At 41.5% G+C, this 72089-nt stretch overlaps 1 protein-coding gene and 1 long non-coding RNA gene across 2 annotated transcripts; one reads left to right on the forward strand and one right to left on the reverse strand.

Moving 5' to 3' along the window:
- Positions 1–15767: 15767 nt before the first annotated feature.
- On the reverse strand, positions 15768–57793 carry LOC122174107 (uncharacterized). Its single transcript, XR_006175490.2, has 4 exons — positions 57385–57793; positions 41741–42202; positions 38945–39106; positions 15768–16386 (listed from the first exon to the last, which is right to left on the reverse strand). It is a non-coding gene; the product is annotated as an uncharacterized LOC122174107 (long non-coding RNA).
- LOC135984343 (uncharacterized) lies at positions 47400–49551 on the forward strand. Its single transcript, XM_065599301.1, has 2 exons — positions 47400–48331; positions 48927–49551. The coding sequence occupies exons 1-2, from the start codon at positions 47788–47790 to the stop codon at positions 49427–49429; spliced, it is 1047 nt and encodes a 348-aa protein (XP_065455373.1). The 5' UTR covers positions 47400–47787; the 3' UTR covers positions 49430–49551.
- Positions 57794–72089: the final 14296 nt, after the last annotated feature.

The raw sequence follows: 72089 nt of genomic DNA on the forward strand, positions 1-72089 counted from the left end.
TCTCCACTTGTAAGATAACGCCCTTCTCTTCATGTGTCAGTATATTTATGCCTACATTTGTAATTTTCACTCCATGCATCTGAAGAAGTGGGCTTTTTACCCATGAAAGCTTATGCCCAAATAAATCTGTTAGTCTTTAAGATGCCACTGGACTCATCGTTGTTTTTGTTATTTTACAGTTTTTCTCCAGCATGGTTTTTGCTGTGTTTTTCTCACATGGTAAAAAAAAAAGTTATTTAGAACTTTGAAATAAGTGTGTTTTAGGGCCCATCCTCAGGCTTTACTCAAATAAAGCTCCTTCAGACCTACTTAAGTCCTGCAGGTTCAGGCCTTTATTTCTAGGGAAGAAAGAATTTAAAACACAAGATTATTTAAATGCAAGGGATGAAAAAGGGTAGCTAAATTATAATTTAGTGTTAAAAATTTTGTTTATGACAAACTTTATATTATCTCATCCAACAAATATAGTATTTCAAGCAGATTTTTCATTAAGAATTAAAGCGTGCCATTGTTGAGTGGAAAGATCTTAATGGTCATTTGGTTTAAGGAAAGATTCTCTGAAAAGAATTGATCAACTGCCAGAAGCTGCTTGCAAAGACAAATTGCTCACAATTGATTGTTTAGAGAGAAAATACTAATTTTTGTTTGTGAAACAAATCTGTATGCCATCAGACTAGCTTGAGTACCCAGAATGTTGTGGTCTGAGATTACTGATAGATACGTTAATTTGCACCTTTCAGCATAGAGGATAGGTCCATCAATGGCTATTATCCAGGATGGGCAGGGATGGTGTCCCTAGCCTCTGTTTGCCAGAAGTTGGGAATGGGTGATGGGATGGATCACTTAATGATTGCCTGTTCTGTTCATTCCCTCTGAGGCACTTGGCATTGGCCACTGTCGGAAGACAGGATACTGGGCTAGATGGACCTTTGGTCTGACCCAGTATGGCCGTTCTTATGTTCTCTCTTGAAACCTCCCCTCATAAACAGTAGACAAAGGCAGTCTATGTCTCCCTAAGGCCTTGTCTACACTACAGAGTTTTGTCGACAAAAGTTATGTCAACACTCAAAAAGTGCTATAAGAAAAATCAGTATTGCATGTTTACACTGAATCCCTCTGTCACCAGAGCACATCCACACTTGGGGCACAAGCATCGACAGTGTGAGCAGTGCACTGTGGGTACCTACCCCACAGTCTACCTCGACACCTCCTGCCGCTAGGTCTTGTGGGAAGATGGAGCGGATCGCGGCACATCTTGGGACCGGGCTCAATGTCCCATGATGCATTGCTTTCTGTCCCAGCATTCCATGGGGTTCCAGCTTTCTTTCACAGCATTTTTCAACGGCCCTTGTTTGCTGTGCACCTCAGCATCTTTGTGATAAGGGATGGATCCAGCACTACTCTCCTATGCTGTCGTAACTGTCATGAAGACATTGCAGATGGCAGTGCAGTTAATCACAAAGTTACTAACCAAAGAAGACTCCCAGTTGTCTGACATGCTGTGTGATATGGATCGGAGCAAATTTAGATTGCTTTTGGCATTGACAGAACAGCTGCAGAGGGTGGACAGTCACTTTTGGGCTCAGGAAACAAGCACTGAATGGTGGGACCATATTGTCATGCAGGTGTGGGATGATGAGCAGTGGCTACAGAACTTTCAGATGTGGAAAGCCACCTTCCTGGAACTGAGTGCGGAGTTCACCCCAGCACTGCAGCACAGGGACACCAGAATGAGAGCTGCCCTATCGGTGGAGAAGCATGTGGCAATTGCTGTGTGGAAGCTGGTGACTCCAGGCTGCTACAGTTGGTCGCAAATCAATTTGGAGTTGGGAAGTCGACTGTTGGGGCTTCTTTAATGCAAGTGTGTAGGGCAATTAATCTCATCCTGCTACGAAGGACCGTGACTCTGGGAAATGTACGTGAAATAGTGGATGACTTTCCTGAAATGGGTTTCACTAACTGTGGAGGAGCAATAGATGGCATATATATCCCAATTTTGGCACCAGACCACCTTGCGATGGAGTACATCAGTGGGAAGGGATACTTCTTCATGGTGTTGCAGGCGCTTGTGGATCACTGTGGAGTTTCACTGACATCAATGTGGGGTGGTCCAGGAAGGTGCATGACGCACACATCTTCAGGAACAACAGCCTGTATAGAAAGCTACAAGTGGAAACTTTCTTTCCAGATCAGAAGATTTCAGTGGAGAATGTTGAAATGCCCATAGTCATCCTGGGAACCCGGCCTACCTCTTGCAGCCGTGGTTCATGAATAAGGCAGCAAGTCTGTTCACAATGCAGTACCTCCTGGGTCATGTCTTCTTTTCTCCGTCTTGGGGGCTTTCTTATCTGGCGTAGACACCCCCCTGGTACTGTGTGTGGGGTGTTCCTGAAGGTCACATCTGCTGAAACAGAAGGAACAATGCACAGAAGCATGATTGTTAAGTTCATGCACAGAATTGAAACATTTCAGTAAAATACACCTTTTGTAACATAACAATCACTTTCTCGCTGACCCTTGGCAAGCACACATTTCTGTGAACACCCAAAGCATGGTGAGTGTTGGCAGTGCAGCCAACTAGGGAAAAAAATTCTAAAATTCTCCCACACTTTTCCACAGGCGGGGTCATTGTAGCAGATATCTCACTGCTGAGGGTAAACAGGGAAACGAGGGTACATCTACTACATACTTGTGGCTTCCGCCCTGGTCCCTATGCTGCTCGCCTGTGTGCCACTTTGGTCGATAAGTGATTGCCGAATAGCATGGGAAAGTTTCCTACAATGGGGGAAGGAACAAAGCAGCTCTGCCAAGGAACCTTTGGCAGAGAATTGCCGAGTACCTCCAGGAAACTTTTCTAGCGATCTTTCTCGAGGATTCCTGTGAGAACTTGGTGTGCATCAACACCCTGTTCCACCGTACTGATTAGCTGCACAGGGAAATGTCCAGCTCACAGAAACACAGCTAGCCTTCCACATTTCTATACCCTGAACCCACCTCCGCACTACACAAACCGCAGCCACTTACCAGGCATCTCCTTTCCTTCTTCTTGCTCACCAGAGAGCAACTGCTGAGACTGGCTATATACCTCTGGAGTGGTGAACAGTTCCTGGATGCCTGCCCCACTAAGTGACCCCGCCGGGAGCTCCACATCATTGTCTAACTCCACCTCTTCATCAATGACTTTGTCTTCCAGATTAGGTCCTCCTTCTGCTGCCTCCAGGCCCACCTTAGTATCCACGGGGCTCTTGGCGGTAGAGGTGAGGTCACCACCGAGGATAACATCCAGCTCCTTATAGAACCAGCAGGTCTTAGGTACAACACCGGAGTTACAGTTTGCCTCCCTTGCCTTATGATACGCCTGCCTCAGATCCTTTATCTTTGCTCTGCACTGAAGTGTGTCCTGACCATAGCCCTTTTTGCACAAGCCTCGAGAAATCTGCCAGTAGGTTATCAAAATTCCTATGGCTCAAGCTCAAACTCAACGCTTATTCATTCTATATCATTTCAGCCTCTGCATTTCTTGCAGCAACTGCTAAAAAATGTGGTATTATGCCTTTGAGGGACAATGAAGATGTTTTATATTATAATCAAATAAATACTTGAGTTTTATAATAGGAAAAATGCTACTAACCATTTTAACCAGCAGGACCTAACTGGACTTTTAAACAAACAATGTAAAATAATAATTATTTTTAAAATCTTGTATCATGGTACAAATTAGACAAGGAAAACATCACTACTATGTTATTACACCACTTATACAGTATAAAAATCAAAAGCTTCCTCATTACAGCTGTAATGATGGTAATTTGAACCTAAAGAAACTTACTTTATGGCAGATTGTAACTGATAAAGCATTGTAGTGCCATGCAGTTTCTTTTCTTTTCTGCCTCAATAATAATTTGAATTTGATACTAGTTTTTTGTTTTTGTTTTTTTTTAAGTGGGCAAATGTGTATAATCAGCTTGCCATAAAAGAAGGCCAAATCAGTCCACCATTAATTCATTGTTGTCAGAAGACGCTCTCCCGTCGACTCCCCTTACTCTTCTCGATCTGTTGGAATACAGGAGTCGACAGGAGAGCGATCGGCAGTCGAGTTAGCGGGTCTTCATTAGACTCGCTAAATCGACTGCCAATGTATCGATCGCCTCAGCATCGATCCTCCGGTAAGTGTAGACAAGCCCTAAGTATTTAGTAAAGACAAGAATAAAACCTCTGATGTTCCAGTGAAAAGGATTCACACTACTGTACTTCTGGGCAACAGTTATTGTAATTTTGCTGGATATTTGTCCTTTACATTTTTTCTTAAAGTTTTTAATCTTATTATTTTAAATTTTTAAGCACCATTCTCCAGCAAACAGAATGTGTAGGAAACATGGGTCAGTTGTATCTACAAGCCAGTCTACATCCAGGCTTGCATTAGGACTACAGGCACTACACCCAAGTTTATTTTTACATAACGCTGCTTTGACACTTTCAAGTCAGCAACAAACATCAACCACCAGTTTAGTGACTGCACCAGAATCATCTTCCTCTTTGAAGGGTTAAATCTTTGCAGTGCTTTGTCACAAGGCAGCGCACAAGCATAATACTAGTGAAAGCACCTTCAGATAGGTATTCTTCTCATTCAAAGGAATAGCACCACAGATTCAGAAGCAGATTTTATTTTTTCTTGACAGTGATTTTATACCTTTTTGGAAAGCATAAGAAATCTCTAAATTTATGACTTTTTTGTACGAGTTTTGGATTTTACAAAAGAAATTATAGTTAATCTAAGAGTAGTTATAGCATGCACAAAAACATTATATTTCCTGAGTGTTTTAGGCCATTTTCTCTTAGTTCTGAAACACTGAAAGTAGGCAAAATATCTAGAGTGTATTATCTCTATTTTAAAACTGTAATTAAGAAACGCAAAGACATGCCTGATAGCTAAGACAAATTCTGCACTCTTTTACTCCAGTGTACATGCAGAGTAACTCCATTTGAAGTCAATGAGATGACCCTTTGGCCCATTTTATATCACAGGGTGTATTTAAGATTGGGGCTATATAATAATCACACAGCTCAACTACAAATGAAAATTAGCAACAACATGCAGATACACTGTGATATATGGGCACGGTTTATATGAATCAGAGCAGGTTCATCTGAAAGCCAAATATAACAAAACTTGGTGTGTTCTAAAAGGTTTTTTTATTATTACTGAAGCAGTATTGATATTTTCTGAATAGAAATATATATTTTTTTGGTTAACTCTCCCTCCTCTCTGGCTTTTACAAGCTTTGTCAGCCTGACAAAGAGCTTGTGATTCCTCTGCTGGGGGAAAGGAGTTGAGAGAATTGCAGAAGAGTGAACATTACTCAAAAAATATGGGCAAGAATTGAGAAAGGAACCCTTGAGTGCAATGAAACTTATCATCTTGTCTTGTCAGATGGAAGTATTAGGCTGATGAGAAGGGCAATTTATTTCAGCTTCTAGTACTTCTAAAGAAAACTGCTCCCCCCGCCCCTCCATGAGTAATAATCTCTTTTCCTGCAGCTGAATAATGGCAAAGAAGTGAGAACAGTAAAAGAGGACCCTGATCTATGTAAATATTATTTCCCTTTCTTTCTTTCTTTTTTTTTTTACTAGATCTGACAGACGCAGCTATAAACAGTAAGCTTTCTAATTTGGTCCATCACCATTTCTCAGCAAGTTAAACAGGTCTCTGTGACTAGGGTAGATAAGCATGACAGAGAAAGAGACTTTATAAACAGAGACAGAAAAAAATACAAGTTCATATCTGGGTCAGTGAACAATTGCTGATGTCTGGGAAACAATGTCAATGAAGAGCAGCACTTGATGTTGCTTTAAAAATAAAATAATGTGATAAAGGACTGATCTTACTCTCATTGAAGTCAGTGAGACTCTTTCCACTGAATTTAATGGTAGTTGGATCAGACCTGGATTATTTGCCTAATATACACCATAAATCTAGCTATATATTAGTATCACAGAACACCAGATAAACCATCATAGTAGAAAATCAGAGTAAACTTGGAGTAAGACGAAAAAGAAATTAAAAAAAGGAGTGTATTATTGACAGACGAGCTGAGTGAACTTATTTTTCTCCTATTACCATATGCAGAAATTTTCTGTAGTGCTCAGTAGAAAAGCGTACTGATCAGCAGCCCTGCATCTCATGGTGCTCATTCATTTTTAGCGTCCCATTCAAAAAATTGTACACAAAGAAAAATAAAAAAATGTAGAGCCACATTTTCAAAGCCCAGCATAATAGGTGTTCCTGCAAAATCATATGCATACTGGCACACTCACTACACTGCATTGGCAAACACAAAGTAGAATTGACATGTGAACATGTGGAAATTGCTATCACAGGTCCTTGTCTGGTGTGTACAAATGTAGTGTTTTTTGGGTGCAATGTGCATATTTGCTGTTATGTTGGACTTTGTGGCCTTAAATCCACTTACTGCTTCCCCATCCCCTCTCCATGAATACATAGGATCTGAAATGTAGTGGAAATGCTGTGGTTTCACTGGCATGAAGTATGCCAATGTCCCTGCCAGGGGGCCAGGCTGTGCTGCTCAGTGGCTCCATGCTCAATAATACTGGGGTGGGGGTGGGGAGAAGGGCTTGAGGGTAAGCAGGGGGAAGACAGTATTATCCATGACTAGACAAAGCACATCTGCCAGCCAAATTCCCTCATCAGGGAATTGGGGCTCAGTGGTCTCAGAGGCTGCTGCAATCAGTGGAGTGCAGCTGCGGTCACAGAGTAGCAGTGCAAGTGCTCCAGGGTCTGGGGTTTGGAAAATGCCTCCCTCCTCAAACCTTGTGGTCCTGGAGAACTCCCACGCAAAGCTACTTTATTTGATTTTTATGATGGGAAGGAGGATTTCTCCCTTTTTATCAGATGTATGGTTCACTGCAGGATATAAACCAGAGTTTACCCTTAGATTCTCCACACAAAATTCCTATTAACATGCTGCCCAGGCGGTTTCCCTTGGATTTGCTGAAGCTTCTCCTGGCAGCAATTGGACCCTCTTCAGGGAGAATGGCTTTACATGTAGAGAAATGCTGATCTACCTCATCTGAAGATGTGGTGTCCAAATGAGTGGCACATGAACTATCTGGGCACCTCTGCCAACTTATTCGCCTCATGTGCTCCCACACTGATGAACGCCCTCTTCTTGTGCTGACACGACTGCTCTGGCTACATTTTCTTCAGTTTTGTTTTCCTGACAAGGTCCAAAATCTCATCGCTAATGAGGAGGCCATCGTGAAATCACTGATGAACCATGTGCTGCTGGTAAATGATGCCACGGAACACTTTTAGCACAGTGTGCTATTTGATATTTCTTTCATATTCTTCTTGTATTTATTTTCATTTCTCCTAGTGCTGCAATGATGAAACTAGTTATTACAGCTTGGATGCTTAAGAAGTTTGATGACACTGAAGGAAAGACAAACACTCATTAAGTGGAAGAAAGTCAGTGACTTACATTGGACCTCGCTCATTATTCTGATAAGTGCTTGGTATATTGGCCAGTTATTGTTCATGTCAACTATATCTGCTTAGTATCCTGTTGACTGACTTGTCAAATATTGGTTTGCAGTGTTGTTGTAGACTTGTTGGTCCCAGGCTATTAGAGAAGCAAGGTAGGTGAGGTAATATCTTTTATTGGAGTAATTTCTTCTGAAGGGACCTGAAGAAGAGCTTTGTGTAACTCAAAAACTTGTCTCTCTCACCCACAGTTATTTGTCCAATAAAAGATATTACCTCACCCTCCTTGTCTTTCTAGTGTCAAATATTTGTTAGAATGGCAAGTTAGGGACAACGCCAATCAGCCTCGGACTCGTGCCTCCTTGTACCACTTTCACATGTCCCCATAGCTTATTGAACAAAATGACAGACCACTTGAAGTTCATGGACATGTGGGCACATGCATTCTATTTCCAAACATTTAAAATGGGTGCTTTGGTTTGCTGGTTCATATCTCACTACTTGCAGAAAAGATATCCTCATGACAAAGAGCACCATTTCAATTGGAACACTTTTTGGCAGTCTTATAAAAAAGAAAAAAGAGAGAACCTGAATTATCTTCTCTATGCTAGAGTAGTAAAGGGATGCTTACATTGTTGCAACCCAGGCACCACCTATTCTCAGGGCCAAATTAAGATATTGTGCAGCTGTGGGCATATCCCACATGGTAGCCTGTCTGGGTCCAAAGGCCCCACCTTGTTACAATGACCCCTCTCCCTTAGAGTAACAGCAGGTTTCCGAGATAGGATGAAAGGGGTGGTTCACACTTCTTGGAGCTATTGTTTCAGACTGTCTGCAGACTCAAGCATGCATCAGTAATTCTTGGGACACCTTTTTAAGTTTTCTTTGCATACATGACAATCAGAAACATAGTGTTTGTCTAAAAAAAAATAATAATAATAAAAAAGAGCTGAGCTTCTGATCTCTTTATGTGACTCCAAAAGCTGCGGCTGTCAGCATAGGCCTATAGTGCTCATGCCTTAATCCACCCCTGCCTATTCTACAGTTTAACAAATGTCTGAGACTGTTTTGTAATGAAAATTTATCCCATGATATGGTGCCCATTGGGCACCAGCAGACCAGGTATGCAGCATCTCAGATCAGTGATCCACTGAAATAACAAATAGACATTTTTATTGGATGCATATATAAATACAGGCTCCTTAATAGTGAAGTGCCGAAAAATGCAAAAACTTTCAAGGTCTTCTGCCAGGACCCCTATCCCTGACTCCAGCAAAAGGCAATACTGACTTCTGCCCCAAGCTGTGCCTTTATCGGATTAAAATTAGAAGCCCAGAAGGAGCAGTTTCCAACAGTGCAAGAACCCACTGTGTAGTTCTTTAATAATCATGGAACACTGACAGAGGTCAGGGCAAAAATGAACCATGCAGAGAGTTAATAGCAGAGAAAGGAGAAACAGTGTGTTATCAACTGGCAACAAGGAGCAAGTAATGGGGTACCAGGGAAAAGTGGAGAAGAGAAAGAAACCATTCCAGAAAAGAGAGGAGAGGAAATTAGTAACAGAAGTACTAGGAGATGGGGAAAGAAAAGAGGAACAAGGGAAGAAACCAGGGAGGAATGACCAAAAGGGAAAGAAACATCTTGAGATGGACAGAACCAGGAGGGAGGAAAGAATGGCTGAAAGAAACCACGATGAAGAAAAGGACAAGGAATGGGAAGGCCAGAGACTAAGGAGGAAAAGACAGAGACCAGAGTGAAGATGTTAGAACAAAAGGAGTGAAAGAATGGGAGAAAGAGATGTGTGGGAGAGTTAAGAGAGAAATAACAAATAGACATTTTTATTGGACGCATATACTAATATCATTTGGATAAATACAGGCCCCATAATAGCCTAGTGCCTAAAAGTGCAAAAACTTCCAAGGACTCCAGCCAGGACCCCTATCCCTGACTCCAGCAAAAGGCAATAGTGACTTCTGCCCCAAGCTGTGATGTTATCTGATTAAAATAGATAATTGTTGCAACCACTGTTATATAATTACAACAAATCTTGTACAAAATATGGGATGTAAGATGTCTATGGAAAGGTTATGATTTGTTTAATAGGATTATGCTATTTGTATGCATGTATCATTTTTGATTTGAAGTTATGAGTATTGGCTCTACACCTAGATTTAAAATGTTTGCTCCAGGGGTAACGCCCACACGGTATTTAGCCTGCATGTCTTGGAGGGTCTATTCAAATTAAGTGGCTCATCAAGAAACACTTAACTGACAATGGACTATGCGAGACACTCATCTACACTTAATGGACTGTCCTGCAAACGTACTGTCTGGAGTATAGGTAATGATTTAGAATCATAGAATCATAGAATATCAGGGTTGGAAGGGACCTCAGGAGGTCATCTAGTCCAATCCTCTGCTCAAAGCAGGACCAATTTCCTGCTGTGACTAAGCAAAATAATGCATGGACATGTATCTTGCCCATGTGACTCCAAACACCATCTTGTTTACTGTAATTTTCCATAGTAAGAACAATGAGATTCTTTCCACATGGCAGAAGATATAAAAGGCCCTGGAAACACCTTAATTTTGCCTCTTTTCTGCTCAAACCTCTGGACTATGGACTTATATTAATGGGAGCATTCTAACCAAGGGACTGAGGTCCTTCCAATGATTTGGAAGCAACCAGAGACTTAACAAGCCAGCAGTTTATTCCATCACTGCGACAAGTCTGAACCAAGAACTTTGCAATTACTGTATGTCTTTGATTCCTTTAACCAATTGTAACTCTCACCTTTCTCTCTTTTTATGAATACAGCTTTAGATTTTAGATACTAAAGGATTGGCATCAGCATGATTTTTGGGTAAGATCTAAGTTATATATTGACCTGGGTGTGTGTCTGGCCCTTTGGGATCAGAAGAACCTTTTATTTGAAGAGACTGGTTTCAAAAAAACCACTCATATCTAAGTCTAGTGTTTTCGGTGGTAATACAAGGACTGGAATGCCTAAGGAAACTGCTTTTATGACTTCTTGTTAGACAGTGTGATGAAACAAAAGTTTACTTTTGTTGCTGGTTTGGTATGTCCCATGGGGGATTAGCCACCAGTCTTGGGGTGTATCTGCCCTATTTCTCAGCAGTTTGTCCTGAATTTGGCACTCTCAGTTGTGGCCCACTGAGGCACAGTTACACAAGCCTTATTCTATTCCATTTGGAACTTTTCAAAACTCTTCAGGTATACTGCTTCATGGGTAAGCACAAGACTTCAGTTTCTAGTGTAGTCCATCATGAGCAAGAAATTAACTTAAACAATCATGAATCAGTTTCATACATATTAATAATATCTAAATAATAGCCTAGTAGATTTTCTATTTCTCACACTGTATCAGGTGGTCTTGATAGCACAATTAGGATGCTTTAAAACTATATACTTTTCATTAAAGATTTTAGGTGTATTTGAAATTTAATTAAATCATTGTGAAGTTGCAGTCTTCATTAGGTCTTCTTACAATGGTGGAGGAATATTGCTATATAAATAACAGATATTCGGCAATATACTCATAGGTGTTTGATCTGCTACTTAATGAACTGGGAGACAAAGACTCACTTTTTAATATGCTGTATAGTAACATATTTCAGAGGCTTGTCAAAAAAATCAATCATTGTTTACCATCTTGCTAATTATATTACTGTTGAAAAATCAGAGGAGTTATACTAACTTTAAGTGTTAAATAATCAGGCTGCTGGTAGGATGGAGTATTCAGATCTTCACTAATTTTTGAGCTGCCTTTATTTAAAATTATTTCCCCTCTCTGTTAAACCAATTGGCACTGCTTCAGCAAAATTAACCCAGAATCCACCCATTCATTGACATCACTGCTATTCGGGTGAAATCCTGACCCCTTGGACATCAATGGGAGTTTTACTATTGACTTCAAAGGAGCCAGGATTTCACACCAAAAGTCTAAGGCAACTCATAGTATCAGTGACAGAAGATACAGTTCTGAAAGATGTAGAGCCCTTCAACTGATGTTGAAATCAAGAATGATGCATTTTGGGACATCTTTTGGGGTATTTTGGGAACGATGCATTTTGGAAAAATCAGGAAATGATGAGAAAAAGAAGAAGGCAATAGGGGCACGCATCATACAAATCAGGAATTCATTTTACTTTTAGTTCTTTAGTTCAACCATTTAATTTACCCTCGTATCTTATTTTTCACAAGTAAATCTTCCTGGTTATATTATTATTTGAATTATGATAGCCCTTAACATCCTCAGCTGAGGTCAAAGCCCCTAGATGCTATACTAGATGCTATACAAATACATTGTAAGAGACAGTCCTTACTCCAAAGTGCTTACAATCTAAATTGACACGAGAGAGGAACTAAGCAGGGCTGGTCAGAATTTTTTGAAATTTGTAATTAGGATTAATTTTTGTTGACATTTCAAATTACGCGCCTTTATGGGTATGAGAGAATGTACCCATGTGCACAGCCTAAAGACTATTGTCATAATCTTTCTACAAAGTGTGCCTTGTGAGATGTCATTTAAAAACTCAATTTGCTGATCAATAATATCATGTCAAAATGCACATAGCAGCAGTACATGTGAAGTTAAAAACATAAACTGAGATTATGATCAAAAGTATGTTTTCCAGAGAAGTCTGGGGAGTGCCCAAATTGGCTCCTCAGAGACAAAGGGCGAGCTGAGGCCTCAGCCAGGTGTAAACAAGGCTGATGGACCATTACCTGCTAAATGGCCATTCTTTGGCAGGAAAAGGGGCAGGGGCAAAGATTTAAAAATTTTATTGAGATGATGTTAAAAAAAATATTGAACAGAGTTTGAGCATAGAAGTTTCTGGTTATCAGGGAATAACATACAGATTATAGAGGGGGCAAAGTTTGGTTTAAGATAAGGTGGCATGAGGAATACATAATCTGCAATATCCCTGATTGGGGGTAAAAGGTTGATGGGTCAAAGTATAGACATTAAGATATGAGGGTATTAAGTTCATAAAGTGGCTATGTTCGGGTGTGGATTATAATGAGTGGATACGATGATGAGGATGGATTGACCCTCATTTGGTGAAATTTAATGTTCAGGGAGTTTATGGTTCCAGTTCATATGATCCAACGGAGAAGGTCATTTGGTCCCTTTCTCGTAGTGGGAGAACGATGTCACTCTGGCTCACGCCTCCTGGTACTGTCGGTGGCTGGTGATGTACTTGATGTAGATGTCCCTGGACCATCGGATGGCGTCTGAGACCATGAGGCGCCGCATGAGACGTGTGTAGTGTCGACCGATCCCGCAGGTCCGCAGCACACGCTTGTTGCAGGGGTCCCAGGCGCCCAGGGCTCCGACAATCAGGGCGTCCATCTGCACCTCATAGCCCTTCGCTCCCAGGGTGTCAGCCAGGGGGGGCGTACTTTTCCAGCTTACGAGCTCGGGCTTCGCAAAATGCTGGGATCCTGTTCTCAAAGGAGACCGTGACGTCGATGAGGATGATCTTTTTCTGGGCCTCGTCGGTGATGACCACGTCAGGTCGTAGCTGGCTGTCAGTACCAGTGATGGTGCAGTTCACGGAGATCTCCCCCAGGCGTGGCGTGATGGCTTTCACCAGGCGGTTCTGGATGGCGTTGTGGCGCAGCTGTCAGGCTCTGGAGTGGGGTTTGCAGCTGCACAGGACGTGGGGCAGGTCTCGTTGGGGTAGCCACACTTCCTGCAACGCTTGTTTCGGTTCCCGTGGCGGACGGCTCCGTTGAGCGGGACACAGTTGAGCCGGGCACGGTGGATGAACGCCAGTCAGCGAAACGGGTGAAGCCGCCCCCATCGAGGAAGTGGTTGCTGGCGTCCCACTTGCTGGTCAACTCAAAGGCTTTACCCTGGTCCGGTTTAAGCTTCAGGGTTTCCACGTAGAGAGAGCGGATGGAGGCCTTCAGAGTCCTCTCCAGCAAGCCCCTGGCCGTCGGGGTAACGACGGTGTTGTCATCGGACCTGATCTGCGGCACCCGGATTCCCAGCTCCTGGCGCTCCTCGCACCACTCCCAGCGGCAGCTGATGCGCTTCCCCAGGTGACATGTGGCGTTGCGAGTGCGGGACCACAGTGAAGCGATGTCGCGCCCGTCCCGTCCGAATTCCCCATCCAGGGAGCCGCTCAGGAAGGTGGCGATGTCCTGGTTCAAGAGGGCTCTGCCGATCCCCTTCTCTGTCGCATCACGCAGGGCGTTCGCCGCAATGTTCCTCACCGTGGCGTCGGGATGTGTCAGCAGATGGAAGGCGTGGGTGATCACTGCGACGTCGCACAGGTCACCCATGCAGGGGACGTTGGTGCCGCCGTGCCTGTGGGAGATGTAGACCAGCTCGTTGCTGGCTCTCTGGGGAAGAAACAGCCACTTGTTCACCAGCTTCCGGATGATCTTGTCTGCCTTGTTGAGGGGCACCTTCGCCATGGCGGATCCCCTTAGGGTGAACGAGATGAGTGGGATCAGGAAGGTGTTCAGGGCATTTATCTTCGGCCACGGTGCCAGCAGGGAAGCATCAATCTTGGCAGCGTCCTGCAAGATCTCCTGGATGGTGTCCTCGGGTGTCTGCCAGACATGGAACCCTGTTGGCGTGCCCAGGTGCCGATATGCCTGCCCCTCTGCCAGGGGGATGACAGACTCACCCTGGATCTGGAACCCCGTTGTCTGCACCAAGTCCCTTTTGCTGCCGTCAATGTGCAGAGTTGATCTACATCTCAATAAAGAAACAGCATGGAGTTCCCTTCCACACAGACCGCCTTGCTCCCAGCTGGAAATGCTTCTCAAAGGGGGGACCAGACTATAAAAAGAAGCACAGACTGTTTCGCAGCCACTGAGAATCGTCCCACACCTGCAACACGATGCAGTCCCACCAGTCTGTGCTTGTTTCCCGGGCCCAGAATCGGCATTCCACAGCATGAACCTGCCCCAGTAACACCATGATTTGCACATTGCTGGGGCCTGTACTTTGTGAGAGGTCTATGTCCATGTCCATGTCAATTTCCTCATCACTCTTGTCGCCACGCTGCCATCGCCTCATCGGCTGGTCCTTGTTTTGCTTTGGCATGTCCTCGCTCTGCAAATACTCCAGGACAATGCGCGTGGTGTTGCAGGTGTGGGACGATTCCCAGTGGCTGCGAAACTTTCGCATGCGTAAGGGCACTTTCATGGAACTTTGTGACTTGCTTTCCCCTGCCCTGAAGCACCAGAATACCAGGATGAGAGCAGCCCTCACAGTTGAGAAGTGAGTGGCGATAGCCTTGTGGAAGCTTGCAACGCCAGATAGCTACCGGTCAGTCGGGAATCAATTTGGAGTGGGCAAATCTACTGTGGGGGCTGCTGTGATCCAAGTTGCCAGGACAATCAAAGACCTGGTGATATCAAGGGTAGTGACTCTGGGAAACATGCAGGCCATAGAGGATGGCTTTGCTGCAATGGGATTCCCAAACTGTGGTGGGGCGATAGATGGAACCCATATCCCTATCTTGTCACCGGAGCACCAAGCCACCGAGTACATAAACCGCAAGGGGTACTTTTCAATGCTGCTGCAAGCCCTGGTGGATCACAAGGGATGTTTCACCAACATCAACATGGGATGGCCGGAAAAGGTACATGATGCTCGCGTCTTCAGGCACTCTGGTCTGTTTCGAAAACTGGAGGAAGGACTTTCTTCCCGGACCAGAAAATAACCATTGGGGATGTTGAAATGCCTATCGTGATCCTTGGGGACCCAGCTTACCCCTTAATGCCATGGCTCATGAAGCCGTACACAGGCAGCCTGGACAGTAGTCAGGACCTGTTCAACTACAGGCTGAGCAAGTGCCGAATGGTGGTGGAATGTGCATTTGGACGTTTAAAAGCGCGCTGGCGCAGCTTACTGACTCGCTCAGACCTCAGCGAAAAGAATATCCCCATTGTTATTGCTGCTTGCTGTGCGCTCCACAATATCCGTGAGAGTAAGGTGGAGACGGGGTGGGAGGTTAAGGCAAATCGCCTGGCCACTGATTACATGCAGCCAGACACCAGGGCGGTTAGAAGAGCACAACAGGGCACGGTGTGCATCAGAGAAGCTTTGAAAACGAGTTTTGTGACTGGCCAGGCTACGGTGTGAAACTGCTGTTTGTTTCTCCTTGATGAACTCTCCGCCCCCCCCACAAGGTTCACTCTACTTCCCTGTAAATCAACCACCCCACCCTCCCCATCCGCTTTTGAGCACAGCTTGCAGAGGCAATAAAGTCATTGTTATTTCACATTCATGCATTCTTTATTAATTCATCACACAACTAGGGGGATAATTGCCAAGGTAGCCCGGGATGGGTGGGGAAGGAGGGAAGGAAAAGGACACACAGCAGTTTAAAACTTTAACTCTTATTGAAGGCCAGCCTTCTGATGCTCAGGCAATTATCTGGGGTGGAGTGACTGGGTGGCCAGAGGCCCCCCCACTGTGTTCTTGGGCGTCTGGGTGAGGAGGCTATGGAACTTGGGGAGGAGGGCAGTTGGTTACACAGGGACTGTAGCGGCGGTCTCTGCTCCTGCTGCCTTTCCTGCAGCTCAACCATATGCTGGAGCATATCAGTTTGATGCTCCAGCAGCCGGATCATCGACTCTTGCCTTCTGTCTGCAAGCTGACGCCACCTATCATCTTCAGCCCGCCACTTGCTCTGTTCATCCTGCGATTCAGCCCGCCACTGCTCCTCTCGTTCATATTGTGCTTTTCTGTACTCTGACATTGACTGCCTCCACACATTCTGCTGTGCTCTGTCAGCGTGGGAGGACATCTGGAGCTCCAAGAACATATCATCCCGAGTCCGCCGTTTTCTCCTTCTAATCTTCGCTAGCCTCTGTGAAGGAGAAACATTTGCAGCTGGTGGAGGAGAAGGGAGAGGTGGTTAAAGAAGACACATTTTAGAGAACAATGGGTACACTCTTTCACGTTAAATTTTGCGGTTCACACTAGACAGCACATGTGCTTTCATTACAAGGTTGCATTTTTCCTCTTATATTGAGGGCCTGCCGGTTTGGTGTGAGAGATCACTCATGGAGTGCCAGGCAACAGATTTCGGCTTGCAGGCAGCCATGGTAAGCCACAGTCTTTTGGCTTTTTTAACCTTCTTAACATGTGGGAATGGTTTCAAACAGTAGCGCCCTCATTTCCCATACCAAGCACCCCTTGGGTTGGCCATTTAAAATGGGTTTGCAATGTAAAAGGAGGGGCTGCGGTTTCTGGGTTAACATGTAGCACAAACCCAATTACCCCCCCACCCACCCACCCACAATTCTCTGGGATGATCACTTCACCCCTCCCCCCTACCGCGTGGCTAACAGCAGGGAACATTTCTGTTCAGCCGAGCAGGAATGGGCACCTCTGAATGTCCCCTTAATAAAATCACCCCATTTCAACCAGGTGACCATGAATGATATCACTCTCCTGAGGATAACAAAGAGAGATAAGGAATGGATGTTGTCTGCATGCCAGCAAACACCGGGACCATTCCCTGCCATGCTTTGTTATGCAATGATTCCAGACTATGTGCTACTGGCCTGGCATGGTAAACTGTCCTACCATGGCGGACGGTATAAGGCAGCCCTCCCCAGAAACCTTTTGCAAAGGCTTTGGGAGTATATGAAGGAGAGCTTTTCGGAGATGTCCCTGGAGGATTTCCGCTCCATCCCCATACATGTTAACAGACTTTTCCAGTAGCTGTACTGGCCGCGATTGCCAGGGCAAATTAATCATTAATCATTAAACACGCTTGCTTTTAAACCATGTGTAATAGTTACAAAGGTACATTCACCAGAGGTCCCCTGTTTGCCCTCAGGGTCTGGGAGCACGCCTTGGGTGAGTTCGGGGGTTACTGGTTCCAGGTCCAGGGTGATAAACATATCCTGGCTGTTGGGAAAACCGGTTTCTCCGCTTCCTTGCTGCTGTGAGCTATCTACATTATCTTCATCCTCATCTTCCTCGTACCCCGAACCCGCTTCCCTGTTGCGTGTTTCTCCATTGACGGAGTCATAGCACATGGTTGGGGTAGTGGTGGCTGCACCCCCTAGGATTGCATGCAGCTCCACGTAGAAGCGGCATGTTTGTGGCTCTGCCCCAGACCTTCCGTTTGCCTCTCTGGCTTTGTGGTAGGCTTGCCTTAGGTCCTTAATTTTCACCTGGCACTGCTGTGCGTCCCTGTTATGGCTCTGTCCTTCATGGCCTTTGAGACCTTTTCTAATATTTTGCCATTTCGTTTACTGCTACGGAGTTCAGCCAGCACTGATTCATCTCTGCATATGGTGAGCAGATCCCGTACCTCCCGTTCGGTCCATGCTGGAGCTCTTTTGCGATCCTGGGACTCCATCATGGTTACCTGTGCTGATGAACTCTGCGTGGTCACCTGTACTCTCCTCGCTGGGCAAACAGGAAATGAAATTCAAAAGTTTGCGGGGCTATTCCTCTCTACCTGGTCAGTGCATCTGAGTTGAGAGTGCTGTCCAGAGCGGTCACAATGAAGCACTGTGGGATAGCTCCCGGAGGCCAATAATGTCGAATTCCATCCACACTACCCCAATTCCGACCCACAAAGGCCAATTTTAGCACTAATCCCCTCGTCGGAGGTGGAGTAAAGAAACCGGTTTAAAGGGCCCTTTAAGTCGAAAAAAGGGCTTCGTCGTGTGAACGTGTCCAGGCTTAATTCGAATTAACGCTGCTAAATTCAACCTAAACTCATAGTGTAGACCAGGCCTTAGAAGCTGGAGGCTGTTTGTGAGCAGTCCAGACTGGAGGCTCCAGCAGTAAAGCAGGGGTGACACAGCTACTCATTAGTCTGGATTGTACCCTGGGTATGACAATGGGTGAACAATTTCATGGAAATTTTGTCCAGTTTTTTGAGCAACTAAAGATGTGGTGGAAACATTTTGAAATTCACAATTCACAGCATTTTCACAAACATTTAATCCTGATTTTTTTGACCAGCTCCAAAAAGCAAGTACTATCATTTTATAGATGAAGCACTAACACAGAGACAGACTGAAAGACTTTCCCAGGAGACAATATCACCCCAATATCACACCATATCACCCATGGTTGAACACTTTTGACAAAGCGATTGAGCCATATCTAACCTATCAGTCCTCATTCTCAAAGGAAACCTACACAACACTCTCAAAAGATGAGCCTGGGAGCCTAAATTCATGACTTTACTAGACACTAAAAATCATGGTCTTAATAAAGACACTGAGAGTATGACGTATTACAACAATCTGTAACAGAGTAACCCCCTTTTATCCTATGACTACAGGGGTGTTAATGGGCTACTTCACCTTGAATGGTACCTTAGAATATGTGCTAACTACTTATGTTAAATAATCTGTTCCACCTTCTATTTAGGTCCTGTCTACACTGGCAAGATTTTGCGCAGTAAAGCAGCTTTCTGCGCTGTAACTTCTGATGTGTACACACTGCCAAGCCACTTAGTGCGCAGAAACTGCGCAGTTGTAGCGCTATAAAAAAACCCCACCCCATCGAGAGGCGTACAGTTTTCTGTGGCGGAGCTACAGCACTGCGGTGCCAGTGTAGACACTGTGCCAATTACAGCACTGCGATTGGCCTCCGGGAAGTGTCCCATAATGCCTGTTCTCACCTCTCTGGTCATCGGTTTGAACTCTCCTGCCCTGCCCTCAGATGACCAACCATCATCCCCACCCTGTACATTACTTTGCAAATTTGAAAGTCCCCTTCCTGTTTGCTCAGTGATGTGTGCAGTGGCCTCAGTACATTTTTCCAGGTGGCCATGCCCGCTCCATGCACCAGGCGATCCCCCGCTTGGAGCAATGCTGAGCTGCTGGACCTCATCAGCATTTGGAGAGAGGAAGCTGTGCAGTCCCAGCTGTGCTCCAACTGTAGGAATTATGATGCCTACGAACAGATTTCATGATGCATGATAGAAAGGGGCCAGGACCGGGACACACTGCAGTGTAGGGTAAAAGTGAAGGAGCTGCGGAATGCCTACCACAAGGCACAAGAGGCAAACCGCTGTTCCGATGCTGCGCCCATGAGCTGCCAGTTCTACAAAGAGCTGGACGTGATACTCAAGGGCGACCCCCACCTCGAAGGCCCCTGTGGATACTTTGTTGGCTCACGTGCCAGTCGAGAGTGGACCGAGCCAGGAGGAGGAAATCTTGGACGAAGACGGGGAGGGGGACCGAGAGGCAGAGGATGACTCAGAGACCAGAGATGCATGCAGCCAGAAGCACTTTTCTACCCTGGAGGAGCATAGCCAGTCACAGTTGTCAGATCTTGGCGAAGAGCAAACAGGAGAGGAGGCCCCTGGTAAGTGGATCTGATTTTGTGAATTGCTGAAGCGAGTTGTTGGGGGCAGAATTGAAGAAAGCAGGCTTGTCTTCCACTGCATGACTAGTCTGAGTGGTGGAACAGGCTGTTGATAGACTCTCTCACTTCATGGGAATCTAGATCTCCAGAAAACTCTCATGGAAATACTGGGCAATCTGCTGCTGCCGGTTCCTCGGCATAGCTGCTTTGTTTCTTGCCCCATTAACGGTAACTTTCCCGCGCCACTGTGCCGTCATGGGGGTGGGAAAGGGGGACCATTGCTGCACACAGGCAAGCCACATAGTAGCCAGAACGGAACTGGCCTGTGTTCCAAAAGATGCATGCATCATGTACCTATCCGGACCAGCCTGCGTTAATGTCTGTGAAACGCCCACGGTGATCCACAAGCACCTGGAGAACTATTGAGAAATACGCCTTGTGATTAATGTACTCGCTGGCTAGGTGGTCTGGTGCCAGAATTGGAATGTGCGTGCCATCTATCGCTCCTCTGCAGTTAGGAAAGCCCATTTGTGCAAAGCCATCCACAATGTCACGCACATTGCCCAGAGTCACAGTCTTTCGGAGCAGGATGCGATTAATGGCCCTGCAACTTCCATCCACATGACTCCAACGGTCGACTTTCCCACTCCGAACTGGTTAGTGACTGATCAGTAGCAGTCTGGAGTAGCCAGCTTCCACAGTGCAATCGCCACACGCTTCTCCGATGACAGGGCAGCTCTCATTCTAATGCCCTTGCGCTGCAGGGCTGGGGCGAGCTCATCACACAGTCCCATGAATGTGGCTTTCCTCATCTGAAAGTTCTGCAGCCATGGCTCATCATCCCAGACGTGCATCACAATGTGATCCCACCACTCGGTGCTTGTTTCCCGAGCCCAAATGTGGCTTTCCACTGTGGTCAGCACCTTCATGAATGCCACAAGCAATCTCGTGTCATAGCTACTATGCATGTTCAATGTCATACTCCTCTTGCCTTTGTAGTTTAAGGAATAACTCCACTGCCACTCATGACGTGTTGGTCAGAGTGAGCAGCATACTGGTCAGCAGTTTGGGATTCATTCCTGCAACACGAAAGAGGCAGGGCGCGCAGTACACAAACTGTTGAAAGATGGTGCCAAATGCAGATGGAAGCACAGAGACTGCTGGGATGCGAAGCAATGCATCATGGGGCATTGGGACAGGACCCAGGATGCCCTGCAACCCCCTCTGCCTTCCCACAAGTCTTAGCGGCAAAAGAGAAAGAGATGCTCTGTGGGATAGTTGCCCAGAGTGCATTGCTCCTAATAGCGTTGCAAGTGCCGCAAGTGTGAACACGCTAATGTGCCAGCAGCTGTCAGTGTGAACACACAACAGCGGTTTTCCTTCTGCAGTCTTTGAGCGGCACTATAACTGCCGGTGCTGTAACTTTGCCAGTGTAGATGTGCCCTTAGTTGTGACACTCGGAGTACCTTTCCTAGACCTGAAGAAGAGCTGTGTGTAGCTCAAAAGCTTGTCTCTCTCACCAACAGCAGTTGGTCCAACAAAAGATATTATCTCACCCACCCTGTCTCGCTAAAATCTTGGGACTGACATGGCTACAACAACACTGCATACAGGACCTTCCTAAAGTCAACCAGGAAGTCTGTGAAAGAGCAAGGAAGCAAACCCAGATCTCCTGTCACATGTATGAACTGCAAGACCATATATTTGTAAAGTATATATCTAAAATGAATTACTAATGCTCTGATTTGCAGAAAAATCTCACCACTCCCATTGAGAGCTGTATCTGTTCTTCAGTAAACAAGATCAGGTGCTACATTGTACATACAAAACAAACGGGGGGAAAATGTGGCGATCACTCACCAGTCAGTGCAGTTTTTTTCACTTTTTCTTATTCCTTTCATTTGAAAATAATACTTTTCTAGGGTAAAAATGAAATGCTGTTCTTGCAGCATCTCAGTCTTCCCTTTTAAGTTTACCATTTCTGACTTAAGAAGTAAAGAGCCATTCTATGGTCAAGGAACTAATAGCAGCTGGGGTAATATTTAATGCTGACTTTTCTATTCTACTAATTCAATGGCTTGACAGCCTTGTCTCATAGGTGACTGACTGTTATTATGCAGTGCTATTAAAAAGGCACCTAACTTGTAGAATCTTCTTTGCAGCATATAATGTTTCAGTTTCTATTATTGTTTGAAACATGCAACTTGAGTTCAAATGGGGTTCTGCAACCAGATGGAAATCTTAGCGCTAAGAACGAACTGTCTCTAATCCAGGGCCTCTTCTGCCACTCTTTCTCTCTTTCCTTTTCTGTCCACAAAGCTCACAGCCAGATAACACTTTCCTGTTGCAAAAATTTTTAAGTCACCCGACAGCTCCAGCAAATGAAAGCTGTCATAGTTTTTGGATGAGAAAATCAACTGCAGCTCACACAGATCTATGAGCTGATAGGAGTTAATTGACAGCTTGCAGGATTTGGTCTCCAGGCAGAGTACAGGGAACGGGAGCCCTGTGGGTTTCATTTGGGCAGAGATAAAGCAGGTTTTTATTCAGTGCTCATAGAGAGAGCATAATTAACCTTTTAGAAGTTTAAGAATGATCAAATTGTTATTCATTTTTGCAAATGAGAAACAAGAGCTTCTTTTTCTGCCGGGAAAATGCCAGTGCAGATTTCAAGGTCACTCTATGATCTTCTTTGAGTGAAAAGATAGAAATTAAAGAAAAAAAATGAAGATTGAGAAATGTCACCACAAAAAAATTCATCAGGTTATAAATTGTTCTTTGTTAACATTAAATACTTAGCTAACATTTACAGTACATTCACATTGGCCTCATTGGACTCTAAAGGTGATTAAGGTTTTCCATTGTTATTGAAAAAATGAAATTTGGTACCAGCTGGTGTCTTTTATGTTCTTGATATAACATATTGTAATTCTTTTTAAAGGAGGTAATGGACGGTTAGATAAGACATATGAGAATCTTTAAAGATACACAATATGGCATTTTCAGTATGTTGTAACTTCCTGGAATGAATGTATGAATACAAATGTACAAATGTTAAACATTTTGTGCAGCAAATAAAAAATATTTTAAAGTACAAGTCTTTTATTAACAGCTACCCTAATAAAGGAATAAATTTCTAATAACTGCTACCATGATGTCCTGTATGTTCCTGGGAGAAAAGAAAACTCTCTGGTCTTTCTGCCTACTCATTGGGCCTTGACAAAAGTCTCATTGAAGTCAGGAAGATATAGACTTAAGTTAGCCATACTTTAGTTTTCATTTTGACAAAACACCAAATACTGAATTTGGCTTTTCTAGTGATATAACTACCCTGTGTCTGGTTTTTATTGTTTGTTCCCTCACTCCCCACAGCCAACAGAAGACAGGACATTTGACAATGCATTGGTTCCCCCACTTGCCCTTGACATTATCAAGCAAAAATAATCTTCTGTTTTTCTCTTGAACTAATTCTTGCCCTGTTTCTAAGATAGTTGTTTTAATTTCTCTCACTAATATCTAAATAAACACATCTGTTTTACATACTGCCTAGCAGAGAATAGTGAATCAGACACCTATGTTGCCAAAATAAACATAAAAGCAAGCTAGCATTTAGTACTGGAAATCTACACATAGGAGCAGTCAGTAAATCCATCCTTTGCATTCTCCTCTGATTCACTCCCATCTCCAACCCTGGCCTACACACCTCTTTCCCGCCCAAAGAGGCTGAGCGCCCATCACAGGGGTACATTAGAGGAGGGTCCTTCCTCCCTTCTCTGGAAGGGAAGTTCCTACTGACTTCTTACCACCCAAGCAGCATCTCTGCTGCAGTAGTGAGCTGAAGTATAGGGTCTAGAATCCCTTGCATAGGTGCACAGTCTCCTGGGTCATGCATGGTAGGTGCTTCATGTAGGAAAAACTGTTCCTTCTACACTAATTTTTTTTTTCTGGGCTTGGGAGAGGGATGCTCTGTGAATGACAAAGTTTGGGAAATCCTTCTCTAGCCAGAAGCTCTTTACTATGAACGGGGTAAACAAATTTGTTAAAGAAAACAATTTGGGGAGGACTGAGTAGTCACAAAGTTTACAATATGACTTACAAGAATGCTTTCCTTTTGCACATAGAAATATTATCTGATCTTGTTTTGCTTGAAGTAAATCTTTATTGTTACAGTAGATCAGGGAAAAATTGTTTTAGCTCCCTAAAACCAACATGCGAGGACAAGACATTCTTGGCATAGTTGTTGTTTACGTAACCTGCTTTTTACACCATATTTTTGCTCTGGTAAACATTCTCATCCCTTTGATTTAGGCAGGTCTCATGATAAACCGATACCCTTGTTAATGGTAAAGAAAGTGTTGAGACAGTAATCCTCTAAGGCTAACTTTTATCCCTAAATTATATTTAATAATAATAGATAAAGGAGAATACAAAAAGAACATGTTTTTGCTGTTACCACCTTCCCGTAATACGATCATTTTTGTTCTATTGCTTCTTTTGATGGACTATTTCTTAGTTGATAGACTATCAAAAACTGCATGCAAAAGAATGCATGGAATAATCCAGGAAGTAAAAGGACTGCAAAAGATCTATGCACTGGAACTGAAAGTATCTGTTCTTCTCTAGTCCAGATAAATATTAAAAGAAACTAACCAAACAAAATCTTATGCTTGCATGTTGACATAGTTCTACAGGCTCCTTCTTAATATATGGCAGTAAAACACGCTTGACCCAGAGAAAGCCTGCATAACTCTTCAGCCTGAGTGCCCATGGAGTCATGAAGGAAAAATACCTCTGATGAGAAAGGTGATGAGGTCTGGAAGACTCATCGGGTGCATGATTTTTTTGGTGAATTAGTCACACTCCAGTCACATGTGGCAGGAAATAGGAGGAATCTGCACCACTACCACTGTCATCCAGTTAAATGTTCGAATGTAAATTTTAGCAGAACAAGTCTAAAGCCTGTCACATCTGTTTTTTTTTTTAAATAATAATAATGAGCTAGCTTATATCTTCAAACTTGCAGCAGGCCTTCAGGTTTTTTTTTATTTAAAAAAAACTTATTTAGTTTTTACAATATGAAAATTATAGACAGAGTGACATTTAAACCTTTGCTTTTCATAGCATTTCACACTTACACCATTTTAAAAGACAGCTATTAACATTTTCAAAAATCTTTCAGAAACCAAATGTTCTAACACACAGAATTCCAATTATACTGTGTAAGAGGGTTATCAACCATTCTTCTACAAGAATACTTTGAAGTGCTTGGTATTAAACCAAAAGCTAAAATGTCAGTTGCACATAGACAATAAATTAGGGTGTATAAAATCATGTAAGATTTATTTAATATTACAATTTTGACCTTTAGATTGCTTTAACCATAGATTGCATAAGTTTTTCTCTCTCTTGCCTTCTTTCTTTTTCTGGGTAATCTTACTTGAATGTTAAACAAAGGTTGTGTGGCAAGTTATGCAAAGTAATGTAAACCATTCATGATGTTTGTACGTTCCTCCTTCTGCATGAGGGTAATACAGTAATGGGCAGCATCTTATATTTTCAGCTGAAATGTACTCTGAATTGCTCAGAGTGCAAAATTCTGGTAAACATGTTTTTTAAAATTCCCAGGCCATTTCTGTTTACACCTTAGCCTCAGTTTTCAGTACAGATCTCCAAACAGTGCCAGTTCTTAGGCTTGAAGTGTGACACTAGAAATATATGTAGATACTTTAAGCCTCCAAGCAGGTAAACTTAATTGGATATTATGACAGAGCTTGTGGAGAGTGAGCAGAGCAAAGGAATCAAGGGTGCCAGAGAGCATGGCGTGGAGGGAGTCAACTATTGTGTCAGTGGAAGAGTGGGCTAGGAGGAGAGGGTGGCAGGAGACAGATGAATAACAGACATTGATGAATTGGAAGTCACAGAAGATTGGGTGGCAGGGCGAGGTGCAGGAGGCAAGCAGGTAATGCCAAAGGGGATGTGATGATTGCCAGAAAAGAGGAATTCAGTGATGGAGGGATCAGAGAGAGCAGTGTTTGGTGAAGGTTGAATGAGTGGATTTTTTGGGCACATATGAAACATAAAAAAGGCTAGGAATGACTGCATTTAAAATCCATTCACATTAAACGATATGGTATCATGCAAGGAAACAGGGGTAGAGGATAGATTAAACAGTCTTTTACCAGATTCTTATTCAGCAGGTTACCCCCAAATAGCAGAAACTCCAATATTGGACACAGAATCCAAAGCCTCAACTTGTCTCTGGCTGAACCTTGAAGAATCCTCGCAAATTTCAGCAATCAGAAAAGTCATAAAAGCAATTAGGGAAGGAAATAAATACACTAAAGAAACTACAAACAATACCCACAACATTCTAGCACTGCTGAAGCAAGCTGCTAAAATGTATGGTAAATCTAATTGACATGATGGAGAAATACTTGGCATTGTACACAGATATTAGAATCTATCAGCCTAAAAACTATTAAAAGATGCTTTCTCCTCCCAGGACATGGTAGATGCTCTTGAGAACAGTTCCTAGTGAAAAAATGTCAGGCTTGTAGCCCTGCTGGAGGGAATGGAAGGAGCAGATGCAGAAAACTATTCTGAAGTTCTACTCAAAATGATTCTGCAAGGAGCTGCACATTGAGCTTATGGTAAAATGAGGTAAAATGTTAAGATTAGCCAGAGATGAGACATTAAATACAACTCCATGTTCATTTCATTTTTACCCAGACTGCAGTTTAGAGATTCAAAGAGGTCACTGTTTTTCTGGATGTGAAGAAAGTCCTGAGAGATCAAAATATTCACTATGGCACAGCATGCTTTTTGAGGTGAAGCTGAGAGGTAAGATATATTAAATGGGAACGTTCTGTTTTTTGTCCATCCAGGAGCAGCCTTAAATTTCAATGAATCTCTCCAGAGCCACAACACTATTTCATCTAATGTACCTTCACAGAAAGAACTTTAAACAGAAAAACTGGTGTTACAAGCTAAATACAAGTTTAATCTGAATGGCTCCACAGCACAAGATAGTGGGCTTCCTCTTCAATGCAGGAACAAACTTGAAAATGTGTGTATTGTTCTCCCTTAACATGGCTATGCCAATGTATGTAAGACTAGCCCTCTCTTCCCCCACGCTCCCTTCTCCACTTCCCCATACAATATGCGGGAACAAAATGTATCATATTCTTCAGTTATTATTAATATGATCTGTTTAAAGAGAGCATCCCCAGATAATGTGATTTTGCAGCCATACTAATGGCCACATAATTGATCTTTTTGGCAAGATGTCATATAAATCTCTTTTTGCACTTTGTAAATCCACCGAAGTGGCCACTTTCATGCCATCTTCCAGCTCCTCAGCATCTCTGTCATTTTGCCTTCCTTCTATGCTCTCCTTAAAGCAGCAGGCAACAAAATATTGTTCTTCCAAGATTAGGACAGCAGTAAAGATAAGAGCCACCTGCTACCAGAGCCAAAGGTAGGAGGCAAGAAAGGCTGAAGAGCTGTCAAGGTTTCTAGGAAGAGGCAGTGCCACAAAGACCTCCTAAACACCACAGGAGGAGAGCTCTTCTGCATCTTCCTATAAGCCTTCTGGCCCCCACAAGTCCTTGTTTCAGTCCCTTTCAGTTTCTGATTCTGCTGCATGCTGTCTGCTCCCCAGCCAACCAGAGAGTCCAAGAAGTCTCCTCTCCTGTATAGTCCTGATAAGCTCTACCATGAAAATAAATAACTGTACTGGTCACATATTTTCACAATGTGCATTTTTAGAAATATTTAAATATAACTGAAGTTTATTGTAGAATTTTGTATTCTATCTATTGTATTATATTGTCATATAATTCCCACTTACCTCAGAATTCATGTAGCTCTGCTGCATAAAACACAAGGATTTGTCACATATTTTTGGTATAATTTGATGCATAGTGTACGGGGCATCTTATGATAACACTCACTAATGGGCATAATACATTCTTCCCTGAGTTGTTAAACTGAGCTAGCACTACGTATGGTATGTTTGCAGGAATGGGCCCTCAATCCTGTAGTCTTTGAATTTTTAAGGTTTTAAGAGAAGTTGATTTGGTGAGATTTATAGGATAGAAGAATTTAGAGGTTCTTAATGCTATTTGGCATGTTTATTTACAGTGTTGTTGTTCTTTTTAATTGAAAGCTACTGATTTGCACAGCACATTGAGCTAAATAAATAAAAGTAACAATTTCATCTTGGACTTTATACATGTTTCAGTTTAATAGATTGAGCATTTTTAAGCTCTAGAGTCTAAAGGACAGCATTGTTTCCTGGACGCCAATGATGATGTTTGAATTAAAGGGCACTGTGATTGGAGAACCTTGGAGTTTTCCTATGTCTAATCATTTCCTCAGATAATCCCAGAGATTGGAGATAACTAAAACTAGTCAGAAGCTATTCCTCTGCCTTTTCAAGCCAAATAATACTTGTATCACTGTGATTAGTGATAATAAAATATAGGTATTGAGTTATAATTTAGAAGCATGAATTATTGGTACCATTTTATAATCAGGACATTCATGCATTAAAAGAAGAAAGCTTGTAATGATTATGAGCTATTTCTTCAAATACTGTAGTCTAGGTACGTACTATTTAATATATACTTCCCTGTTTTTGTGAGGAAATTAAAGATATTTATTTTATTTTATAACTGTACAGGGAATTTAATGAAGTGGTCTGAAAATAGGTTCAGTTACAATAAATAGATAATGGTATAAAAGGGAAGAGAACAGAGTGGACAGAAATAATGAAAATTAGCTCTTATCTAAAGGCATTTGAGTAGTTGGCCTAGCTTTATTAATCTGCTATTCAGATGAGCTGGAGATAGATAACCAGTTTTCCTTTTCGTTGTTAGATACCTTACCTGACATTTCCACATATGAATAATTGATCTGCATGTGCAACCGCAATAATTGTGTACAAATTACATTTGCAATTGCGCTCACATTTTTGGCTTTTCATGTTTTGAATATCAAGATCACAAACTACATATAATGATCACTTCCTGTCTCACTGAAATACAACCACTTTTGGGCAAAATGGTATAGCACAATAATACATAATAGTTTAGGGCCTGAGCCTTGAAGGATTTATGCATATGCCTAAATCCGTGTAATATTAGGCCTGGGGCCCTAGGATACTAAATGAAGAACAATGTATTTAATGAAACTACAAAGGGAATTTAGATAAAGAGAATATAATTACTCTCAAATCTGTACTTATAGCCACCTACTAATTATGATTGTACTGACCACTAAATTCTCAGTCCCTAAGAATCTTTCGCATTATAAATGACCTGTGTAATTTATACACCTGCTGACCTGTTTGCCATACATAATGCAATATATATAAGCATCTTGATAAGACGGACAAAATACAAAGGTTTTTGATTACCCCCAAATGATTAAGAATCAAAGACAGAAGTGCCAGCTCTCACAATTTAATTGCAAGTCTTGCAATGTTTTTAAAATTTCCTGTGATCTCCTGATTTCTGCTGTCAAACATGCAAATGTTACCCTTAGTCAAAATCTTTCCTGTTACAATCAGTGGGTCTGAAGCCATCAAGCAGCCTCAGTCAAGAGGACTCATTTCCCTATAGCTGCACACATGAAAAAAAAAAATGGCCACAATCCCCCCCCTTTATTTTCCATGGGATTGAATCCAGGCAGCTCTTAGGGAAGATAGCTACCCCTTGTCCTATGGTTTCGAGACTAGATGGGAAACTATGGGGAGTAATGGGAACTGGGGAACGAAGGGGAATGTGGAGAGCAAGAGTAAGACTGAGGGGATGTAGGCTAGGATAATTATGGGGTGAAGGCCAGAGGAGACTGAGGGTAACAAATGAATGAGGCATGCAGGAAGGAGGCGGAGGAGATTTCAAGGAAATGTGGGGAGAATATTGAGGGGGCAATGAAGTGGGAAGTAGGAAAGGGAATAAGAGATGCAAGAGGAGATTAAGTAGTGCAAAGGAATGGGGTGACAAAGAAGAATATGAGGAGTAAGAAACTTGTGGGGAAAGGGTGGAGAAAATATGGAGGGCAGTTGAACATAGAGAACATGTATATGGGTGAACTAGATAGTGTGGGCCAGCATGAAGGTTGAATGTGAATGAGGCAGAAAGTAGATGGCAAGAGCAGGGGGAAATAATAGTATTAAGGGAAGGGGATAGAGAGGAATATAATTGCAGCTACCCACAAACCTCAGGGGATAAGAGAAGGTAAGTGGGGTTCCCCATCCAAGCAGCCATTGGATTGGACTGTATTTGTGTGTGTGCTTGTATTTAAAAGTTGAACTTTGAACCTGAAATGATTGCTCACAAATTTGGGGAGCTTCCTCCTCCTTTTCATGCCCTCATTCTGTTTCCTGCCACATTTGTGTACATGCAATTATTACACTCTGCCAGGTCACTGGAGGAGCATTTGTGCTCAAGCAGTTGGCATTGCAGGAGATGCTTCATGTTTTGAGGCTTTCTGCTGCAGTCACAGGAATTGGGGCCAGTGATGTAGCTAGTTGATCATCATGACTCTAGACCTGCCGACTTCAGTGTAGAGTTGATTAAGACAATATTGGTGTGACGATGTTAGGGGTTTAACAGTAGCAAGAAAACTTTGTCATGACTTCAATTGACTCAACATTGGTGCTATATCATATAGTTTATGTCTTGGATCTGTACATTGCCTTGTGAGCTCGACTCTACTAGCAAATTCTCAATGTATATCAGGAGGAGCAATAACTGCGAGGATGTTGACATGGGTAGATTTAAGGCATCTTGTACTGTAGTGGCTGGTGGTGTTAAATACAGGGTCTAGCTTCTTTGTATGAGAGGATCGTGCCACCACTGCACAGGTGTATTCAGCAGATGAGTAGCAAAGTGCCAGTGCTGTTGATCACTGAGTGGACGGATCTGTATCCCACTTTGATGTAACCAGCTTGCTGAGATTGTTGTTTCGTATGCTAACCCTGGCTTTAGTTTTCTTGATGTGAGAGTGTGTGGTTCAGAGTACCACCGAGACATGCAGGAATTATGGAATGAGAAAGTTTTGTCTCAAGCCAGCTGCTTTGAGTTCACATTTGGCCTCTCAGTTTTTCAGATGAAATGCACTGACTTGCATCTGAACTGGGTTTGCACACAGTTGGTTGACTACAGAATACTTGTCTAAACTGTTAAGTGCAGTCACCACAGTACTTTCCAATATGCCAGACTCCTTGTGCTCTGTGATGATGCACAGATCATCTGTGTCAATAAAGGACCTTGTGCTAAGCTAGTTCGGCTGATCATTTTTGTAGATGTTGAGTAATGTAGATGCTAAGACATTAGTTCGAAGGTCATCACTAGCAGCTCCATTTGCCACAAAAGCTCACAAAGAATCTTCTGTTCTCCAGCATGGTCTATATTAGCTTTGTGAGGTGGTAGCTCTTCATTACCATTAGTACTTTGGCAAAGAGCTCATAATGATTGACTGTATTGTAGGCAGCTCAGAGATCAACTGACACCACTCCCATCAGGGCCAGCTCTACTGTTTTTGCCGCCCTAAGCAGTGCGCCGAATTGCCGCTGTGGACGGCGGGGGCAGTCCATGTGCTGTTAGGGCAGCACGTGCGTTTCCGCAGCGGTGGCAGTTCGGCGGCAGCTTCTGTCTTCAGCCGGAAGACAGAAGCCGCCGAATTGCCGTCGCAGGCAGCTGAATATAGAAGCTGCCGCCGAATTGCCGCTGCTGTGGAAAAGGCGTGTGCTGCCCTAAGGGCACACGGACTGCCCCCGTCATCCGTGGCGGTAATTCGGCGCCCTGCTTGGGGGGACAAAACCACAGAAAGTGCCGCCCCTTGCAGATTGCCGCCCCACGCACCTGCTTGGAATGCTGGTGCCTGGAGCCGGCCCTGACTCCCATAATCAATCCCCTTTCACATTCATCTTTGATATGTTGTGTCAGATTTGGAAGCTGTCCAGTACAATCCAGGTGAAAGCCAGCCTGTTTGTTGATAAGAAGTGGTTTGGTAACTGGTGTAAGGCAATATAATAATAGTTCTCAAACAATTTTAAAATATCACACAGGAATCAGATCGACAGACTCAAAAATCAGATGGCTACTTTTAAAAAAAAATCCACACTTTTTTTTTTTTAAAATCTCACGATGGTAGAGGTCTGACTCATGATTTTTGAGCCTTTGGAGCTATAAATGGCTAACATAGCTCTGAAACATTGGATCAATGCTTCCAATTCATAATGGCCCATAGGAAGTATAAAGGATTGAGTGTTGCACATTACATAAATGAAAACATTTTATTACAAATTCTAAGAAACAAGGAAGAGTGAAACCTGCGTTGACCTGTTATAACAGCTAAAATAGGATCGGCCTCTAACTGTAGTTGTTGGTAACAGTTTTCATTGTATCTGACTTGGAATACGGCCAGGACACTGAGGTTACCAGGCCTACTCATGTGAAATACGCTGTGGGATTTTAATGACCACGAGTGATTAGAACTTTAGTTTTATAGCTCATCCAAATGATGGCTTAATATATAGAACAACCGGTATGGGTGGAGCATGCACCCATAGTATTTTAAACTTGTCAGTAGATTCTAGATTGTCAGTGGTTTCTTTGGGACATCTCCCCATACCCCTCTTTTTTAACCAGATGGAAAAGTTAACTGTCAGTAATCGGAAGTAAAACCACTATGGCAACCTCTTGCTTATCAGTCTTCATTTTAACATATTTTATCTAAAAATCACACCATTATGAACAGATGGAAGTTGATACTGGCTCATTTCATGTTTTAATTGTAATTGTATGGTTCTGTGCTGAAAAAGGCCAACCGATAATTGGACACTGCACATTTCTGCATTTCTGCATTTCTTTCTTTCATAATCACATGGTTTCAGAACTGAAAACTGCAAATAAGATAGACTGAAGTGGAAATCACTTAACATCAATCTTGTACTTTCTGCTTTAAAAACAGCCCTTTCAGCTTATGTCTGTATTTACAGAATCACCAGTAGACCAGTCCCTTTAATGAGCTGTAACTGAGAGCAGATTCACAGGGAATATCAAGTACTTTTTAAAAATTCAGCCCAGTACCAAAAGTATTTGATCTTCTATTGCTAGGGTATGGGTGTTGTAAACAGAAATGAAATGCACTGAGTATTCAGTGTTGACTAGATGGCTTCACCCCACACGGCGTTTAAATATTCTTAGAGTCATACTCGGCATAATAATCAACTGCAGGTCAAACAAACGTGTGTGTGTATTTATGTTCATATTTTGCATTCTTCATGGTTTTTCTTCTTAGCAGGATAATTTTCATTTTTAACAGGCACACCGAAGATTAACAAAACTCTTGTGCTAATATAATCCCTTTCACAAACAGAAGAACAGGAGGACTTGTGGCACCTTAGAGACTAACAAATTTATTAGAGCATAAGCTTTCGTGGACTACAGCCCACTTCTTCGGATGCATATAGAATATGCATCCGAAGAAGTGGGCTGTAGTCCACGAAAGCTTATGCTCTAATAAATTTGTTAGTCTCTAAGGTGCCACAAGTCCTCCTGTTCTTCTTTTTGCGGATACAGACTAACACGGCTGCTACTCTGAAACCTTTCACAAACAGGTTATTTCTAGAGTATTCGTCAATTTTACATGCAGGCAAACAAATAGTATGCAAATAATATACACAGCTGTCTCCTATCTCGAATGGAAGAATATATTTTCTTCTAAATGTGATTTAGTTTGATAAATGTGAGGATACGCTGCAACAAGATACTTTAGGCTATGCAAAATACACTACTGGAGCTATGTTTAGTCATGGCATGGCAAATCCACTTATGAGTCTCCTGAGACAGCCCCACTGGGCTAGAATAACAGCTCCATTATTCCAAGTTTCATGTCTATCACCCTACTTATTAGCATAGTTTTGAAGTTAAACAATGGTGTTAGTTCTCTCTCTGCGTACTCCTACTTATTCATTATCAAATTACATTGCAATATTTATTTAGACAACTCTCACTTAGATCAAGCATACTAAATTCTACAAACATAACTTTTCCAGAAATGAGATTATTTTCAGTACACTGCTTTAAAATCTAACTTTAATACTGACTTTAAGTTGTTTTAGAAATAGGCTTTAGAAGTGTTTTACAGCGGGGGAGGGTGGAGAGTAGGGCTTGATCAAAAGCTCATGGAAGTCAGTGAAAAGACTCCCAATGATTTCAGTGAGTTTTGGATCAGACCTACAGGGTCCATTTCAGGAAAAGCACTTAAGCACATACTTCTGTTCATCCCTATTCAGGAAAGCACTTAAACACATACTTAACTTTAAGCATATACTTGAAGACAATGACTTTAGTACATGCTCAACCCCAACCCCTCAACACCAACACTCTCTACTCACCCCATAGTCCATCAACAACTCATTCGCCAGCCTCTCACCCACTACCCCAGGAACCTTTCTGGCCACTGACTGGCACCCCTCCCAGCTAAGTGCTCCACTCTCCACCTGGGCTAGGGTGGTTCCTCACAATCCCAGCTGCCCAGCAACTCCACTTGCTCCCATCACCTACCCCACACTCACACAACACAGGCCAAATTTGAGTGATGAGGGGCATTGCAACCTGGTGCATGGGATCCACAGTGCCACACCAGTTTGGTTTGGTTGCCCCTCTGTCATGATGGAGGGATGGCCGGGACAAACCTGAGCAGCACTGCTACCCCTGTGCGTCCAGTCACACCACCACTCAAATTTGGGCCAGACACTCCTGTGTCTGATGGAGGGATGGCCAAATTTGAGTGAGTGGCATTGTGACCATGTGTGCCAGGTGAAGTGCCAGAGTGCCACTCCATCTGCCTGGGCCCCCATAACCTCATGGGCCCTGGCATGACTGCACCATATACACGATTGTATCTAGTCCATTGTAGTCCTCCGCACTAACTAGAAGGAAATCTCAAACACCTTGTTTAATTGCTCTCTATTTATAAAAACGCTACATAAAAAAGGGTGGGGGCAAGGACTAAAATGGCCATGTCCAAGGAGAGAAGTCTTAAACATGATCTGCAACATGCAACCAAGGCTCTTAGCTACATCTTACTCTTGCTTCTGAGCATTCGTAATTTGGTGGCTACATTAATGCAAGCTTTGGTTGTCCTGTTCTGCTCACCCCTTTTTACTTTGTGCTCAAACATGCAATACTGAATCCCTGCTCTGTACAGAATCAACTCCTTTTTAACTAACACCTTTATTTTCCAGGAAGGCACTACTTAGCCAATTTATACATTAAAATTTAAGTAGTACAAGCTGTTAATCCTCTATATGTATCAACACAAGGATCTTTGGTTTAAACAATCTAAAACCTCCTTCTTCCTACTGACATGCTTTACATAAAGTGAGTCCTACTCTGTGTATGTATGTATGTATGAATGAATATGTGATAGCCTTGGGTAAATAGAGAGAGAGAGATGTGACAGTGATCTTAAATAATGGAGTATGTCCCATGCAAAAAGATCATTTTCTGGAGAAGTTTCCTTTGAAAGGCTGATGTGTAATCACTTATCTTGCCTTTGTAGGAAGAGCCCTGTTTTCATAAGCAGTTTTAAAGTTCCAGGAATGGCTTCCACTTCTCCATCTGATCCAGAAAGCAGAGGTTGAAACAAGGAATTTCTTTTGGTCAGACTCTAGTGTTTTTTCTTGCTCTCTCCTTGCTGTTTTTAGCTATATCCAACCAGGACTGCATAGTAAGGTTTAGTTAAGAAGACTCTGAGCCAGCCTAATTTTATTCACTCCTGTCTTTGCTTGAACATTTATAAATTAACAGCATTTGATGATATTCCATGGCTTATGTGCAAAGTTGGCACATGGGGAAATTGAAGATCACAGTGAAGCTACTGTCAGCTGTCATTTTACATTGATATATTTTACTGTAATTACTACTTTTTTAAAACTGGCATACATTGTAAATTACAAGGTTATTTCAAGTTCTGAAGATGTACTACATTCTGACTCTGAAGTTTTAGAAGAAATTATTTCTTTTTATCACTTTACTCTAAATCTCAAGGCTCCTAGAAAGGAAAACTATACTACACTTTAACATGTCTTGGGATTTAAATGAATCTATGCAAGGCATTTCCATTTCTAACTTTGGATCTCTGCACATTTATAGTATTTGGAAGCTCTTTCTCCACACCACATCCCCATCTGTTTATCACCAATATAATATTTTTGGAAGATGGATCACATCATACATTATTAGGCTTCTGTTTAATATGCAGCATTAGCAGAAGTACAAATTTGATATCTTGTACTTTTGTAACCTTATGTTTACAGTACAGCACCATGCCTTTTTAGTGCTGCCTTGGAAATCAGATTGGATAAGTCTGGGAATACAGTTTCACATTGTGCATAATCCTCGTTCTGCAACTGAAGAAAATCAATGAGGGTGAAGCATTGATCTTCTTGCAGAGTGCAAATGCAGTTAGCTCTGAAACACTCTGCGGGGGATTTTGTTATTCAAGTCATTCGATTGCACAACATGTTTGCTAACCAAGTTCTTATAATGCAGTACCTTACTAGCCTAAGCTATTAAATAAATAAATAAAAGGTCCCTTTTGGAAGAAGAAAAAGGCTTTGCATATGCACTGTTCTACTACTACTTGTATGTTTGCTCAAGGCTAAACCGGATTGCCTTTTCTTCAATGACATTTCACAATGTCACCAAATATACTGTGTATGAAAGTCTCACAGAAGGAAGTGTGAATATGAATCACTCCAGGAAAATATTATCTTCCACTTTGATGGATTTTATGTTATTCTATACTGGTTAGTCAATTTGCTTTCTTTTTTTATTAAAGTAGTAAATGGGGCCAAGTGTTATCTGAAGGGCCCACAACAGATAGATAGATAGATAGATAGATAGATAGATAGATAGATAGATAGATAGATAGATATGAGCTATATTTCATTCTTGTCAGTGAACGTATTTTTATACGTACAGCCACCCAACTGCAGAAAATAAAGTATTTTAAAAGTGATTTCAGAGGATTCATTTAGTGCTGTCATAATACAGTGTTTTCTTTAATGAAAATTTATATCATTTCGCCTGGATTGAAACAGTGGAATGAATTTATATTGAAAGATGGAAGGGGACTGATACATTGTGTAGTAAACACTGACTGGTACTTGACAATAAACAGGCCCTGACCTGGTTAAGTATAGTATGACATCATTAAATATATCCACTATGAGTTCAGATTTTCCATGTTAAAACCATCTTATAAATGTAGTGTAATTGAATCAGGTGGCATTTGCAATAGGACATAACACTTGCAGATCAACATTATGCTGGTACAATATTAGGCTGTTTCTCAGAATATTAGCATGATTAAGATAACAGAGCCTGCTTTTAAAACATATTTGAAGCAGGCAGCAGCTCCAGTGGAGTGGTGGAGGTAGGAGAGAAGCTCTCTGCTTCGTTTTCTTAGTTTAAGGATTCAAAATTTTGAAGTTGGTCCAATAAAAGATATTACCTCACCCACCTTGTCTCTCTAATATCCTGGGACTGACATGGCTACAACATCGCAAACATGAAATAAATAGGTAACATTTACTGGAGCAGTGAGAAAAATATAGGAAAGGTAGTAGACAGGGACAGAAAGAATTGCAGTAAAACATGTCATTTGACAGTTTGATAAATACACATTATATTTATTATTACCATGATTTTGTAGTCTTAACACACTTAAAGAGACATATCCAACAAAATAGAAGCATTTCAGCAGGTCCAGATTAATACAGGGGCTTTAGGGACTGCAGCCCAGGGCCCCTGGTGCAGCAGGGCTTAGGCAGGCTGCATGCGTGCCGTGGCCCCACACTGCTCCCGGAAGCAGCTGGATGCTGGCAATCTCTGTGGCCCCTGGCTGGAGGGGGGGGGCATTTGCAGGTGCAGGCAGAGCACGGAGACACACTGCCCCCTCCCCCCCAGCTTCTGGGAACAGTGTGGGGCCACGGCATGCAGCCTGCCTGAGCCCTGCTGCGCTGACGGCTGGGAGCCACCTGTGGTAAGTGCCTCCTAGTTGGAGCCTGCACCTCACACCCTCTCCTGCACCCCAACCCCCTGCCCCAGGTCAGAATCCCCTCTTGCACCCAAACTCCCTGCCAGACCCCGCACTCCTCCTGCACCCCAAACCCCTGGCCCAGGTCAGAACCCCCTCCTGCACCTAAACTCCCTCCCAGAAAGAAACTAATATAACAGCTGTTCTAAGGTAAGAAATAGGCTATTTTGAATTAACTTAACTATATTCTACATGTTTTATTTTAAGATTGAAATGTAACCACAGAACGGCTTTATGTTCATTCAAAGTTTAGTATAGTTTTAATAGCCTCAATGCCATAATTGTGATCATTTTGTTTTAAATTAGGAAAAAGACTTGGATACGGGGGCCCCACAAAATCTAATAGCCCTGGGCCCACAGGAGAGTTAGATAAAATATATAAACTGAATCCTCTAGCCAGTCAGTATTACTTGGGGTTCAGACGGCAGCAAGCCTTGTGTACTTCAGTGAAGAACTGCACTGCATCAGATACAATTATAATAAATAATCATAACAATATGCAGAACTCAACTATTACACACTCAGGAATGTAATATACAATACCAGTTAGTAGGCAACAGAAAATAGCCTAGTTTTTTTAGCTTCCTTTTATATTGGTATATTAAGTTAAAGAAGTGGATTAATTTTAGAAGTTTTGCTGTTAAGTAATTATCCAGTTATTTGCAGAATAGGAATGTAAACATAAGGCATCTCTTCCAAGTAATAAATGTGTAACAATGTATTTCATAACAGCCTTCAGAGCGCCCACCACACTGTTGGTACAATATAAATTAATAATAAATATTACTAATATTTAACAAGATTGTACTTTTTATTCTTTTTTGTTAGTATTGCTTTAGCAAGCGAAGAGAAGGATTGAAGTAACCTGGCTTAATTTTATGCATCCCATTTTTCAAAAGGCTCACTTCTCAGATGTTATGGTGATGATGGCATCCATGTAAGTAGACAGAAGGATAGATACTACAAACTGACCGTAAGAGCCTACCTTATTTAACACAGTTGATCAAACGTAATGAGATGCACCTTGTCCCTCAGCAACCTCATTCAGCCTCATGGATTCAACGACCACCTCACAACCTCTTTTCAGTCTTGACTCTTCAATTTCTTCTATGACTTTCCTTTCAGGATGTCCCAACAGCAACTGAAACTTAAAATGGCAAAACTGGACTTTACATCTTTCTCCTCTTTCTCTCGTCTCTATTATTTATATCACTTCACTCATTCTGTCTTTCCTTCGGGGGCAACCTTGATGTTATTTTGACTTCTCTCTCTTTCCCTTCATCCATTGATACACTGGCTACATCCAGAGGATTTTCCTCCACACCTTCTCCAAATACTCTTCTGCATTCCCAACACCAAAATCCTTGTGCAGGTCTGGGTTCTCCCTCGCCTTGAGTATTACATTTCTAGAGAGGAGGAGGTTTTGTTACCATCTTTAGTTGATCCAAAACAGTGCTGCAAAAATCAGCTATCTAGTCCACTATTATGACTATATCCAGACCTCAACGCATTCTATATAAAAGAAACTCTTCATCCCTATCTACAACTAACCTCCTGCTTACCTTCTGCTCTTGTCACTCCCCTTTCACCCTATCCAAGCCACTTCACGTTCTTCTCCTACTTTCATTACATGCCTTCTACTACAATAGGCATAGTTTCACTTCTATATTTTGGGAGACTGCTCCGGTCAGGCCAACGGGGCTGTGGGGAGACAAATTCCATGCCTGCCCAAGGCTTGCAGTTTGGGGGGCAACACCATCCCCCCCCCCCAAACTACACCCATGCTTCTACACCTAGAACCCACTTCCTGACCCAGTCTGCCATGCCTCCCTGGTCTTCATTTTCAAGTCCCAACATTAAAAACACACTGCTTCCAAAGGCTTATAAAAACACAGTTCTGTCCTTTAAGAGGTGCAATAAAAACAGGCAATATGCCATTTAATAAATAAATAAAACACATTTTGGCATTAACAAGATGTATGCTAATTTCACTGCCCAGTCACTTGTTTGTTGTCACATTCCCACCCCATCCTTTGTCTATTCAGATTGTCTGTTTCAAACTGGTGAAATGAAAGAATGCGTGTGCCTTCACCAAGAACTGACTACAGAAGCCTATGTTGTATATTTCCATTTCATGTCCTTGCTGAAACCAGGAAATATAGAGGGACAGCTTTTTTAAAAAACATATTTAATTTTCCAAATTAAATGATATTTTTGTTTTGTTATTATTGAGTTTGACTGAAGTTCAAACTTTTTTTACATTATCCACCTCCCTGTGTCCTTATATTTTTTATATGTATATAATGTTATAGGTTTTCCTCAAAATTAAATGGGACTCATCATTCCAGTCTGACCCAGCTTTCCCACCTTGTGGCATAGTTTGCCCATAGAGCCCTTACTTGATTTTCCCTTTGCCCAGGGTATCAACAAGTCTAAACAGATTGTTAAGTGCTAAAGAGTACCTCCTTGTGGAGGGTCTCATTTATTAACAATTTCTGCCCCTAGTGTTAAGCCTCTTGCCCCTACCAGGGTAATGTCCTTCTTTGGAGCCTGGGGAGGTCCGTTCACTGTGACTCTTCTCCAGAGACAATGAGTGATCCTAGCCAGGCTGGGCTTGCAGCCAGTGTCTGGAGGCCCACTGCTGAGACCAGGCCCTCTTTGATGCCTGCTGGCTACAGACCCTTGTCTAGGAGGCTGGCTCCCAGGAGAGCTCAGCTTCTAGGGTCCCTGGCTCACTCTACTGGCTCAGGCTTCTCTATGAGCTCCTCTCCACAGGAGCCTCTTTTCTCCCTTTGGAGTTTCCTGTAAATGAGCGTGGATAACCTTTATTAGATCCAGGTGCTTGTCTACTAATCGGCCATCTGGGGCAGTCACTTACCTCCAGGTGGGGCCTTCATAAGCCAGTCACCGGCAGAGTGAGCCCTAACTCCCCATAAAAAGCTGCTCCCCCATGATAGAGACAATATGCTGTTTTCTTTTAAAACAAACAAAACAAAAACATGCCAGTATATCAGCACTCATCAGCATGCCTACTAGAGTAGGTTTAATTATTCATTGTGAATAAATTATCTGACTGTAGCTCTTTTTACTGTTTGAGAATCATTTGAAAACTGATCCTGATTTCTACAAAATATCCTTTATGCAACCAAATTTTAGCCAGCGGCTTGTTTGCAAACTATTCACTTAAACTATTTGCTATTCGTGGCTTGTGCCAGGTCACCAAGTTAACACTTTATTGATTCTGTTTCCTGATAGGATGAGTGAAACTGTTTAAACTGGAAATTAACTAATATAATGAATGACAACTAATGAATAACACTCTTTCAGTACAGATTTTCAGATGAAGAATTTGTGCGCTTAAATTCATGATGTTTCTGGGACACATGAGCATTTTCATTAATAAACTGGTTGCTCATCCAAATAATCACAGACAATAATTAATATGATCATATAAATAACAGTCAAATGAACTTATCTTATAGTTTTGAATGTGAACATATTCTTAAAGCACTTTTTTCCATTGTTGGATCAACTCTAATCCTTACAGTGATAAACCAATTTACTTACAACTGCAGGAGAAAAAACTGGGAGTCAGCCTGGAAAAAAACGTACTCACTCAAGTAGCAATGGAACTATTCATTAATGTAGAAATTTGCAGGATCTCGCCCTTGGTAATAAAACAAATGCAAGTTTCACGCTTCCAAGGCCTGGTCCACACTAACCTGGTCCACACTAACGTGAATAACGTAGCTGAAGTCGAAGTACCTTAGTTCAAACTTACCGCGGGTCCAGACGCGGCAGGCAGGCTCCCCTGTCGATGCCACGTACTCCTCTCGCCGAGCACTTCCGGGATCAATCCCAGAAGATCGATTGCTTACCGCTGGACCCGGAGGTAAGTATAGACCTACCCTAAGGGTTATATATAAACAGCACTAAGAAATATTTTTTAAGATAATGAAAAAATACCCTGACAGTTTCCTATGAGTAACATTTTCTGCATACTGTGGAATTTAAATCTCATTATTGTTACAATGGACAGGAAGAATGATAAGTTATCTTTGAATTCTTCATTTACCACTACAGGAAACAGAGACAGGAAACTCAGAGTAATCAGAACTCTCCTTTTCTATTCCAATAAGGCAGTCTTGCACAGAAATCCAGTCTTGACATCTCCTCCCTCCTCTTTGGACAGTGGGTAGTGCTGCCACTCAAGTTCAACTTCCTGTGATGTCACATTACGAGACTGCAGGGAAAGGAGGGAAGTCAGGAGCTGATATTTTATACATTTCTAATGTAGCAGGCAAACAGAAAAAAAGTATGTACATATATTAATTATGCCCTTTTTACATATCACGTAAAGTAATCATACCCTCTTGGACCATTCTAAAGCAGTGATGAAAGGCAGAATGACATTTTTTGTTTATTTGCTTTGTAAGTGACCTTAAAGAATTACCTTGATAGATTCCTAACAAAAATCCTAAATCAATGTGAGTTCTGTTTGCAGAGGGCCTGACAGGATAGGGACCAAAGCAGATTAAACTTCCTATCATGCAGAGCCCCATTTCCACCCAAGAGTGATATTCACCAAAGCCAGTGTTAAAGTGGCATACCCACAACGGGTGGGTAGTACCACCACAGAAATAATAAACTTGTGACAATTTGAGACTATAGGAGCTACAGTATGTTTACAGACTACTAGCTGAAAATGAAATATTTATGGCTTTTGTTTTACATATGCCACAATGACTCATCGCCTAAATTTCTATTAGCCAAAAATATTTGCAGTATTTCTTCTTCCAAATAAGATCAGAGCTCTGTGGTATAGCTCAGAATGTCCTTGCTTGAACACAATCAATGTCATATACTTAATCTAGTCTTGAACTTCATGACTATGCAGTCACCTGTCATGGATGCTTATAGACATAACAGGATTACAGGTCTAAATCTTATATATTGTCGTTTTTGAACTTCAAGGTGTTATAGAAGCATAGCGTATGCTTCTTCGGGTGAGCTCTTTGCTGCAGCAGTCTCCCTTTAGAACACAGATTTGATCTAAGTCTGTGGTTCTTGCTGAGATACGCATTACATCATTGTCTATTTTCAGCTTGTTACATTAATCAAAACCTATCCCATTTATTAAACTGCTTCCTGCAGCTCAGGCATTTGAAATGCAGAGTGCCAGCAAGCTGCTGCTAGGCACCGTGAAGGAAAGAGGTGGGGTAGATTTGAGTAATGTACAAATTGAATTTCAAGTGACTGAGCAGCCTCTTTATCTCTTGGTGACACAACCAGTGATTGTGGCAGTATTCTTAAAGGAAATGAAACCCAGAGCCATGGTTCAATCATTGGGTAGTAACTATAGCTCTTCCCAGTTGTCTTTCCGGAACTGCTGATGAGTGTGACCTTTGCAAAAATGCACAAAGCCTTGATTTCTGCACGGCTAACCTTTACAAGCTGGAACCCTCCTGTGGAACCTAACTGCAACAGAGGGATGCTTCCAAATAACACTAACACACACACACACACACACACACACACACACACACACACACACACATTTTATGAAGTGTGTATATTTTATTAAACAAAAATACTTTGGATAAAGATATTTAACAGTTGCCTATTTCTCTGTTTTGAGCCTTTGCATTCTTCTCTCTTTTCACAGGTAACAATCCGTCCAAAAGTCCAACACCAGAAATGCATCTCAGAATCATTTTCTGTACTTAAGAACTTACCGAAGCAAGAAGTCAGCAAAATAGAAGTTAAAGTTTATCTAAACATTGGCCCTATTCATGCCTCTGAGCTCATAGTGGAGGTGATACCTCCATGCAGGGATCTCCCTCACCATGCAGAAAGGTGCTCAGCCATCTTCATGGCTGTATCCTCCCTTGTTACCTGTCAGCTCTGTGCTCTTGGGGAACCAGGGTGCAGTATCCAGCCTGTCTGACTCACGAAGGACCCCCCCCCCGCCTCCGCTTGAACCAAAACCGATCAGAAGAAAGACTTACAAAAAGCAATGAAAAGACAGTGGGAGACACAGCTAAACCTCTCCGGACAAGGGTGATAGGATTAAGAAAACTCCCTTAGCCTCATTTGCATTGAAGATGGGACAGGGAGGCCTCTCCATCAGCATACACAATGGAGAACAGAGATTCCAAGGCAAGAACCACACTGAACTCTGGGACCAGAAAGGCAGGGAAGCACTGCATGATGGGGGATCTCTGCTCCAGATGTTAATGAACCCACGCCTGCCTAAACCCAGCTCAGTAGTTTATGAGACTAATTCTAGTAATAAGTCCCTTATTGGTATCCAAAATACTGAAGCTGCCTAATTGCATTGTGAGCTCCCTGAAAGCAACACCACCCATAGCCAGGAATGATCAGCTTCTATTGTCTAGCCTGAACAAAACAACTTTGGTATACTCCTTTGAGCCATCAGTTTATCCATAAACAAATCTAGTGTTCTCCCTTGAACCATTATTGGTTCTCTAAAAAAAAACCCCTACCCATGCTCAAATAAGTGTTCTGATGTCTGGATCCAAAATCTTCATCAGTTCCATTGGGACTTCATCTTCTCCTGGCTGATTGTGTTGGGGGCTTTGTCTGTCTTTAGCACTCCAGAACCTTAGCTACCAGTTTAAGCTTCACGGAGTGGTGGGAACCCAATACTCTCTCTCTTCCCCCCCCATTTTTTTCTACTCTAGGTACAGCTTTCTAACCCTGACTTGTGTGATCAGGTATAGTTTTCTAAACCTGACTTTTGTAATCAGATTTAAGCTAGATTTAATATTATAACTGTTTTGTTTGTTTGGCTCTCCTTGTATGATTATTATGTGGCAATAAATAACTTTGACGGTTAAGCTGGTTGCTTCCCTCCCCACCCCCCTTTTGTGTTTTTGGCTTCCCCATTTGCTTTGCAGCAACGTTCTTCTTACCTAAGCTAAAGATCCCTGTAGCGCCCAAAAATCCTGTGCGTTTTCCTCATCAGGTGGGTTACTACCAGAACAATTGTAATGTGAAAGTGGGGATAGGGACATGTTGAACCTGTGGCATAGGAGGGTGGCAGCATGGAAGCGCTGCTCGACCCAGCCTGCTGAGTCCAGGGACATATAAGGGGTCAGCTTGGGAGTGGTGATTGACTCAGTCCGCTCAGACATGCTCTGTTAATGTGAATGTGTGTGTTCGTCTGATTCTGGGACTGGAGGAACCAAGCCCTGAGGAACCTAGATCCTGCAGGATAGCTCCATTGGGAGGGAACTTGCAGAAAGGAGAAGTAGAGCTCCGTATGAAAACACAAGTGACACAAGCAGTACACTGATAGAATTACTGAACACCCCCCCCCCAAAAAGATTAACCCTAATAAATGAGCATACCCCAGAGGAATGGGCAAATCTGGTAACACTCTGCACCTGAACCCCGTGGAAAGCTCTCTGTGAATCCACAATTCCACCTGAGGGAAGGAATAAGTGACGCAGGAGTGGATAACTTACCATTCCCCCACACTAGCCCTACAGGACTCAGGGAAGAAATTGAACTCAACCAGTGGCTGTATTACATTTCTAATGCCCTGTCCATGGTGGGGGTCCAGGGAGTTATGATGACTGGGAGCAGAGGGGAACACTGGAGACCCAAAGCTGCTGAAAAGGGAACATGCCTCTACAGCTCCCAGGCAATTCACTAGGTTTGGCTATGAGTTCCTCAGAAAGTTCCACAGCAGGGAAAGAAACAAAATATATTGCCCCCACCCCATGCCCCAGTGGAGTGGCTTGGGAGACATCTCTGAGGGGGAACCTTGTGAAGATTTTATTCCCCTCCCATGGATTTTCTTATGAGAAGGGGGTGACTGGGCAAACTGCTGTTTGGAAGGCTGTAAATATAACATAGCACAAAAGGGCAAAACAATATTATTTTCATTGTAATTTGTCTAGGATGGCTATTCTCAACCTACTGAAGGCTTCTCAATTAGCTTGGATTAGTGTGACCAAATGCACCCCTGTATTCACACCCTATTCACTACTGTAATACGCTTTGTACAAAATATGCCTTATGAGGTATCATTTGAAAACTAGTAACTCACTGGTCAATATCATCATGCTGAAATGTATGTAGCCATGTTATATGTAAAGCTATCTTAAACAAAGGAATGTGTGTTTACCTCAGTTTATATATAAGTAGTAAACAAGGTCCTTGAGACAGCAAAGGAGTAGGAACAGACCTATCTGCATTTTACCAAACAACAGCATGAACGCTCTTTCACCACAAGACTCCTTGTCTCCATCTTCACGGTGGGAGTGAACATTATCAAGGGGTAACCCTCAGGAAAATTCATTTCAAAGGGTGACTGGACTATAAAACCGAGGGGCAAAAAACACCCTAATATCTATCCCTATCCATCTCTCACCTCTCTTTCATCAAAGACGACAAAAGAAATCAGCCCTTTGGACTTGGGGGCAGATCCTGACTTGAGTATTTGGTCAGCAGTATTGCTGGGAACCTGTGGTAAGAATTTTACCTTGAATCAAGTCTAGTTTGTTAAGTTTAGTTACTAGAAAGCCTTTTAACTTCATTTCTCTTATCACCATTTCTGACTTTAAAGCCTTATACACTACTCACTTAAAATCTCTTTCTACAGAGAACAAAATCACCTTAAGTCATCTATTATTGCAACATAGTAGGGTACACAAAACGACCAAGTCTCCCCATTAAAAAAATGCAATAAAGTTTGTTCCTTACTGCCCAAATATTTCCTTTTTTCTGGTTGATCATATCCCTCTTTATTTGGCCTGTAAAAACCTCCTCCCTCACATTCACAGGTGATCATTCCAGGACATTCCCTCTTCCCTGCAGCTATGAAATTCTGGCCCCATTGAAGACAATAGTAGTTTTGCCACTGACTTCAGTGGTATTGGGATTTCACCCAAGGGATTTAGTGAAGGAAGACAATGAAAACTTGAATAACTTTGAAGAATGACAAGGCCTGCATGAAAAGAAGTCTCATATGAAGGGTACAGAATGGATAACCATCTTATGATCTAAGTTTTCATTTTGCATTCATTGACCACTGTATTTCAGAAACTTAAATGTAGGTAGCAAAATATTATTTTGGATTTTTGTTTCTCTGTGCAAATTGAAACTGTGTCGCAATTTCTTCCCAGTTATAGTGACTCATTGCTTTGCAGTGCTTTCTTTAAAACCATGTCCCGAAGATACATTAGTAACTGTAAGAGCAACTTTGTTCTAGCTTTCAAAGTGAAGCCACATGCTTAGACCTCAGTAGGAAAGTAACTTTAATTCATTCTGGATGACCTTTTCATTGGAAAGCAAAACACTGCCCTCAGGCTATTTAGAAAGGTTAGATGTACCTTTTCCCTTTTACTGTTATGAGGCATATATTTATTAGTGCTCTCTAGTGTTTTTCTTATACCATCAGCAGCTCAGTCTTAGGCCTGGTCTACACTACGGGTTTAGGTCGACTTTAGCGGCGTTAAACCGAATTAAGCCTGGACACGTCCACACAACGAAGCCCTTTCTTTCGACTTAAAGGGTCCTTTAAACCGGTTTCTTTACACCACCTCTGACGAGGGGATTAGCGATAAAACCGGTCTTTGCGGGTCGGAATTGGGGTAGTGTGGACGGAATTCGACGTTATTGGCCTCCGGGAGCTATCCCACAGTGCTTCATTGTGACCGCTCTGGACAGCACTCTCAACTCAGATGCACTGACCAGGTAGACAGGAAAAGACCCGCGAAGGTTTGAATTTCATTTCCTGTTTGCCCAGCGTGGAGAGCACAGGTGACCCCGCAGAGCTCATCAGCACAGGTAACCGTGATGGAGTCCTCCCAGGATCGCAAAAGAGCTCCAGCATGGACCGAACGGGAGGTACGAGATCTGCTCGCCATATGGGGAGATGAAGCAGTGATAGCTGAACTCCGTAGCAGTAAAAGAAATGGAAAAGTATTAGAAAAGATCTCCAAGGCCATGAAGGACCGAGGCCATAACAGGGACACACAGCAGTGCCGCGTGAAAATTAAGGAGCTACGGCAAGCTTACCACAAAGCCAGAGAAGCAAACGGAAGGTCCGGGGCAGAGCCGCAAACTTGCCGCTACTACGCGGAGCTGCATGCGATCCTAGGGGGTGCAGCCACCACTACCCCAACCGTGTGCTATGACTCTCTCACTGGAGAAACACACAGGGAAGACGGTTCGGGGAACGAGGAGGATGATGACGATGGAGGTACTGTAGGTAGCTCACAGCAGCAAGGAAGCGGAGAAACCGGTTTCCCCAACAGCCAGGATATGTTTGTGACCCTGGACCTGGAACCAGTAACCCCCGAACTCACCCAAGACCCTCAGGGCACACAGGAGACCTCTGGTGAGTGTAACTTTGTAACTATTTGTAAACATTACAAAAAAAAAGCAAGCGTGTTTAATGATTACTTTGCCCTGGCAATCGCGGCCAGTACATCTACTGGAAAAGTCTGTTAACGTGTATGGGGATGGAGCGGAAATCCTCCAGGGACATCTCCAGAAAGCTCTCCTGGTTGAAATGGGGTGATTTTATTAAGGGGACATTCAGAGGCGCCCGTTCCTGCTCTTCTGACCAGAAATGTTCCCCGCTGTTAACCACGCGGTGGGGGGAGGGGTGAAGTGATCATCCCAGAGAATCGTGTGTGTGTGTGGGGCGGGGGGGTTTACTTGTGTTTGTGCCGCATGTTAACCGGGAAACCGCAGCCACTCCTTTTACATTGAAACCCCATTTTAAATGGACAACCCAATTCATCCTTGATATGGGAAATGCGCTGCTGTTTGCAACCTTTCCCGCATGTTAAGAAGGTTAAAAAAGCCAAAACACTGTGGCCTACGATGGCTGCCTGCAAGCCGAAATATGCGACCTTGTAATGAAAGAGTGTACCCATTGTTCTCTAAAATGTGTCTTTTTTAACCACCTCTCCCTTCTCCTCCGCCAGCTGCAAATGTTTCTCCTTCGCAGAGGCTCGTGAACATTAGAAAGAGAAAACGTAGGACGAGGGACGAGATGTTCACGGAGCTGCAGATGTCCGCCCAGGCTGATAGAGCACAGCAGAATGCGTGGAGGCAGTCAATGACGGAGATGAGAAAAGCCCAATATGAACGAGAGGAGAGGTGGCGGGCTGAATCGCGGGAAGAACAGAGCAAGTGGCGGGCTGAAGACGATAGGTGGCGTCAGCTTGCAGACAGACGGCAAGAGGCAATGCTCCGTCTGCTGGAGCATCAAACTGATATGCTCGAGCGTATGGTTGAGTTGCAGGAAAGGCAGCAGGAGCAGAGACCGCCGCTACAGCCCCTGTGTAACCAACAGCCCTCCTCCCCAAGTTCCATAGCCTCCTCACCCAGACGCCCAAGAACACGGTGGGGGGGCCTCCGTCCACCCAGTCACTCCACCCCAGATGATCGCCCAAGCATCAGAAGGCTGGCCTTCAATAAGAGTTAAAGTTTTAAAATGCAGTGTGTCCTTTTCCATCCCTCCTCCCCCACCCATCCCAGGCTACCTTGGCAATTATCCCCCTACCTCTGTAAGGAACTAATAAAGAATGCATGAATGTTAAAAAAAAATGACTTTATTGCCTCTGCAAGCGGGAGGGGAGGGTGGGGTGGGGTGGTTGGTTTACAGGGAAGTAGAGTGAACCGGGTCGGTGGGGGGGGTTTGGAGGGTTCATCAAGGAGAAACAAACAGAAGTTTCACACAGTAGCCTGGCCAGTCACAAAACTCGTTTTCAAAGCTTCTCTGATGCGCACCGCGCCCTGCTGTGCTCCTCTAACCGCCCTGGTGTCTGGCTGCGCGTAATCAGCGGCCAGGCGAGTTGCCTCAACCTCCCACCCCGCCATAAAGGTCTCCCCCTTACTCTCACAGATATTGTGGAGCGCACAGCAAGTAGCAATAACAATGGGGATATTCTTTTCGCTGAGGTCTGAGCGAGTCAGTAAGCTGCGCCAGCGCGCTTTTAAACGTCCAAATGCACATTCCACCACCATTCGGCACTTGCTCAGCCTGTAGTTGAACAGGTCCTGACTCCTGTCCAGGCTGCCTGTGTACGGCTTCATGAGCCATGGCATTAAGGGGTAGGCTGGGTCCCCAAGGATCACGATAGGCATTTCAACATCCCCAATGGTCACTTTCTGGTCCGGGAAGAAAGTCCCTTCCTCCAGCTTTCGAAACAGAGCAGAGTTCCTGAAGACGCGAGCATCATGTACCTTTCCCGGCCATCCCACGTTGATGTTGGTGAAACGTCCCTTGTGATCCACCAGGGCTTGCAGCAGCATTGAAAAGTACCCCTTGCGGTTTATGTAGTCGGTGGCTTGGTGCTCCGGTGACAAGATAGGGATATGGGTTCCGTCTATGGCCCCGCCACAGTTTGGGAATCCCATTTCAGCAAAACCATCCACTATTGACTGCACGTTGCCCAGAGTCACTACCCTTGCTATCACCAGGTCTTTCATTGCCCTGGCAAATTGGATCACAGCAGCCCCCACTGTAGATTTGCCCACTCCAAATTGATTCCCGACTGACCGGTAGCTGTCTGGCGTTGCAAGCTTCCACAGGGCTATCGCCACTCGCTTCTCAACTGTGAGGGCTGCTCTCATCTTGGTATCCTGGCGTTTCAGGGCAGGGGACAGCAAGTCACAAAGTTCCATGAAAGTGCCCTTACGCATGCGAAAGTTTCGCAGCCACTGGGAATCGTCCCATACCTGCAGCACGATGCGGTCCCACCAGTCTGTGCTTGTTTCCCGGGCCCAGAATCGGCGTTCCACGGCATCAACCTGCCCCAGTGACACCATGATTTCCACATTGCTGGTGCCTGTGCCTTGTGAGAGGTCTATGTCCATGTCAATTTCCTCATCACTCTCGTCGCCGCGCTGCAATCGCCTCCTCGCCTGGTCCGGGTTTCGCCTTGGCATGTCCTGGCTCTGCATATACTCCAGGACAATGCGCGTGGTGTTCATAGTGCTCATAATTGCCGCGGTGATCTGAGCGGGCTCCATGATCCCAGTGCTAGCTATGGCGCCTGGTCAGAAAAAAGGCGCGAAAGTAGTATCTGATGGACCAGGAGAAGGAGGGAGGGCGGGAGGGAGGGAGGGCCGAGTGACGACATGGCGTACAGGTACAGGAACAGGGAGAAACACAAACAACTGTCACACAGAATGGTCCCCCCAAAGATTAAAATGAAAACCCTGGGCTTAGCAGGCCATTGATTTCACGGAGGAAGGGGAAGCATATGAATACAGAACAAATCTATTTTTTACATCTTAAGGTGGCAGCCGACGGTGCAGCATGAGTGACAGCCATACCAGTACGACGATGACGGATACCAATCATAAAATACCATCATCTGCCAAAAGGCAAGGGGCTGCTGCTGTGTAGCAATGCAGCCCCACGTCTGCCAGCCCCACGTCCGCCAGCACCCAGCATCGCCCTCGGCCTCTTCTGGGTGCTTAGCAGACAATACTGGGCAATTGGCAGAAAATAGTATATTACGACTGGTAGCCATCATCATCGAAACAGTAGCATGTCTGCCCAGGTGGCCATGATTGACAGCCACACCAATACGATGACGACGGATACCAGTCATAATATACCATCGCCTGGCAAGGGGCTGGTGCAATGCAGCCCTACGGCTGCCAGCCCCATGGCTATCACTCATGCTACACCGTCTACCGCCAAAAGGCAGTTAGCAGCTGCTGCTGTGTAGCAATGCAGTCCCACGTCTGCCAGCACCCAGAGGACATATGGTGACGGTGAGCTCAGCTGAGCTGAGCGGGCTCCATGCTTGCCGTGATATGTTGTCTGCACAGGTAACCCAGGTAAAAAGGCGCGAATCTATTGTCTGCGTTGCTGTGACGAGGGGGGAGGGGCCTGACGACATGTACCCAGAACCGCCCGCGACACTGTTTTGCATCATCCGGGCATTGGGATCTCAACCCAGAATTCAAAGAAAAGGCGCGAACCGCTTCTCGGCTCTCTGAGCTGTGGCGCAAACGTAGTATCTGACGGACTAGGGGAAGGAGGGAGGGGGGCCGAGTGACGACATGGCGTACAGGCACAGGGAATTAAAATCAAGAACGGTGGCTGTGCATCAGGGAGAAACACAAACAACTGTCACACAGAATGTTCCCCCCAAAGATTAAACTGAAAACCCTGGGCTTAGCAGGCCGTTGATTTGACGGAGGGAGGGGGAAGCAAATGAATACAGAGCAAATCTATTTTTTACATCTTAAGACGACGGTGCAGCGTGACTGATAGCCCTCGGCATCTTTCTGGGTGCTTGGCAGCAAATACGGGGCGGCGTATGACGATGGTCTTCAGGCCTATTGCACAATCGGCTGCTCGGGGAAGACTCTGCTAATGTGCGATGACCCGACTTGTAATAGGACGGCTAATAGTCGTAATACACCATTTACTGCCAAAAGGCAAGCCCCACGGCTGCCAGCACCCAGATCGCCGATGAAGGCTACCAGTCTACTGCACCGTCTACCGCCAAAAGGCAGTTAGCAGCTGCTGCTGTGCAGCAATGCAGTCCCACATCTGCCGACACCCAGAGGACATATGGTGACGGTGAGCTCAGCTGAGCGGGCTCCATGTTGTCTGCACAGGTAACTCAGGTAACCCAGGTAAAGAGGCGCGAATCTATTGTCTGCCGTTGCTGTGACGGGGGAGGGAGGGGCCTGACGACATGTACCCAGAACCGCCCGCGACACTGTTTTGCATCATCCGGGCATTGGGATCTCAACCCAGAATTCAAAGGGGCGGCGGAGACTGCGGGAACTGTGGGATAGCTGTGGGATAGCTACCCATAGTGCAATGCTCTGGAAGTCGACGCTAGCCTTGTACTGTGGACGCGGTCCGCCGACTAGAGCACCTAGAGCATTTTATTGTGTGGACACACACAATCGGCTGTATACAACCGATTTCAATAAAACCGGCTTCTATAAATTCGAACTAATTTCGTAGTGTAGACGTACCCTTAAAAACAAAACAAAGCAAAACTCCACAACCCTTTGTAGCTCATTAACTGGTTCCAGGCTCTAGCTTGTAAGGTTCAAGTGTAAAACTTTTAGTCATGACAAAATAGGGTCATTGCTATGATTCAGCAAACAAAGATTCATTAAAGACTCAACACTCCTTCTTATTCTTTAGAACTTGTTTGGTTCAGCTAAAATAGCCAATTTAAACACGCTCTAGTGAAATGGTATTATATTCACTGCTTGTCATCTCTGCCAGTATGGAATCTTGATCTGGAGATGTGGGATTTAGCACCCAGGGGACAATGTTAATTACAAGCTAAGGAAATCATGGTTCTGCATGCAGATTGGTGAAAAGTCTTTATTAACTGTTTGGAAATAGTTAATTCTTCATTAGTCAGAACACTGAACCAGAGGCTGCTGCCTATGAACCATTGATTAGAGTTTATGGCAGCAATAACCTCCCTGAAAAACATTTGTTACCATACTTAATGAGCAGATTTTAGACCATTAACCTTCCTTGGGAGGTCAACCAACAAAATGGATGTTAACTGCTTGTAACAACCAATATCTCTGAAATTACTATTTAGATGCCGTTAGCATCAAATAAGCATCTTTTAAAAATATGGTATAAAATGACTTGTGTATTAATAATTGACTGTCGCAAAAGGGCTCCCATATTAAACAGTATCAGCCCTATCTTTTATGTAAAATAAGATAATACTTGGCTCTTATATAGCATTTTTCCTTTCAAAGACTCAAAGTGCTTTAGGAAAATAGATACGTATGAACCCCATTTTACAGAAGATGAAGTAAAATCAGAGTTAAAATGACTTGTTCAAAGTCATACAACAAGTCCATGCCAAGATCCAAGATTAGAAACTAAGGTTGAAATCCTGGCCTGTTTAAGTCAATGGGAGTTTTGCCTTTGACTTCAATGGAGTCAGGTTTTCAACCCTGGTTTTCTGACTTCCAGATCAGTGTTTTAATCACTAGACAACCAAAGTTTGCCCCTCTTTCCTGGTAATCTGAGGGGTGCTACTTCCCTACATACCACATGTGGCACAAGTATAGACTCTGTCTCTATGAGGGGCTAGTCCCAATTTCAGTAATCTGTGGCCAGCAACCAGTATATCTGTCAATGCAAACATCTAGTGTATATGAGGAATACTGTACTACAATTTAAATTGGTAGCAATTTGCTTGAAATTAGGCTAAGCTCAACTAAGTGCAAATCATGGCTTTTTGTCTCTTGGGTTTGCACTGATGCAGTTACACTGGTTGTTATTCAAGCACTGCTGGAGTCAGGGCTAATCCCCACTATAAACAAGGCCTGAGATAAAGAACAAAACATCCTGCGTCAATAACTTCTTAACTGGGATTTTTATATTGTCCCTTTCAGACTAGAAACAACCCATACTTATTTTGAAAAGAGTACTGAAATATTTCCTTCATGAACAATTCTAGAATATGAATGTGTGCAAAAATGTTGCCTATAACCTCGAGAAATGTATGATTAGGTTACTGTAGTGTGTACTTCACTTTGGATGGCTGTAGACTTTGGGCCAGTGCCAAAATAGTGAAGCAATGCTATTATTAGCAATCCCATTGAAAGGTTACAAAACATTACGTTTCTATTTTAGCACAGAAGTCCATTGTGCAATGGTCTATTGCAACCAAAATTTAAGAACCTGCGGTGGATAAATTATATTTTATGTGTACGATTTTTCTGTTGCACATAAAAGTGTTGCCAAAATATGCACAAAGGCAAAGTGCTTGAAAACAGTTAGTGGCAGTATTTTGGGGATTGAGATAAAATACAGATAGCCTCAGTTGTGCATAAGCGCCTGCTAGCTCCAACAGAGATTTAACTAATAGAGTCATATCATATATAGCACCTCTGGGATCTGCATAATGAAGCTATCCATATTTAATAATTCTCCCAAATCACAGTAATACAATAACATTTGTGACCTAATCATTTAAAATAGCTCTTCTTCAGGAGCAAAATAATAAACCAACAACACATGGGGTTGTTGGATCAATAACAACAATAATGACGCAACATGTATCAACTAAAAAGCACTATTATGATGGCAATATCTATTTACAATGAAGCACAGCATCAGTATGGATTTCTGTCATTCTAAATCATTTGCCTTTCCAAAGTCTAATTCTATAGTTTGGGAAATTTGGTATATCTATTAATTCTTTGAAAGTTCTTGGCCAGCTTCCATCCTGTAAACAAGCTTTATTATCTGAATATTTAACTCAGGCAAGCTCTGTACAATAATAATTTAATGATTGGATTCCATATTGCTTTGGAAATACTTGTTAATTGAAAGGCCACAGTGTTGTTGCATTAACATAATTCCTCTTTACTCCTATAGCTATCTTAGTTTGTTCCTTCCACCCGCCCCTCAATACTGGAGTGGCAGCTTACAAAATATAAGATGTAACAGTCTTTAAACCTACTGGATTTGGCAGATTAGGTGCTGGAATTTTAAGAGCCAAATAACTTTGAAGATAAATCCCATCTAACAGAGAGGTAACTTTCAGTTTGCAATGTGAGACTATGAAGAGAATAGTCAAATCTCAGTTTAGGGCATAAATATATCACCAGTGGGATCACAAAATAAACTTTCCCCCTTCTACAGTGGGTTAGGTACATTATGAAGGGAATCTTCCTCTCCTTGGACCCTGTGACTGGCCACTGCTAGTTTGCTCCAGCATGGGAACACCTATGTATTCACTGATTGGTAGTCCTACAGGTGTTGTGAAACCATTCTATAGCTCATTAATGAAATAATACTTATTGAGAATATTTCATTGCTCCTTTTCAGTAATGGAGTCAAGCTCAGGGCCTGTCCTTGATAAGCTAGAAGTCTGACCAATGAGTAAAAAGTATATTATGAGCCTGCAGGATTTATTTGTGTATGCTAGACATTTAAATCAGGATATTTATATTAGACCTTGTCTACACACAGAAGATTTACCACTTAACTGTACCAGTATAGCTAAAGCAGTACAATCCCTCCATTGTGGATGCAGTTATACTGGGATAAATGTGCTTGTACTGATATAGTTTATGGCAATGGGGAATAAGATGTACGGATAGAAGCATATTTATACCAGTATAACTGCATCCATACTAGGGCTTATACAAGTGCAACTTTTTAGGTAAAATATCACATCCCTAACTGAAATATTTATATTGGTTCAAAAAATGTGCAGAAACCTGGCCCTAGTGTTCAGTTCTTAATGAACTTCCAGGCACTGCTTCCTGAGATCCCTTTTATAGTTTTTGTTGCCTCCATATGTAACTCTGATGAGCTTACACTTCTTCTTAAGTACTTCTGTATCAGAAAACAAGAGCAAAGCTGAAACAAAGTGAGTCATCTGTTTTTGTCTTTGCTTTCACTGCATGAGATAATGTGGAGGTGTTAATTACAAGACTTCACTGAGTCTTGACTAATAACAGTGTGCAAACAAATGTATGTCAGACTCAGCTACAGAAAAGCTTCTACTAATAAGGTAAAACCAGCAATTAGAGCTGACAATGAAGTAATACTTTCCCTTGAATATTCATTTATGAAGTTTTTGTTTGGTAGAAGGGTTGCTTCTGCTTGTCCAGATGGAAACTAAGAACAGGAACCCACAGTCATTCATTTAAAATAAATTAAATATCATTTGGTGAGCCAGCACATTGGATTAATTCTCCTTTGTACTAATGCACTGACCCTTTACATCAAAGGCAGAGACATAATGTTCACTAAGATTCCCCAATCTGTGACCTTGGCATAACAGGAACAAATTGAATTCCCAGAAGAAGAAAAATGACAGTGACCATATAAAATCACTAACTGTGTGTTTGAAACACCATTTATTTCATTTAAATTCTACACTGGAGCTCCTTGGGTTAGAAGAAGAACAAATATGATTAGCTCACTAAACCAAGTCTTGTTACTTAGTCTGGGGTGTTTTTGTTTTATTTTGTTTCCTTCTTAACAAAGCAGTTTTGACATACTTCCTTAAGCACACAAGCCAAATGTTCACATGCTGGATAAATGCATGCCTGGAGGAAGCAGGCTGCACATTCAAATCTCTTTAACATGCTTGGATCCAGAAAATAAAAACAACTGCAATTTCAAACTTAGCCCCTTCTTCTGATTTATATCCTATGGATTTGCTATTCTTCTGACACCATTTTACCATTATTTCATAATCTATGCAGCAAAAGATGTGTGTATCTCTATATTTATTTCATTTAAAAAATATTTCTTATTGAAAATCCTGCACTGGAAAATTTATAGGTAGAAATTATTTCATATGAGTTTGATCTATCAAGGACATTATTTAAGGAAGTAATCTTAGGGAAGAGAATAAAACCATGTTGTCTGGGAAGGTCCTTTCCATGGTCATCTCTTACCTGGACCATTCTTCAGCATCTCCTCTCTGGCTTTTCTACGCCACAAAATTGAACCACTGCTGACAACTGATGTCAACAATGCGTGCCACTGAAGTGGTGCTGAATACAGTAGGACATTGCTGAAACTGTGCTGAAAGTGTTTTTGTCCTGTTTTATGCTTTCATCTAAACTGGAGTTAGCACTGGTGCAGCTTCACCTGTAGTTGACACCTGTGCTCAGCAACAGTTCGATATTGTAGGATAGACAGGCCTCTGTGTCTTCCAATCTAGCTAAAGCAACACTTCTCTGTTGCTGATTTGACACCGTCAACCTCTCCTCCGATCCATTCACTTTTTATCTTTTCCCACATTGAGTTCAAGGTCCTTATAGGCTTGCTATTCTGTGCAGGTTAGATGGTCTGGTGGTTTAAATGGTTATATCCTGAGTACACTGTCTGCATAGATGCAGTTTGACTTTTATATTTGGGGGAGGGGGACAGCTCCAGTCAGGCCAATGGGGCCGTGTGTCGAGGGGCAAATTCCGTGCCTGCTGGAAACTTGCAGTTGGGCGAGTGGGGGGAGGGCATTTTCCCTCCCTCCGCCCAAACTACACCCATGACTGTTTGCTACTATTATTGTTTCCATCAGCAGACCTGTGCCTGGGGTAATAAAGATGAGGAATGTTAAGCACAAATCAGCAAGCTCAATGCAAAGACCGGGCAGTGTTTTGGAGCTGTTGGCTCTTCTCTCATTTGTGCAGGAGGAGGTAGAAAGGGAAATCTGAAATTTTGACACAAACAGAATTCTTAATTTCTTTGTCTTAGGGTGTGGCGTATTAACCAAAGCTTTGAAACAGTGATTAATTTCTTCAGATACTATTAAAGGGAAAATTTCACAATGACACCTTTAATAAAGAGACTTGACTAAAGTTGATTGTGTTATGTATGTATATTTTATTTGCTGGTTTATGACTAAATACCTCAAATGCCCATATCTCATCAGCCCAAGCAAAACAATCTGTGGAGCACAATCACTAAAAATGGATAGTTTAAAGTGAACAAAATTAACACATGAACATTTTTTAAAAATACTGAATCTTAGAAAAAACACTTCTGTTAATTATATCTTACAGCAGGTATTGGCTGTCAAGGTAATGCATTACTACACTATTTGGAAAAACTACAGTTCTAATTAGATGAGCAAATAAATGTTCATTTCAATTTATTAATATAGCTGTAGGCCTTATTGCAATTTATCTCTCATTTCTGAGACCAATCCATCTCAGGCTGGAAATTATTGTGGTGAAGTAACTGGTTTTAATAATGGATACAGGCAGTGAATTATTCATGCAGAGGGGAGCAAGCCTTGATGCTTTCCACTCATTCCTTTAATTAACTGTGAGATGCTGATGAGTCCTATAGTGTCTCTAAGCTTTCTAATTTTATCTTTCCTGGAAACGTGAATTCTCTTGTAGGCACAAAAATATTCGGTTTATCAATAGTTTAGTCCCCAAAATGCAATCCTGATGTAGTAGCTGCTCTTTCTTGTACCTCAAATTTCTCTCTTTCAATTGATACTATTGAAAAACTTAGTTTTTACAATTTTAGTTCAAAATCTAACTCAGATTTCCTCAGTAAAAGCTATATAGATTTTTCCTTTCTGCAAAACTTTAATCTGAAACCTTGTGCACTTTGAGCTGTGATGATAGCCATTGGTGCACAGAAACAAATGTAACGGCATCAGTGTAAAACCATACCGTAGATAGGCAAAGACTAGTAATTCCATGGATGCAAATAGTGACTTTGCAATAAACTCCATTGATGCAAATAGCTGCTTTTCCTTGTACTCTAGGGATTGCACCCATGTAGCTGCCTATGGCTGTAAATCAGGTAAATTCCCATTGTAGACAAGGTCTGAGGAAACAGTCAATGGCCAGATTCTGCAAACATTTATACACTATGTAACATTGATCATATGTGTAGTTTCATTCAGTCGTACTACTTGTGTGAGCAAAAGTTGTATGTGTGCATATCTGTTTGTAAGATCTGGCTATAGGCCAGGACACCTTTGAAGGAATATAGTTTAAAAAAATGTTACTAACACTTCTAAAGTAATTCAAATTTTCTTGTATGTACATTTAACTAAGTTCTTGTTTCAAGCCATTAGTTTTTAGCTGCTTAGAGTTAATGAGCTACAAAAGATGCTTTCAAGCCTGCATTGGATGTAACATCAAACAAAAATTCTAAACTCATACCAAATGTAAGTGCTGCAATTATTCGTATGGGACTTGGTATGCTATTTATGTGGGTTTAGCAATGTGCTTAAGTGTTTCCTGTACAGAATCACTCATGGCTTCTTAATGAAATAAATTAATGTAATATATTTCAGATCTTTTTGCTATGTTTTTCTTACAAGTTTGTTATTAAAATCGTGTGAGTGTGTGTGTGTGTGTGTGTGAGAGAGAGAAATGTATTTCACTAACACTTTCTGATGTAATATAAATCAATGATTTTGCTGTGAACACATTAGCGACATGCTTAGATAATTGATTGTACTTTATCTGGCAATCTACATTGCTATTACCTGTTACTATGGAAGTAAAAAATATAGTACATCTGAGCATTTATTGAGCAATTTATTTGCATGGTGACAACAGATTTCCTCTTTCATTTTGGCATTTCAGAGCTGAAATAAGAATATGGGGGAGGTCTTAGCCTACCACTTCTTTGTAGAAATTGAATCACTATTTCTATAAATCAAATACCATGTTAAAAGCTCTGTGAAGTAAACAATGATGTATGTGAATTAGCAGCACAACCTTAGTCAATACAAATCAAAGTGGCTTTATGAAGGTATTGATGTTTTCAGCTCTTACTAAGGTTGAATACATTTAAGCATTTACCCCTGGGGAGACTGTTGATCCAAATGAATCTATTCACTTTGAAACCAGATCATGGTCATAGCAGCAAACAAGCTTGTATATACCAAACTAAATGTGACACTTATATTAACTGTAGCAACTGAAAGTTTGTAGCAAAAGAACTTGAATATTAACATAACAAAATGGGTCTGAAAAAATTACTTGATTGAGGCATACAGCGTATATTTTCAATCAATTTTCCATTTATAATTCTAATTTCAGATATAGAGCATTATGATAAAATACAAATTGAGTAAACATGTTGCACACACACAAAAAGCAGCCGACTGGTTATGATAATACATCTGTTTTTTCCCATCTTCATTTTCATTACTAAATTAAAATAATATCCTCATTAAAAACGAATTATATTTTGCGTTTATGCAAACTACACACAACCTGGACCAAATCTACTCTCAATTACACTGGTGTAAACCTAGAGTAACTCCAATGAAGTCTTTACAAGGTAATTCCGTTGACTTCAGTTGAGTTACTCTGCTTTTGCACTGGTGTAACTGAGAGGTGGCCGTGCTCACATGTCTATTCCTGATAACATGCAAGTACTGTATACTAAATAGTGCTCAGCTACTGCTACTCAATTCTATCAAGTATATATTACAGACAGATGACAAAGATCTTATTTATTTCTACAAAAATAATGATTCTATGGAAAATGTCATATTTCTGTTTGAATAAGATAATGAAAACTGTCAGGCTTTACAAGATTAGCCACAGAACACAGAACATTAGGATTGTAATCATATGACTGGAGGGAAATAATATGAAATGCCTCATTCAATAAAGAAAACTACACCCTTTGGTTCAAATACAAAACACAACACATGCTAAAAGCCGTCACCTGGCAATTTAAAATCTCTCTCTCTCTCTACTGTTGACCAGTACCCTTGGATTTAAAGGGTAGCATATTGCTTGTACTCTAGTGTATGAAAGGGCAAGTCTCCTCTGAATCCCTTTTGCCTTTTCCTCTAAGAAAATAAGAACATATAAATATCTCTTCAAAGCCTTCATGCTTAATAAATGTCAGCTTGCCCAAGGGTGCTTGTGAGAGACAAACGTATATTAAAGGAAACTTAGGAAAATAAAACCAAAAGTAGTGTGTGGTTGGAAGTAATTTTTAAGCATATATAAAAAGAGAACTGTATATCAAAATGTCCTCTACAATGGGTTTTCTCTCTCCCCGTCCAAAGAATAGTGCAGCAGTCAAGTGTGCGAATGTTTCTCTTAAACATGTGTAAATCACACGTTTAGTCATGCAGGCTGCAGCAGCACCATAGCAAAGGGGGAAGGGAGAATTAAATACTGGTCAAGCAGTGTGTTAATGAAACATTTACGCAAGCAATGTATGTGGTAGTAATAAAAAAACCTAATAAAAAAAGGCCTCTTTCATCCCACCCTTTCATTACTTAGTACAATCTTTAAGAGGATTAACTAAAACGAAAAAGAAAAAAAAAAAAAGAATGTGCTTATCAGTTGATTCTCAGGATCTGTAATGCTGAGTTCTTAATAGATTGCCCCTGAATTAGGATTACTGCAGTGCAAGTTCTTTCAGGCATTGCTACAGAATAGAAAGCAGTTTGGTTTTGCAGCATTTCTCCCCCCCACCCCATGAAGAAAGCGATTGACTTTGTGATGAAATGATTAGGTCGCCAAGTTTATGTATACTGATCCTTTATGCCACTGCCCCTTCACTTTAAATGGAAATATTTGTTTGTTTATTTTTGTACTGATGGTGATAGCCTTGAAACATGCTCTAAGTCCTCACATAATATGATTACAAAACTGCTGACAGTGGAAGTTTAGCAGCAGGGAGCAGCTGACTCTAATGAAGTCTATATCAAAGATCTAATCTAACATTACAGTAGAACCTCAGAGTTACGAACACCAGAGTTCTGAACTGACTGGTTAACCACCACGCCTCATTTGGAACTGGAAGTATGCAATCAGGCAGCAGCAGAGACCCCCCTGAACCCCCCCCCCCAAAAGCAAGCACAGTACTGGTTCAATGTAAATTACTAAAAGCATAAAGGGAAGGTTTAAAAAAAAGATGTGACAAGTAAGGAAACTGTTTCTGTGCTTGTTTCATTTAAATTAAGATGGTTAAAAACAGCATTTTCCTTCTGCGTAGTAAAGTTTCAAAGCTGTATTAAGTCCATGTTCAGTTGTAAACTTTTGAAAGAACAATCACAATGTTTTGTTCAGAGTTACGAACATTTCAGAGTTAGGAACAACCTCCATTCCCGAGGTGTTTGTAACTCTGAGGTTCCATTGTAAAAAACAAACCAACTCTTACACAACTGAGAAAACATAGCTGCTTGGTAAATATATTAAGCCCCCTTCTGAGAAATGAGGTCAGACCCTCAGTTGGCATAAATTGATATAGCTGCATTGATCCTCAGAGGGTGTAAATCAGCATCGTTTCATTGATTCCAGCTGAGTATCAAACCCATATTTGGTAAATAACAAGCACATATTTGAGGGTGTTAAGATCAAAGCCTTGTAGCAACTGGCTCTTCCAGTTTTCCAAGTAGTGCCAGACCCTTATTGGAAATCAAGTCTCTATTATCAATGTATTCTACTTCTTTGCTGTCATATTAGCCCCAGGAAAATATTAGTTGTAAGTGGGTACAATGGGACATCAGTTATAACAGAACTCATACCTGTTTTTATTTTTTACTATTGTGTGTCTTTGCTTTTGACAAACACAGCAGTCTGCCATGGGGAGACTTTAAATCTCCTCAAGTACAGTGATCAGTGATGAAGAGGATAATGCACACATTATCTGAGACTGTCTCACCTGAAGTCTTCTAATTTGGGGGAAAGGGTACTACGCTACAAGAAAGCTATCAATGTCTCCTTGTCATATAAGAAATGGACTTAATTCAGCAAATCTTGAAAAATATCTGTCCACCCACAATTAAGGAATCAATCATGTTATTTTATATACAGCCCTTAATGATGGCGCCCCAGAATGCTTTAGCAGTTAATGATCTAGTTAAAAGCATAATTAAATAAATAAGTTTTTAGCTGGGTTTTAAAAACTGCAAGGGACTCTGAATTTTGAATCCCCAATGGGAGAAAGATATTTTTATTCATGTACTATCCACCCACTGCTTGTAGGTTTGGTGTAGTTTGGATGACCATCTCAAGTGCGCCTGAAGCACTTTAGCATAAATAAAAGCTCTTGCACATTTAAATCTTCTTTTAAAAGTGTTTTCAATTCCTTTGTTTCTGGATAGCGGGAGAATGAAGATAAGGGGATTGGGCAAAAGATTCTTTAGAGGGGAGAGGAAAAGGTATTGAAATGTTTAAGTCTTTCATTTTTTTGTTTTGTTTTGATCTGGAGATCTTTGCTTATTGGACATTTCAGGCAGTCCATTGACTAAACAGTGTTTTTAACTCAGAGCAGGCATAGCACAATTGATAATACCATACCAAACTAATTCTTTTGCAGCACTGAGAATTTTCTTTTTATTCCATACAAATATCTGTGTAAAAGAGAATATCAGGGCTACATGGTTGAGCACTCGAAAGTCAGACTGCACAACCATAACTCTTCCCCCGCTTAGGGGAGAAGGGGAGCGAGGGCTGGGCCTCAGGGTGGAGTGTGGATGGCACCAAAGCCTGGGTTATGGGAGGCTTAGCCTCCCCTGGCCTATTATACCTGCCGCCCATGCCAGCAACGCTGTTCATTTTAGGTGCAGTTCAGGGGATAATCACAAAACTAATTTAGTTTGAAAATTACATGGCCTCTGTATGCGATACTGTTAGAGATGGTTGATAAACAAGTTTCACAAAAAAATTGAAATCTCAAAGTTTTAATTTTGAAGAATTATGAATCCAGTTATGGTATTTTCCCCAAAATTTATTGGATTTTTTTTATTAAAAAAACTACATTTTTATTGAAATACTTAGCAATTTTTTAAAAGCTGAAAATGTAGGTTTTTTTAAAGTCAAAAGATATTCACAATTTAAGTGAAATTAAAAAAGGCCATTTGACAAAAACCCTTTTCATTAAAAAAAAATAATTGAGTTCCCACAATTATGTAGTATGTATATAAATATGATGTATTGTGTACTTTTCATATATCTGATTTCCAATGTTTAATTAATAAATCCTCATGCCAGACAGTCAATGTGTACAAAATGCTTTGAGGTCTTTGGAGCTATAGCCATAGTAAGTATATTATTATTTGAATTCTTAATGTTCTATTTTGCTTTATATGTTATTCCTACCACACTTTCCTGAGCAGTGTGGACAGAAATTTTTTTCTGAGAACCATCCTTCCTTATACGTGATAATAGACCATATCTCCAAGTACCTTTTTGAAAGGTATTATAGTGCTTATAATATGGTTCTTTAATCTGCACTCTCTAGGAAACCACAAAAGCATTGTCTAGGGGTGGTTTTGCTTATGAATCAGAAAAATCTTCCCTCCCTCTCCCCGCTTTCCCCAAAACATCCCTGGGCACAGACACAGACAGAACTGCTGTGGAGAACTGCTCTACAGTTTGTGGGAGGAGTGAAGTCCTCCCTCCCACCCCCGCAAGGGTTTTGTGAAGATTTAAATACTTTAAAAGATTGTGAAGTGTATTGAGATCTGCCAATGAAAAGTGCTATGGTATTATTATTATAGATCATGTTTTGAAGACCCCTTAAATGTACAATTACTTTGTGAATGATAGTTGTGCTGGTGAGAATATTTTAGGATTGCATGGAGGATCAATATGCTGCTTGTAAAAACAGAAAAGTCAAATTCATGGTAGTGATACCGAATTAAACTTTGTGGAGTTAATTAATATCTGCATCACTTTGTAGTGACAACAGAAATGAAGTGAATCTGAAAGATGACATTTTCCTGCAGTCACAGTGGGAGAAAACGTGGGATCTAAGCTGACCATACATTTCATAATTAATGGAATATTTGAAAGAGAACAATATATTGCAAATAAATATTACTTCAGCCATGTCTAATCAGAATTGATACTGGACTTCATTCCCAAACAGACACAGATCTCTGGAGGGCTTATATTGCACGAAGATTGCTGAAACTGTAAAAATCACACTGACAGTAACAATACTAAAATTCAATCTATTTCAATAACAGTGAATACCTATTTTCACAATGAAGTCTACAGCTGTCAGGCAAGATCCTTAAAACTGTTCTCTGGCAATTTTTTTTTTTTTTTTTTACTTCCTGCATATCTTCAGAACACAACTTTGTACCAGTGGTAGCACTATTGTGGAGAACGACCAGCCTTAGAATAACCACTTTTAAGTGCTTCATGCTTATCTAAAATGTATCTAGAAAACATAACAGTGGGACTGACTGTGGGAAGAGATGATAGGAACATTACAAACCTGCTGTTTTCTCTCCAGATGCTAACTTCTAAATGGCTTGCACTTTTGGGAACAGCTCTCCTAAAATATAAAAGTGTTTTGCTGCCAACATTGCTAGATATTTGACCTATCTAATTTTCTCTTTGTGAGATGAAAGTAACCAAGAAGGCAATGTGGATAACTTCATTCATTGTAGAATGAGCAACTTGCTCTGAAAGTTTCTGTTATCTTTCCCAAAAATCTAGCTGTTCCCTAGACTAAATAATTAAATGCCTAAAAACCAGATATACATGTCTGTATGTTCTGTCTGACCAATGTACATTTACACAAAACAAGTTGCTTATTCTCAACTAGACAGTCTAATTTCTCTGTTCACTGCTACTTTGAGTAGTCTCCTATCTCCTTGTCTATTGATTATACTAGTTCCTTTTATATTTGTTAAGTCTTGTACCTTTTTAATATCCCTTTCTTGGGAGGGACCAATTTTATTTCGTAAGAAAATAAGAAGGGTCATACCAGGTCAAACCAATGGTCTATCTAGCCAAGTATCCTGTCTTCCAGCAGTGGCTGGTGCCAGATGCATCAGAAGAGATTAATAGAATAGGGTAATTATCAAGTGATCCATCCTCTGTCTTCCAGTCCCAGCTTCTGGCAGTCAGAGGGATGGGGACACCCACAGCATGGGTTGTATCCCTGACAATCTTGACTAATAGCTAATGGAGGATAAGTCCATCAATGGCATAACTAATTCTTTTTTGAACCTAGTTATACTTTTGGAGTTCATAACTTCCACTGGCAACTAGTTCCATAGGTTGATTGTGCATTAGGTGAAGAAGTACTTCCTTTGGTTTGTTTTAGACCTGCTGCCTATTAATTTCATTCATTCATTGAAGACTTTAGTTTGTAGGTCTATTGTTTGAAGACCTGATCCAACACTCGTCACATGATCAAAATGAAATTTGACAGTTCTTTTGTGAAATCAGAGCATTTTTATTAATTCGCAATGACATTTGAAAAATTTGAATGATGAAATTTTCTAATTTTATTGCAGATATTTTAAACATTAAGAAACTACTAAGAAAAATGAAACACAAAAAGCTACCGAACGTTAGTATGATGGGTTTGATGTAAACAAAGAAAGCAAAATAATTTCAGTTGCTACCCTATAGTTTTCAAGGTGTTCAGATTCTCTTAGGGCTTGTCTATGTGGGGAAATTGGCCTGAATAGCTATTCCATAAAATCATTAATTACTATTAGTAGTAGTATAGTAGCCGTAGTCAAGATCCAGAATCTGCTATGTGCTGTATAAACACTGAACAAGAAGATGGCCAACTATTCCACTATGACTATTCTGGAATAACTCCCTGTGTGGATACTCTATTCCAAAATAAAACTAACTTTATTCCAGAATAATTACTCCACTTAATGAGCAGACCCAAGTTATACTGGAATTGCTCTAGTAGAATAGTTTTACTGGAATAGTTATGCAGGTCAGTTTCCCCTCATATAGACAAGGATTTTGTTAAAGCAGGGAGAGGACAATTTATGGAAGATCAAATGCATTGTGTTCTCCATAATGCTGATATAAATGCCAAGTAATTACACTAACATTAATGGATTTGCTCTGGATTTACATTGTTGTAATAGAGATCAATCTCCATCAGATCAGTCAGGGTCTTAAATGATTTCAGTTTGAAGAAGTGTCTGTGCTTTTCTCCTGGTTCTCAGGAGTAGCATCAAAATGGAATTATTAGTAAGCAATGTAAGACTGAAATGTTATCTGAATTCCAAACCGCCTCTTTGTAAGGGCTTCACTTAAAGCCCACTGAATTCAGTGGAAAACCCCATTGCCTTCAGTGGGTTTTTAGATCAGGCCCTCAAAATATAACCATTGGGCTTGATTTTGCAGCATTTCTGAGCACAGAACTCATATTGAAGTAAATGGGAGTTCCACACATGGAACATTGACAGTATGTTAGTACATTATATTTTGTAACAAAATATTGTTGAAATATTTTTAGATGGGATTAATAAAAGACACAGGTACATTCTCATCTGCCAACTTTCCTACTTCATTGTCATTAATTCCATCAGGGACCAGATCCCATAATCTTGACTCAGGCAAAATTTCCAAAGTGAATGGGAGCCTGACTTGAGTAAAGACTACAGGATCAGGTCCTTTAAGGTCTTAACATCACCTAGAGATCATGGCTCCTTTTAAAAATGAGTGAAATTCATCCCTTTGTGAAAGACCCACACAAGGTCTTAAGATCACTCCAGTCCCACTTAGGTACTCAAAATAGGCAAAAGTGCTGCTAATTCGTGCCATGTGCTCGTATAAAACTTCTGCATGGGGGTGGATTTCGCCCCATATGAACATCTTAACCAATAGCATGAGTAAATGTAGCTAACTAATCATGTTGTTTTTTTTAATATGCACACTTGCACGCATACACGTACAGACAGAAGCCATAGCAACCAAGATAACAGTATGGTAACCAAATTTTTCAAAGCAAAATTAGAAATAAAATCATAGGGAAAATATTTACTGATTGTCATAAAAAACATTTAAAAAAATCTAAAGTGAATGTAAAAATGTCCTAAAAACCGTCCAGAATAATATTAAATTAGTATATAAAGGAGAGAGAAAGAAGTGATATACAAAGGCATCATATTCCAAATATGGAATCTAACTCAGAATGCATGAAAGAATATACATGTGTTGTAATCTAATATAATCAGACAAAGTATTATCTTTTTTCCTTCTGATGAAGAATCTCCTGAAAAAAGCTATGCTGGGAAAGCGCCAGTGAGGAACAAGTTGCTCTATGTGACATTTCATTTCTTAGCAGCTTGAGAGATTAATGCTTTCTTCTGCAGCTCATGCTTTACTATTCCTAGCTATCCAGAAATGAAAAATCATGTACTCAACTCATTCTTTATTGCATAAATGTTATACAAAGAGAATGAAAATTTGCATTTAGGTCTTCTTTCCTGTTAAAATATTACAGACTTGATAACATTAGGGTAAGAAATACTTTAGTGCCGGTACACTTTCATATTTAGGATCTGAGAAACAGCTTAATGTATTATAATTATATGGTAGGAAATGAGAGACTTAAATTATGTTAAATTATGTGGGGACTACATGGATTTGAAAAGCCTTGTCACATCTACATTTCATAGAAAACCTAATCATAGACCTTTCTTTTGTCCCAAATCACTGAGAACAGAGCTACCTAACTTAGCAGCAGCATACCAACCAAGTGACAGTTGAGGAATAAAATAATGTTGCCAGCAGCTTTCTGGAGTAACTGAACATGGGAGGCAGAGGGTAATGCAAGGACTTTTTAGTGCAAAGAAGAACTCAAGCTCATGCAGCGAAACACGCATCATGCTAATTCAGATAGCACCTCCACATCCTGGTGAGACACAGTGGCTTGTTAGATGGATAAAGCATTATAGCTATCTCCTTTTCAAATAGATAACTTTGTCCTGACAGTGAATCAAGAGAAGGTTGACAGAATAAACTGTTGTACAGATGAGATTGCCATTGATTAATTTGTTACTGGAATCAACAAGCTAAAGCTTAAATTTATTTGATATGAGTTGTGGGGTCAGGATGACAAAGTGACTCCCTCCTCAATGTTGACAAGAAACAGAACCGTGATCTGATGGGCCAGCCCAGAAATATTCCTCTACTTTATACAAAGATGTTTCTATCCTTATAAAAATAGAGGTGTCCCTCAGTTTCAGTTTTTAGGAAAGCTAGTGTGTCCATTATCCATAAGAAATGTAGGAAAGAATCAGGAAAATAAGAGATCTGTTATGGAAAATGGAATGAAAGCCCTAGCTATATTGGAGCTAAATACCTGAACCAGACTTAAGCACAGTGGGGCAGAGCCAGAGTTGGTGTAAATTGTCATAGCTTCACTGATTTCAACAGAACTATGACAGTTTACAGTAGCTTAGTATCTGCACCTGTATCTATCGGACCCACACAATATCTTGTCTGTTTGAGTTTTGGCCAGGCTAGCTCATTGTGGTCTGCTTGTGCTAGACAGCTATGCCTGCAACATATCTTTCCTGGGTGGTAAAATCTAGTGTGGGTTGGATTATCAGGTCCTGTGTTGGCAGAGATTGGCAATACCTTCCTCTATGAAGGTTTCACTCAAACTAGTGATCATTAGACCTTTGCTTGTGAAACCTTCTCTGGTTGTTGCCAATCTTGTCGACTATCAGTCACCCTGCTTCTAACAGTCATTTTGAAGAAAAGATTATTGAGACCTGGTAGTCATATAACTGTGGCATCATTTGATATCCTTCATCCTTTTCAGACTGATTTAGACTTGTGAAGAGTATAGTTAGAGGCCCAGTACAGGAGAGATGAAAGTTGAGAACGACAGGGGTGACATAGAACTGGTGACATTTTATTGATTTTTTTTCACTGAAAATGGCCCTTTTCAAAATAGAATATGTTCATAAATTAATTTTTGGTGGAGACATTTGTCATTTTTGGCAAAACTGGAAAATGAAAAAAATTCTTTTCCACTTTTTATTGTTTTCCTTCCCCACTTTCTCTTATTTTCACATTTTTCCTTTTTCAGTAGAAAAATGAAAAAAAGGGGGAGAAAGGAGAAAAAAGAACAGAAAAGTATAAACAAATAAAATTTTCAAACCCAAAAATATCCAGTTGTAATTCTTTTTTCAGGAAAAACTATAAGGAGATCAAAATTTTTTCCTTGTAGAAAATTGTGGAATTAGAAGGACTTTGAAATTTTCCTCAGATTTTATTTTTAGATCAGTGCTAACAAAGGTGGAGGAAAAAGATGAACCAAGTAAGGGGTAAAAATTTAAACATATAGAGATGAAAGAATGTATATTAGAGTTGAGCACAGGGTGACTATTTAGCTGAATTTTAAACCAGATTTGATTTCAATGTGTTTGTGAGCTTTTTGGTTTTGCGTCTCACCAACACTTATGAACATTTTAAGCTCAAATGTCTGACAAAAGCAAGTTTCTAGTATATGTTTGATTGTGATTTTCTATATTCAGACTTCTTAGTACTGGTTTGTTAAATAAACAAACCAACTGAGGCAGAAATGATACCATGACATGAAACACAAAGTGAATTTCAAAGTTCAAATATTTGCAATGAACTATTCATGAGCTATTCCTATAGGAAAACATTTTTGTGAATAGTTTGGAATAAAGAATACATCTGAGAATGTTGTGACCTGTTTATGAACAATTAGTAACCAGAAAGAGACACAAACCTGTTCAATAAATTATTCAATACCTATTCTTTCAGCTATAATAAATAAAAATATTGAGAGGAGGGAGAAAACCGGAAAGAAAGTAAGAGCAAGGATGAGAAAAGGAAAATAAGTTTTATTGTAAAATAAATACTGCCACAATTTTTTTTTCTCTCTGCTGGCATGTCACTGTCAAGGGATGACTGCTATTTTTTGACAATACAATATTCTTATTTCCTTAGGGAAAGTGGTGAATCTCCCATGAACTTCAATGGTGTTTCCCTGACAAGATGCTCCATGATTTTACTGAATGTCTGGCCTCTGTGGCATGCAGCTATATTGCTCTTTTCCCTTCATGCTGACCTCCAAGTTCAACTGCCTCTGACATGAGCAGCAGGAGAGAAAGAGCAGCTCAGTACTGCGTGAAAAGAAAGGCACAAAGCTGGAAGTTGAATGTAAAGCAATTACCAGGGCAAATGGAAAAATTGCAGTACCGCTCATCATACAGTATATTATAAATCTAGGAAAACAGATTTATAGAAAAAAGACAAGCTTACCAAGAGCAGTATTCTCTCTGCAGTTTTACCACATCTAAATGGGGCAGAACATCTTTATAAAGCATATTTCCCGAATTTTCCTGTGTTTTTAATCATATGAGATAACAAAACAAAGTCAAGGAGACAGGGTCTTTGGATCAGAAGAATATAAACCTATTTGAAGACTGGTTGATCTCTGATAGCTTTTATCTATAAAGAAAGATGAGGAGAAGGAACAGTTAATTTGCTTTGGCTCAAAAATACATGCCAGAGGCCTCATTCTATCAGAGATGTACACTTTTAAAGTGTTCTATGGGATTAGGAGAATAACCCATATAATATGACATCAGTAAGTATATGCCTATCCAAAGAAACACAAGATAAATTACATGCTCGCCATGTAAATTTTCCTTCATGGGGGAGGAAAAGGGGGCATCTTGGACCATTACTAACACTCATGGCAGAAGGAATGATGCATTTGATATTCATAACATGAGGTGCATGGAAAAGGCACATCTTTGTAATACTGCCCCAAGGGTGAAAATTGGTCAACCAGTGTAATCATTAATCTTGCAGCACTGTCTAAAATGGTACAGTCATTTAGTCCAACAAACATCCAGCATACATATTTGATTTTGAGCCAGTGAAATGTCTTT

This window comes from Chrysemys picta, chromosome 6 (assembly GCF_011386835.1).
Source record: "Chrysemys picta bellii isolate R12L10 chromosome 6, ASM1138683v2, whole genome shotgun sequence".
Lineage (NCBI taxonomy): Eukaryota > Metazoa > Chordata > Testudines > Emydidae > Chrysemys > Chrysemys picta.

Excerpts from the sequence above, each read along its gene's own strand:
- LOC135984343 (XM_065599301.1), top strand. The coding sequence starts at position 47,788 with ATGGAGTCCTCCCAGGATCGCAAAAGAGCTCCAGCATGGACCGAACGG. Across the intron at positions 48,332-48,926 it reads GGGCACACAGGAGACCTCTG|CTGCAAATGTTTCTCCTTCG; the intron begins GTGAGTGTAACT and ends CTCCTCCGCCAG.